At 51.9% G+C, this 57,221-nt stretch overlaps 1 protein-coding gene across 3 annotated transcripts; it reads right to left on the bottom strand.

Moving 5' to 3' along the window:
• Positions 1-4,409: 4,409 nt before the first annotated feature.
• DAB2IP (DAB2 interacting protein) lies at positions 4,410-30,800 on the bottom strand. 3 transcript variants are annotated; one of them, XM_023510520.1, is made up of 14 exons: positions 30,403-30,800; positions 28,438-28,536; positions 27,065-27,619; positions 25,456-25,600; positions 25,224-25,368; positions 22,462-22,698; positions 20,582-20,783; positions 18,406-18,584; positions 15,659-16,547; positions 14,802-14,954; positions 13,104-13,297; positions 8,279-8,366; positions 7,456-7,526; positions 4,410-6,329 (listed from the first exon to the last, which is right to left on the bottom strand). In XM_023510520.1, the coding sequence occupies exons 1-14, from the start codon at positions 30,544-30,546 to the stop codon at positions 6,320-6,322; spliced, it is 3,111 nt and encodes a 1,036-aa protein (XP_023366288.1). In that variant the 5' UTR covers positions 30,547-30,800; the 3' UTR covers positions 4,410-6,319. The 3 variants fall into 3 exon arrangements, with proteins under 3 accessions (XP_023366288.1, XP_012657899.1, XP_023366287.1); XM_012802445.2 differs by having other exon boundaries at positions 4,410-7,526; XM_023510519.1 differs by having other exon boundaries at positions 4,410-7,526; positions 15,659-16,481.
• Positions 30,801-57,221: the final 26,421 nt, after the last annotated feature.

Below are 57,221 nucleotides of genomic sequence, written 5' to 3'. Positions count from 1 at the left end.
GGCTGGGGATTCGAACCCGCCACCTTAGGTGTATGTGGTTGGTGCCTTAGCCACTTGAGCCACAGGCGCCAAGCCTCAAACCCTAGTCTTCCTCACACCCACCTTCAAACTCTTACTTAAACTCTGCTGTTTTCTAAGCCAGACCTGATTTTGCAAATATAGTTAAAACCTAACTAGAATCCTCCTAGACATACAATTCTGTTATCAGATTGTACACTTAATATATTATTAACATCTTACAATGCCATTTATTATTCTTCTACAAATTTAATGGCTGCAGTGTTTCATTATATGGGTATGTTTTATTCATTTTTAAATGGCTCCATATCAAAGTAAGAAATAAAAACTGGTTGTAAAATATTTAAACAATACACGAGGATATAAAGGAGAAAGTACAAGTTGTCCTTACCCACCCTGCTAAGTCTCCCTACCCAGAAGAATTTGCTATTAACAGTGTGATGCGTTTGGTTTTTACATAGTTCTTCTATGTCATTTATTATATGCAATGTAATTTTTAAATTTTTCTTCAAGGGAATGGAGACATACTGATCTACTGCTAGCTTTTCACCTGCTGTGTATCATGAACATTATTCCAAAACTGATACATCCTTTTTAATGCCCAAGAACCAAGAAGTCACACTTGGCTCTTGGCTTGAGCAGCTAGAAAGATGGGGCAGCAGTGGTTGGGGATTGGAAGACAAGAGGAAGAACCAGTTACAGGGTCAGAAAGGTCAAGACATAACACACTGGATACCTATGAAATATCTGAGTGGTGATGTCAAGGGGACACTTGGCCCTGTGAATGTAGAGCTGGGTATAAAATCATAGGCATCAAAAGAGAGTGGATGGTATGTAAATTCATGGCAATCGTCCGGCTGCCATCAGAAAAAATATATGCTCTATAATTCACTGTGCCCCCCACCCCCATCTCTCAATACTGGGCCTGTTTCAGTCACTCATTTCCTGTTGGTTAACTGAGGCATTGGCCTTTGGCACACTGCCAGAGGCTATTAAGAAAAAACATCCAAAACTTGGAACAAAGGCAAAAAGAAGGCAGCCTGTCACTCTAGGCATCCTAGAGTATTGTTTTTTCTTTTTTAAATTGAATGGTAACTATGTACATTAATGTACTTCTGGGGTACAGTGTGGGGTTTTCACACACAATCCCAAGGACTATTCATCGGGCGGATGCAAGCTGCTATTTACTGCAGACCAAAAACCCAGATTCTGTGAAGCTACACATCAGCTTAGAGATTTTTGTCGGGTAAAGATGGGCACCCTGTTGGTTATGGTGTTACTGCCCTGTAGGGCATAACCTGTAATAGTTTTGACCACAGCCAGAGAAAAGCACACTACGGTGCTGACTGTTCTCATTGAAACTTTGATTTTTTTTTTACCAGAATTCTCCGCAATATCAGTCCTTCTCCACTCTCTGGGGCCACTGTAACACATCTCCTGCTCGGCCCACAAACTCAGCCTCCCCTTCCTTCCTCCGGGCTCCAAACTAAGGCAGCCCACATAGAGCAGCCCAGCTCTGGCCATATCCCAGACACCCTCAGGCAGATCTCCATCTACTGTGCTGGCTTCTTTCAACCTGGGTCTTTCCTTCAGCTTGAAACATTCTTTATTCCTTTGTTAAATTTCCCCCTTCCTTTTATTCTTTCCCTCCTTCAGGAATTTCTAGTAATTGGTTGTTGGACAGCCTAGATGGAACCTCTAGATTTCTCCCCCTCTATCCTATTTCCTAATTGTGTATTCTGATCTACTTCATGAAAGAATACCTCAACTTTGTATTCCACCACTTCTAGTGGGTATTCCAGTCCCCTGCGAAGGGGATGGGGAGATAGAGTGGTTTCCTGGCTGTGCGAGCAGGAGGCAGGCTAGGATCTGCTCCTGTGCTTCCGGCCAGGCGCCCTCCCCCATGGGGCTCCCACCCCATGAGCCTTTTGGGAGGTTAGGAGGGCCAATCAGTTCTTTCAGCCTGGCCTCCTTCATCAACTCTCATCTGCCAAAATTTTCTGAATTCTCTTATCTCCTCCCACGTTAATTTTGTCCTAAGAGATGATAATGCTTTTATTCCTTTCTGGTATGTTTGGGGAGGAAAAAAGGGAAATGAGAGTGATCAACATAGCTTGTTCAATTTGAAGACTATTTTCTTTTAAAAATCTAATTCTATTGATTCACTATTTATTTTTTAAACTTCCTTATGGTAGGTTTTTTTTTAGTTAAAAATTTATTACTCATCTCCAGTATTTTCGCTTCAAGGCATACAAGGTGGCCTAAACTGGGTCTTTGGGCAACTTTGTGATGTTTTCTTCATATCTCAGTTGACAGTCAACTTAGGATAATTTTCCAAATGATAATTGATGAAAATGTATGTTCTCTCTAGGGTAAGAGCTTGATGTATTCCAGCTTATTAAACCTTATTAATTATTAAAATCCTCTAGGTTCTTATTTTTTGCCTCCTTGATCTGTAATAAACTAATACTGGTAGCAAGTTAGTCTCAAATACAATTGTTTCTGTCAATTTTTTCCTTTGCATTTTTGCTTCCTAGTTGATGCTATTTTATCCACAAATAAAGGTTTCCACCTTTTGTATCTTCATTATAAATGCCATCCATCAACATGAGATGGTTTCTCTGTCCTTTTCATTGCTGTCTCCTTGAGCTCCATGCCGCTTACAACCATCACCCCAGTACCAGGAAAAACCCAGGGACAGGACAGGGACAGCAGCGAAGAGGAATAAGATGGTGGAGGTGTGAGCAGCAAAGCTAGGCTTTAATGGGCAGGAGAGGGAAGAAAGGCAGAAAAAATGTGGAACGTGGCAGGTCCCTGCAGGCAGTATACTTTTAATCTTAGCTAAAGGGGAGAACAGAGAGCCTGGAGCAGGTGATGGATGACCTGGAAGTTTAAGATGCTGTGGGAAGTGGGGAGGAGGAAGCTGGAGGTCTAGGAGAGATCACAGCAAGAGAGGCAAGCCTGGGGGGACTGGTCAGGGGCTGCCTTGGGAAGGAAGAGGTTGCCTCCTCTCCTCTGGCTGTTGAGAGCAGGGGTGGTTGGCAATGGGCCCAAGAAAGAGGAGGAGTCCCCCAGTATGGGAAGAGGCAGGGCCCAGAGAAGGGAGGGCTGGTGGGCTGGCTGGCTGGCTAGGAGATCTGAAAAGAGGGACAAGTTTGTATTAACCTGGGGGAGAATGAGGGAGGAAGGCCTAGCTCAGAATAACAATGGAAACAAACCCACTGAACTGGGTTGTTATTTCCATTTTCTCCTGCAGAGCTTAGTCATCTAGTGCTGTTGGGTGGACCTAGGACTGACGTGGTCAAGGACAATTGTCAAGAGAGGATTTGAGGAGGGAATCCATGGGGTCCAGACTTGGTGGGGAAAGTGGCAAGGATACAATGAGCCTGGGAGAAAGGGGCCCACTGTAGATGGGGAGTTGATGTAGATGAGGAGGGTGTGACACAGGGAATAATGGGGCTGTGACTGCAGCCTAGCAAGGACCCCAGGAGTGGCTGGCTATAGAGGGATGGGGTGGTCTTGGGAAGCCAGAGGTGGAATGCCTGAGAGGCCAGGGTGCTGGACAGTGGGAGACAGGGCGCACAATGGCAGCTCTGGGCTTCTCTCAGGAATGCTGGAGAGCAGGCCCCAATCGCTGGCTGGAGCCTGAGGCACCTGTGTAGGTGACAGACCTGGGGCTCAATCTGGCAATTTGACCAGATGAGTCCCTGTCTCTGGCAGAATCTCAGCCCAAGTGGTATTTTTTCTGAGGGTTTGGGCTTGGGCCAGGGCTGGGAGCTGTATCCTCAGAGACAGGTTTCTCATCGGTTCACTCCAGAGGTTACTGTGCGTTGAAAGATGAACCTGGGAGCTAGCTTGTTCCCAACTAGAGCCCAGGTTCAGACCTGCAGGTGAGTCTGGGATGGGAGAGGTTGGGCCGGGCTTTTCAGGCACTAAAGGCTTAGAAATGTTTAGTCTAGCTTAGTCACAACTTGTTGGTGACCCAGGGTTGGCATTTTATCTTCCCTCTCACAGACAGAGCTCAGTGGCTAGTTAAGTGTTTAACAGAGAGCCTGGCAGAGCTGTTGTCTGCCGTCGGGAATGTACAGGGGCCACTCTATCTCCTGAGAGGCGGCAAGAGCAGCAAAGACTTTACTTCCAATCATGTCAGAGCCAGGCAAGGGCCCTTAAAGGATTGCTCCCTAATGAAGAGGATGCCAAAGTGGAGGAGGGAGGGATCCCAGACCACCCGGTAAGCCAAAGTTGGCCAGGAGACTACTGCCACTGGCTCACAAATGCCTCCAAGAGCAAACCAAGTGCTGGGATCCTTGGTAAAGTACAGGGTCAGCCCAGGACTCCGTCACCTCTGTAAAATCACCCAAGACATAGCTGAATGGAGAGGCGAGCCAGGATTAAAATAGCTAAATAAATCTTTAATATTTCTAATTGCAAATGTACAGAAATTGCACAGCCACACAGAATCTTAGAACACCAACAACTTTCTCTGTACATTATTACATAGTTAAAAGTCACAGCTGAAGGGACGAGCTCCAGCCAAACTCCAACATTTGCATTTTTTTCCTTTTCACATACTTACAAAAGGGGAGCATGGGGGCTGTGGGTGGCTTTGTGGCTGAGTGTATAGAAAAGAGCGGGGCTGTTTCCCTGGACAGTCCAGCACCCGCAGATGAATGGGGTGAGGAGAGGTATTACCCCAGGGCAGAGGATCCGGTGGGCAGGGGTGTGTGTGGAGCTCTGCCCTTGGCCCCCACCCACCCCCTCTCTAGGCAGTCAGAAAGTCTTCACCTATGGGAGGTTTGGCAGTTTCCTTCACCCTGAACATAAAAGTTAAGCAAAAAAGTCAGGCTTCAGTGTTGGCAGGGGACAGCATTCTCCAACAGAGCCTGGGTCTTGGTGACCTGGGGACCATGGTTTTCCCTCAGCAAAGACTGTCCTTCTTTCCATTCCCCTGCCCTGTGGGAACTCTGTGGCCTCAGACAGGGGGCCCCCCGCTGTAGGCCCAGTCAGGGCACACATCCCAGCAGCTTCCACCTAGACAGCGTACTGCAAAGCCAACAAATAAATGCCACAGGTGGGGAAAAAACAACCCCAGACCCAAAACTCCTCCTCCTGCCCAATACTGTTCTCTAAGAAATAAAATAAAAACCATTGGGAGAGCAGCAGTCCCGGCCAGCCCTCGGCAGCACCAGGACCAAAGGACTATGTACAACCATTAGGTGAAATAGTTACATTACAGTCAAACACCAAGAACATTTACAAAAATCGCCAGACTTGCAATTAAGATAAAAATCTGTGAAGAGTCTGTACACTTTTACAGTTTTTGCACAGGTAAATAAGGCTCTCGGCCTGAGAGCTCACAACCCACGCTGAGAGCAGCAGCACCAGCCACAGTGCTGGGCTCTGTGCCCTCCTGTCCAGGCCCTGGGAACCCCATCTCTGTATTGCTAAGGGTGCTCAGTTGGAGGTCATTCTATGAGGCATTGGTGAGAGGGGGGTAGGGAGGAGGCACAGAGCTCACTGGGCAGCAGGGGACGAGACTAGAGCCAGGCCCTCCCTGTGTGGCCACCCTGGTCAGAGACACGCAGGTGAAGGTGGGAGCAGGGCAAAAGGGTGGGGCAGGAGGGGCAGGGGCAGGGCTTCAGCCCTTACCTCCTTTTTTTCAGAGGTCTAGGACCCCTGTTGACCCAGCATCTGTCTCTAGCCTAACTGAACTGCAGTTGTATCTAGAAACCTCTTCACAGAGCAGCCGCCTCCCCATCCGCAAGCTCAGGATGGGGTACAGTGTGGCTCTGGGCCATCCCTCCACATTTTTACCCATCAGGGAGGGGACTCTGGCACCTTCCAGCTGCAGGGGCAGAGGTGGTGGATCCTGCAGCTGGCCCAGGCTCAGCTCTGCTGCCTGGGCAAAGACTCTGCCATAGGCCATCCAGGGCCAGAGCTTGGAATATTCAGGGTTGGAGAACAGAAGGGGACCGAGAGAGACCCACACTGCTGCCCATCTATGTCCTGCAAGGGGCATGTGGCAGGCAGCAGATAAGCTGCAGGATAGCCTAGAGCTGAGGAAAACTGCCCCAGCTGTGGGGTGAGCCCCTCCCCTGTCTGCAGCGCCTGGGTCCTTGGCTGGGGGGCCGGGGAGGGTGAGAGGGCCGCCGGCCGCACGCACCAGGCCTGGTGCAGGCTGCTGCTGTCTTGGAGAGGGAGCAAGTCTAACATCCTCCAGGGCCGCTATTTCCCATGCAGTGCGCACGCTCAATTTAAAAGGCCCCTGTGTTCCAGCAAGCGAGCAAGCGGGCTTTTGTTTCTAATGCATACTGTGAAAGGAAAAAAAATCACAGTTATCCACCTTCTCAGGGCCTGCGGGCATTAGAATTTTTTTAAGACCACCAATCAGAGGAGAGATCACCTTTTCTCTCAGGGTGAGTACCAGGTGGCCACTCCCTACAGGGCCACTGTGCCCTGGATGCTCGGGGCCCCAGGAGAAGGCAGATACAATGCATGGTGCCATCTGGCCAGCTCAGCCCAGATCTTTGGCTTCCAGGAGCTCCAGAGCATCACCCTGGGCCCATGTGGAAGGTGTGGGAAGCTGCGGATCCTTCCCACAAGGTGCGACAGCCCAGAAGAAAAAGCCAGGATCCTCACTGGGTCTATTCAGCAACATGACTGAGGACGGGAAGGAGGTAGGGAGTCTGGAGACAGGCACGAGGAGTGGGTAGGTGTGCACCCTCAGGTCCTCACAGTCAGGAAGGGTCCCAACAGGCTGCATGCAGTGGCAGGTGCGTAGGGTGGAGACAGGCAGGGACAATAACCTCCTGTCCTCCCACTCCCAACCCCCACCTGCCAACCAACCTGGCAGATTCCAGGTCCCACAGGGCAGGGCCCAGCCTCCAGGGAGTCCTGGGCTCCCGAGGTAAGGGGAAGCCACAGGAGCAGGCCCCTAGCCCTTTCCTCACCCTCTCTGGGCAGCTCCCTCCCTGCCTCCCTGGTCAGGGTGGGGGAACATGCACTCAGCCAGGACAAGGAGGACAAAGTGACACACCATGTTCGGTAACCAAGAGACATTTGTTTGGCAGGCCCTACTCCTGCCAGGCTGTCCCCACCCCCACGTGCAGTCTCTTCTGCCTGCACCCAACACGCTTCTTGGAAGCGGAGAGGGAGCGGCTGGTGACCCGCCTCACGCTGCTTCAGTCTCTCGCGGCTCCCTCTGTGGCTGCCTCCTGGACAGCGGCGGTGGGGAGGGGAGACTTGGCCTCCTGCCACCCGTGCTGGGGCTGCAACTGTGGGGGCGCCTCCCCAGGCCAAGACCCTGCCCTTGGCCACCAGTCCCCCTCTCCTCAGGCAGGTTAACAATTGCTGCTGTTTCTGAACTCGCCGTTCTCAGTAATCTGCAATTTGGTGGGGTTGGTGGGGGAGACGCCGTTACGCGCTTGCATGCTGTACCTCTCTTTCAGCTGCGTCAGGGCGCTCATGAGGCGGGCGTTGGCGGCATCCAGTGAGGCAATGCGCTTCTCCTGTGAACACAGAGGCTGTTAGCAGGGGCCATGGGCTCCTGGGCCCAAAGGAGGACCATGACACAGGGACTTCCCTGAAGCCCTGTGCACCTATGAGAAGCACAGGGAGGGCAAAGAGGAGGTGGCCTGGAGGAGACACAGGGAACTGCATGTGCTGTTCCCTCTTGAGAGGAAACAGCCCTTTGTGCCACCATGGACCAAGACCTTGCTGACTGCTTCTCATCTCAAACAAGGCAGCTCCAGGGGTGCTAATGGCTGCCCAAGGGCCCTGTGGCAGGCACTCCAGCTCACATATGTGCATGTGACACACACAGAGGTCACAGCACTTAGGCAGTGTGAATAGGGCCTCTTCCTGGGTGAGTGGAGAAGACTGGGGCCAGAGTCCTTGTCACATCTCCATAATGCAGTCTGGAAGCTGCAGCTCTGAACAGGAACCCTGCTGCTAGTGCTACCAGCCACCACATCCTCCAGCCCTCCCCACTCCCGTGCTAGAAGTTTCTGTTCTTTAGTCAACATCCTAGGTGAAAGACAATATCTACCAAGTGCCCCCATCAGAAAAGGAGCTGTCCCTCCCCTTTCCCAGCCCATCCTAATAAACTCGTGACCCACTGAGACCACAGGCCTAGTTTCTCAGGGCAGAGATCCTGGTCTCTTACTCCACTTCAGTTCTTGCAGTGAGGTTTGAGGATATGGAAAAGCCAAGGTCACCCCCACCTAATCCCAAGTGGCTGACCAAAGGCCAGAGCTCCCACCTGAGCATCAATGATCTTCTGTTTGGAGTCTACAGCTGCCTGCATCTCTGCGTGGTCCTTCTTCAGTTCTTCCTCTACAGACATCAACCTGTGACCAGTGACAGGACAGTCAGGCTGGCCCTGCAGCGAGCAGACTAGGGGATGTCATAGGAATACACCGGCACTCCCGCACAGAGGTGTCTCCTAGTGTGAGGCTGTGCTCCCTCCTCACCTCTGCTCCACACCCCAACCCTGCTCCCAAGCCCCGGAAAGCCCTGGGGCAGCTACCTCCCTGAGGGAGGGGGTTCACACAACAGGACCAGACAGCTGAAGGTCAGGCAGGCCTTGCTGATTTTCTTCCAGGAGCCAACATGAATGGGGTGGAACTGAGACCCTCACAAGTCCAGAGCAAGGCAGGTGATGCTGTGCTGTAGCACCCGTGATACGGTAGGAAAACGAAGGTCCTGAAAGGCTCTGGAAGTTTCTCCACCTCCTGCCCAACCAGAGTCGCTAAGGTTGGGTGGGCTCTGTGCTGGACACTTGAGGTGCCAAGATGAATAAAGTCTAGTCCTTCCCCTCAGGAGTTCACAGACATGCAAACGGTGGCCACCCCTGCACTGAGGCAGCTGTGCTAGCAAGATCTTGGGTTCACAGAGCACAGAGCAGGAGGCAGCTACCTCCCTAGGGAAAGGGGGTTCACACAACAGGACCAGACAGCTGAAGGTTAGGCAGGTAGGCTCCGTTCCTGGCTGTTTCCTTCCTGAGAGCCTTCTTGGTCCCTGCTACCTTCCCACTCTCTTTCCTTTGGCTCTGGGACCCCATATTCTCAGGGTTGCCTGTCTTCCCAGATGCCTTGTCCTGTCTGCCCCAGGACACAACAGTTCCACCAGGCTCTGGTCTTGCTCTATGTACTCTTCTCAGATGAGCCCATTGACGCCCAAGGTTTCTTTCTATCCCCTACCCTCTCAACTCCTCTGGCTCAGGGCAGCCTCCCCATAGCAGGGCAAGCACAGTGCCCATTCACTGCAGACGCAAGAGAGCAGCAGTGCCAGGCAGGCTGTGTGCAGGACTGCCATGACGGTAGCAAGCAGGAGGGGCTGCGGCCTGTGAGTGCGGTTCCCTGGTAAAGGGAGGTAAGACACTGAGAAGACTGTGTGTGAGGGATAGTAGATTAGACAGTATTGTTCAGGGAAATGACACTGGAAGGGGACAGATTTACTCTCGTCTTAAACAATCAAACTAGAAACTGGACACAATATCCAAAACAAAGGTTTTCAGACATCAAGTAAGGAATGATCCTAAAAGAAGGGAAACCCACAAACTTAGCCCAGCTTGTGGCCTAGAAGGAGGTACGTGGGTAGCCAGCAGCCTCGCTGAGCTAAAAGAGGGGGTTCAGGAAGGTCAAGGTGCAGGATTTGAGGTCAGAACATCAGAGGGAAAAAAAATGAAGAATGCCATGCACCTCCCAAAGGGGACAGTGTCTTTGACTGAATAATGATCTGCATGCAGGTGAGAAAACCACCAGCCTCGGCAAGAACCACTGGCAAGGAGTCCACGGAACACTGCGTTCCTACCAGCCAGAATGGTAAGATGTACTAACACGGGACATCAAACAGAATCCCCAGAAGAAAAGGGCCTCAACAGAGGGGCCAAATCAGGCTTATGGACTCTGCAGGACCCACCCTAACAAAGCTTAAAAGCAAACCTCAAAAGGATTAAACTGATTCCAAGTTACCTCATTGTATCCCAGAACAAAGCCCAGAGTATTTAAACAAACACAAAAACATCTAGCACCTGATTCTGTAAAATTCACAATGCCTGGCATCCAGCCAAAAATCACCAAATATGCAGAGAAGTAGGAAAATAAAACTCATCACCATGAGGAAAGCTAATCAGTAAAAACAGACTCAGATGTCATAGGGGATAAACTTAGCAGACAAGGACACTGAAACAACTACCATAAATACATTCTACACATTCAAGAAAATAGAAGGATGAGCATGATGAACAGAAAAATGGATGGAATTTAAACCAATGAAGCTACAGAGTGAAAAATTATCTGAAGCAAAACAATACTAAGTTTAACAGCAGATCAGGCATTGAAAAAGAAATGATTAGCAACTTGAAGACACAATAATAGAAATTATCTAAGATAAAACATAGTGAAAAAAACGAAAAAAGGGAACAACAGAACATCAGTGAGATGTGAACAACATAACATAATGCAGCCTGATGTACTGGGGGGAGGTGAGATGGTATATACTTACACCTACAAATCCAAGACCCAAGACACTGAAAGAAAATCAGCCCAAGGCATATCACCATCAAATTACTTATATCCACTGATGAAGGAAAATACCTTATGAACAGCCAGAGACAAAAGATACTCTAAGTACAGAGGAACAAAGATAATGAGAGAGTCCCTGTGACGGTGGCCTGAGAGGAAGGGCCAAATCTGACCCACTGCCTGTTTTTGTAAACTGCCGTCTCACACGGAGTTAAATTGCTGCAGGAGTAACCATCCAGCCTGGAAATCCTTAAATATGTATAATCTGCCCCTTTTTAGAAAGTTTGCCAACACCTGCCATAGAGCAGCAAAGAGATATAGCCAGTAAGCCAATAAAAGAGATAAAATGAAATCACAAAAAAATAATACTAAGTCCAAAAGAGTATAGGAAATAAAAGGAAGAACAGATGATACAAAAAGGAAACAAACAACAACATAACAGATTTAAACATAATTATATCAATAGTTACATTAAATGTAGATGGTCTAAACACTCCAATTAAAAGATAAAGCCTGTTAGATAAAAGGCAAGACCCAGGCCGGGCATGGTGCAGTGGCTCACGCCTGTCATCCTCTGGGAGGCCCAGGTGGGTGGACTGCCTGAGCTTAGGAGTTTCAGACCAACCTGAGCAAAGCAAGACCCCTTCTGTACTAAAAATAGAAAAACTAGCTGGGCATTGTGGAAGGTGCCTATAGTCCCAGCTACTCCAGAGGCTGAGGCAAGATCACCTGAGTTTGAGGTTGCTGTGAGCTATGCTGATGCCGTGGCACTTGCCTCCAAAAAAAAAAAAAAAAAAAAAAGCAAGACCCAACAATAAGATGCTTGTAAAAGAAATATACAGACGAATGCTATGGTGTGAATGTTTGTTTCCCCCTCCAAATTCATATGCTGACACCTAAGCCCCAAGACAATGATCTCAATAGGTGGGGCCTTTGAGAGACCCTGAGGTGAATGGGGAGGGTGAAGGGAGCTTATTCACCCTTTCTCATCATGCAAAGACACAGCAACAAGGCATGATACATGAAGTAGAGAGAGAGCCTTCAGCAGACAAAGGCTGCTGGCATCTTGATTGTGGACTTTCTGCCTCCAGAACTGTAAGCAATGAATTTCTGTTTATAAATTGCCTGGTCTAAGGCATTTTTTAACAGCAGTCTGAATGGACTAAGACAGTGGGTTAAAAGCATAAGGATGGAAAAAGATCTATCACACTAACACTAAACAAAAGGAAACTAGGGTGGCTATATTAGTACCATCAGAAAGTGTAGATTTCAGAGAAAGGAATATTATGAGAGATGAAGACAGGTGATTCTATAATGATAAAGAGGTCAGTTCATCGAAAGTTCATAACAAGGCTAATGTGTATACACCTAAGAGTAGAGTTTAAAGCAAAAGCCAAGAGAAGTGAAAGAGAAATAGACAAATCCATAATTATGATTAAACATTTCAATATCTTGTTCTCAGTAATTGATGGAACTAAAGTAAACAAGTACAGAGAAAAAACAGTAAGGATACAGAAGATTTGAACAACAGTGTCTGCCTAATTGACATTTACAATAGGGGAGAAGTATGCAGGATTGGTTAGTAGAAACACAGGCTTTAATAAGCCCCTGAATTAAGGATAGCATATACCTCTCAGTCAAAAAAACACAGTAAGCAGAAGGTGGCTAGATTGAAAAGTGTTTCTGTCCTTGGAACCACACACAGGAGGTGAGCCAAGAGCAGAGACGAAGGTCAAGTGAACAGTCAGTTTCTAGTCCTTCTAGTTCTCCTTAGGTTAACCATTCTACAGCGAGCAAAACCACAAGTAAATAAAGCAAACAGCCAGGAGGATAGAAACAGGTGCTCCACCAGGAGGAATTTCGGAAGGGGGACTTCCTGGTTCCTACACACCAGCTCAGTCTGTCCAGATGCTAGGGTCTTAGGCACTACACATAAATAAGATGTAAATAGACACTGGCTCTCCTCCAGCACCTGGTACCACTGTCCTAACCAGGGCTGGAACCCTGTGGGCTGACTGCACTCCCACCTGCAGACACCGAGGAAGTTGTGCCCCTATACACGGGTGGAGACACGGGAGAATCCACATGGGACCCGACACACGCCCCAGTTAGCCCAGGCACCTCACAACTCAACCTGTCCACACTGGCATCCCCATCCCACGCCCTCCCCACCCAAACTGTCTCTTTTAGTTCCCTATCTCAGCAGCCAGTACCCTGACACACCCACACCCAGGTGCTCCCAGTAGAAATCTGGGGGTTATTTATTCTACATACTTCCTCCCACCTGTGGCCACTGAATGTGACATTCACTCCCACTTTTCCTGCCCTGAATAGGGTCCTTACTGTTTTTCCCAGCACGTGAATCCTGCTCCTAAACTCCCTGAGAGCTTCACAAGGTGCTATGACACAGGGTGGGTGGCAGACCCTCCGGGAACCAGCATTGGCTTGTCCAGCCTCTGCCAACCCCAACTCTGCATCCTGCCACCAACCGGCACCTCAGTGCAGGGCTTCACCCTCTCTAGTCCTCCTGCCCACTGCCTGCCCAGGTGCATGGCCCACCTGCTGATGATGCCCTTCATCTGGATGTCCTTGTCTTCCTGCTGCCGCCGTAGCCGCTCCTCACCCTCCTCCAGCCTGGCCTGGTACTCCAGCACCAGCTTCTGTGTCGTTTCCTCCTGGCACTTGAACAGGGTCTCGTATTCCTCCAGCTTCTTGGTGGAGATCCGTAGCTTGTCCTGCAACACCGCCAGGTCCTGCCAGGAGGGCAGCGTGCCACGGGCACAGCACCCAGGATGGAGAGAGCATAGCTTTGTCAGCCTGAGCAGGAGGACAGTATGGCTGTGACCCCACCAACTTCACAAAACAAAGGTGGGCTGCAGCGAGACACAGCCTGTCCCTCACCCCAGACCTGTGCACTATGAATACTCAGTCTGGTCTGTGTGATCATGGGGGGATGAAGACTCGGACCCAAACCTCAGGAGTAAGGGTGTAACCAGAGCCCTGGCACTTGAACAGGGTATAACAGGTTAGAGAACACCTGGATATACGAAGGACACGTGACAGCACTCAGGGGTGGGGGCTCTGCAGGAGGGAAACTGAGGCTCAGACAGATGACCACATCACACAGAGAGTGACTGACCAGGAGGATGAGATCCTAGCTTTCCAGCTTCTGAATGGGGTGATGGCGACATGGGGGAATGGGGAGAAAGAGGAGGAAGGCCAACTGGTTTAGGCTCTCTGGACTTAGCTGAACATGGACCTCAGCCTTCAGGGTGGAAAAGGAACTTATGAGAGGCTGGGGAGCTGAGCAGACTCAGAAAAGCCAGGTGCTGTAAGAACATAGGAGCTGAGGGAGGGAGGCAGGGGCCTGGGGTGAGGCCGGGAATCCTCACATCCGTCCTGTCCCTCATCCCCTTCACAGAATTATGGTAAAAGCAGGTGGATGCAGAGGCCCAGGGGGATGGTGGTGGGTGGCAGGATGCAGCATGGAAATGGAGCTCGACAAGGCCAGGGAGAGGGTGGTCTGCCACCCTGACCCAGTGCCTGTGCTCGAGAGGCTGCTATAGGCTTTCCTGGGCCCAGACAGTGGAGACAGGCCTGCTGTTTGGGGATGGGGAGCCTTGCTCTGGGTTTTCTACCTGTCTATCTGGACTTTGACCCCTGCAGGGGGGAGACGAGAACTATATCTGGACGCAGGGGGGCTGCCACAACTGGAAGGTGTCATTGGACAGTCAAAACACCTGTTGCCCCACCCAATGTCAGATATGTGTGGTGGGTGGGATCTGAAGACACCCTGTGGCAGTCTCACCCAGCCCTCACCCTGCTACCTGCTGTTTCTTCCCCAGGCCCTAGTGGAGACCAGAATGCAGAAGAGTCACCCCTTGTTGGGGGTGGGGGGAAGAGTGTGCCTTCTCAGGTATCTCAGGGGCCCCTGCCATTGCCTCCTCATGTAGAAGGCTTCCCCAAAGGGTCTCCAGCCACCTCTTTGGCACCTCCACTCCTCAGTCACCAGGGTGAGGAGCCCTCCCACAGTCCCACCATAGGGGTCCCAGGAGTCTGTATCCAAGACCAGTCCCAAGTGACTCTGAGTTGCAGAGGAAACTGTGGATCTAAGCTAAGTCTCTCTTGCTGCTTTACTTCCAGATCCTGATGACCACTGTCCTCCCATGAGGCATGGGACTCAGAGGCACTGGCTATGCATAAGACAGTGATGCCCCCTCACTGGGGCTCTGCCCGACTTCTGGGGTCCAGCTTTACCTTTTCTGCTTGGCTGAGCTCGTCCTTACTCCTTAGCCTATCCCTGGGGGGGGGATCTGGGCCCAGGCCCTCGTCTTCTAACAACTGCGCGTTCATGGTCAAAAGCCACGCGGCCGTGCGGTCCAGGGCATTGGGGCTCACGGGTGAAGGGCCCTACAATGAAACACAGCTGTGAGGGGCTGGCAGGAGGAAAGGGAGGGCAGGAGGGGTGAGTGTCACCAGGTGAGCTACAGGGACAAGTGGCAGCTCAGGGGCAAAGAGGGAAGGGTAGGACCCCCGACTGAGCACCTACCACTGCAGCCCCCACCCATGGAACTGTCTCCCACACGGGCGCTGCACTCTGCTGCTGAGGTGACAGGGAATGAGCGAGTCTGCTGTTGGGGGTGCCAGCAAGGGAGCTGAGGGGTGCACAGCAACTGGGCAGTCAGCCTAAAGCACATCGGCTTCACACGTTGCCTGCAGCCTGTGGGTGATGGAGATAACCCAACCTACTGGCAACCCAGCCTGGGAAACCTTGCAGCTAGGTCAATTCCAACTTTTGGCCATGGAATTAACTAGAGATGGATGGACCCCTCCCTCTTTCTCTCCCATCCCTGGGGGAACCAGTAGAGGGGCCTGGAGTTCCTTGGGAAAGGTCTCCCTGGTTCAGAGGATTCAGTCAGGAAGAGTGAGACCCAGAGGGAGGGGGTGGTGGCACGCGGCAGGCTGGTGGGATGGGGCTGGACGCAGTGTTGCTCGCATGGAATGGCAGCCAGGTGCAGGTGCAGGTGGGATGACAGGGCAGGAGCATGATGTGGGGAGTGTTGGCCTGACTGTGCTTGAGAGCCCAGCCTTGCCCTCTGACCAGTGGCACTGACCTGCTTGTGCACTGCCCGTGGCTTCAGCTCCGGGCTGTCCCCCTTGGAAGAGGAGGACTGCTGCCGCAGCCGGGCACCAGGACCTGCCCAGTCAGGTGAGGATGACGCCAGAGTTCCGCTCGAGGGTCGTGGGTACTGCAGCGTGCTCAGCAGGTTGGGAGGTGTCCGGCCACGGGGGGCAGGAGGCGGTGGAGGGGGTGGGGGTGGGGGCTGGTCGATCCTCCGCTGGGGGCCAGCACTGTTCTGCCGTGGCACCGTGGGCTGCCCGCCCTTCTCAGTCAGTGACATCTGCCGCCGTGCCAGCTCTCCAGGCCGCCGCGCCAGCTCCTCTGTGGCAGTGCTGAAACTTCCCAGCTTGGCAGCGGCTGCCAACTCCTCACTGTTGCTGTGAGAGCTCAGGGAGCTGTGGCCCTCAGAGCCTGAGTCGCCAAGGCCACGGGGCGACAGTGGCAGGCCAGCAGCCATTTGGTACACAGGGTTCTGGAAGGAGAGTGGTGCCAACAGCTGGGGCCGGCCTGGTGCGCCCTCGGAAGTGCCTGGCGTGGTCGGTGTCTGGCCTGCCCGCCGTACTGTGGCCAGCCCTGCCAGGTTCACTGGGGCTGCCCGGGCCGGCCACCCAGCCACCAACTGAGTTGCAGTTGCTTGCCCATCGGCAGGGAGGACGTCAGGACCCACGGGGGAGCCCGCCTCCCCGTCCAGCGTGCGGGTATCTTGGAGGTCCACCATGGACAGGCTCTTGCCACCGTTGGCCATCTGAAGGTCAGGCTCGTTGGCTTCCGAGTAACTCGAGCTGCGGGCAGGTGAGGGCTGGACCCCGGAGGACCTTGTGACAAAAAACAAGTCCTTGTTTTCGGGGGTTGGAGACGGTAACCGGGTGAAATCTATCAGACTGCAGGGAGACAAGCACACACAGGGAAAGAAGGGGAAAAGAAGAACTGTGAATGCAGTCACAGTGGGTCCAACCCGACAGCACCCGCCAATCTGCAGGAGCCTACAGCCCGAACCAGGGCTGGGGGGAGCAAGGTGCTGGGGTGGCAGCAGTGGGAGAGTCCAGGGCCAGGGGCCAAGACGGCTGCTCCTGCACAGTCTCTGCTCTAGGGGCCAGTGCAGCTTGCTCCAGGCCAGGCTGCCTGGCAGCCCCTTTCCTTGCCTTGCTGCATCTTGGAACAGCAGGTGCTGGGGTACGGGGTGCTCTGGACAACTGCCCTCGGCTAAATCCAAACCCACTGCTCAGTGGCTCTCTGCTGTCCACGGTCCTGCACGGAGAACTCCACATTCACAGGCACTAGGGCTCCCTCTGCCTCCTCCCTCTCGCTCCTAATCAGACTGATAACCCAGGCAGGAGCCTGGTGAAACCTCCTCTTGCCCAGCCTCCTGATGCCACTCCCTTGTTTGACTGACAGGCGGGGGCTAGAGTTCCTGGCAAAAACAAGGAATCCAAGGAGGATCTGTGAAAGGCATGACTCATCCAGAAGGTCTGGGAGGGGGAGACCAGGGTCTGAACCTGCAGGCGCAGGCTGTCCTAGCCCTCAGCCTGCCGCATGCCCCGGCCACCTCCTCACCCTTGTCTTCAGCCTCTCTCTTGTCCCCCCAGCCCCATGGAAGCCAGCTCCATGGTAGAAAACACAACTGTGGTGGGGGCTGGGGGGGACTTTGGAGGGAAGAATGTGGGGGTGAATTGGCAGCAAGGGCTTGGTGGGGCTTCGCATGTACAGCGAGTTGGCTTTATCTCAGGTGGAGAGGAAGCCTTTGGTAGTGTCCCCAGGGACCTGGGGACCCTGGGCTCCCAGGCTAGGAAGAAGTGGATGAGGCAGCACATGGAGTAGGGAGAAACATAGACGAGGCCAGGGTGTAAGGCTGCCTGCCCAGGCCTGGTCTTCTCTCAGCCACTAAGGTGAGTCCCCAGCTGAACTCTCACCTCAGGACTGCTCTCCTTTACCAGGCAGCTTAAATGAACAGACCCCCAAGCAAGCTCTGCATCTGGGGCCTCCCCCTGGGCACCACACCCTCCTCTGCTTAAAAGCCTGCTTGAACCAGACCACACTCCCAGCACTGCTAAAAACAGTGCCTGGCAGGAGAGGGGAAGGAAGGAATGGAACAGAAATGTTTCAATATAAACTCCATGTTTCTTAAAGGATTGTCCCGTTTTGACTTCAACATTCAAGAACATTATGCCTCCTACTCCACCGTGTGTGTCTTATTTACACCAAGTAGAACTGCGTCCTGGGGTGGGGTCTCAGCATCTCTCCCTGTTTTCTGGGGCTCCCAATCTCAAAGTCTGGCAAACACTTGAATTCCTTTTGAAAAATACACTCCTAAGCACTGCTTCTGGAGATTCTGACTTAGGCCCAGGAAAAATCAGGAACATGGGTATTTTTAACAAATACCAGGTGATCTGGAAATGCCAGAGGTATCTGGGACCAGAAATTCCTCTTCAACACATCACGGTATCTCTCTCTGGGTCTTTGCCTGTGCTTGCCCTCTATCTACCATGCCTTTTCCAATGGAAATGCTACTTTACCCAAAACACTCAAAAACTACAACACCTTTTCCTCCAGGAAGCCGCCTCTGATTTTTCTGAAATGCAGGTTCACTACTTGGGGCCAGCAACCATACAATTCAAGTCTCACCAAGCTTGTTCTATAAACCCTTATGTAGGCATTCTTTTCCCCATCTGAAACCACAGATGGGATGTGTCCGGTCTGTACATGCACCCACCACACCCAACAATGCCTGGCAGCTCTTACCCAGAAAGATCATTCTCAATCACCATCTTCTGCAGCCCAGCTGAGATGCTACTGCTGCCGGAACCTGGTGTAGAGGCCAGGTCATTGGTCCCTGTGAGTTGCCCACTGCCTGGGGTGCTCAATGCTGTGTGGACATCCCTCAGGATCCGAGGCAGAGGTCCCAGTTTAGACACAATGCTCTGCAAAGACACATCAAGAGGCAGGCGTGACTCCCTGGAGCCACTTGGGGAGGTTATAAGCTGCAGCCACTGTAGTGTCTCTGAGAAATGCAGAGCCCTGCCTGCTGCTAGTCAGATCCAGCAGGTCTGGAAGCGAGAGACCAAGAATCTGTAAATCTACACCTCTTACCAGTTCCCTAGATACCTCTGGAGTAGAAGCGGGGAGCCCATAGGGAAGGTGCTGGCCTAGCTGATAAAACCTTGCATCCTAGTTTGTCCTGCCCCAATGCTACCATAGAGAAGAAAGTACAGGTGGAATCCTAGAATTTCCATCGTAGCTATACCTCTCCATCTAAGAGGCTTCTGTGACAGCCCCTCCCACATCACCTACTCCATGGGATGGGCTAGGGCCTGACTGACTTTGGCACCTAAACCCCTGTGGAGATGGTACAGACACAGACCAGGCACTGCCAGAAGCTGGGCAGACAAAGGGCAGTGCCCTAGTCCATCTGTGGTTTAGACATGGTACTAAGGGTTCCAGGCCATGGGGCTGAGCTGGAGGAGGGGGACACTGTCTTTGCTTGCTTATGCACAGAGGATTCTGTGTAAAAACAAAGCATGAAAACCTGTCCAGCCAAAAGACAGACTTGAAAGGCAAACAGCCTCATTTCCAGTTCCTGTTGCAGCTATCCCCTGTGATAACCCTAATGACCTTACTTCCTGCCTGGCTGTGCATACATGGACAGTGACCAGCATAGGGGTACAATAAGTGGTGGCAGACAGAGTCACCGATATTGGCTATAGCATGGAGCTTGGGGCTCACATTTCCAATCCCCTCTCCTGCTTCTCACAGCCAAAGGCCAAAGGGATACAAATGAGCAATGATGATGGCCTCGGACTACAACATCACTGGTTTCTAGTGCAAAGTCAGGACTAACCGAAGCACCCATCACTAGGGGACTAGTGAAATGAACTGCACTCACGTGATGGAATAGTCTGTGGTCGTTAGTACGCACTGACATGCCAGGGTGCCCACAAGAGTGGGTAAGAAGGGCATAAGGCAGTGTATATAAGTTCTCACTTTACAGCAAACTTAAAAAAAGAAAGCTGGCTCATACCTCTAGTCCTAGATACTCAAGGAGCTGAGATGGGAAAATGGCTCAAGTCTAAGAATTCAAGGCTACATGGGGGCTTTGAATGTATAACTGCACTTCAGGGTAAGACCTTGTCTTTTAAAAAGTGGTGGGGGGGAGAGGAGGGGGACACTTGTTGTGCCTGCATGTGTGTGTACTTACACATGCATAGAATGTGTCTAGAAGGCTGCATATCACCAATGCTCTGGGTGGTCGCCTTTAAGGAATGGGACCAGGTGACACAAAAGGTATTCTGGGCTGGTTTTGACATTAATTTTGTAAGGTGGTCCCACGGAACCTTAGGAAGCAACAGATATCCCCAAAGTGGTTCTTGGCAGGCCCAGCCCCTAATTCTAAGAAACCTGTTCACTGTGTGGTCCTAGGCCAATAGTTAGTGAAATGCAGGGTGGGGATTACAGGTAACTGCAGCCATGTCAGAGGGCTCTAGGGAATAACCTCGTCAACTTGTGGTCAAGGGTGATTCTAGAAAAGTTTCCAATTTCCTGATAAGTAGAGGCCCAGGGTTCTGACTCATCTTTCTTAAGTGCAGCTTCAAACTCTGACCCTGTTTCTCACATGCACTCAGGCAGGGAGTATGCGCGCACATGTGGCACTCACCCACCTAAGGCTGAGTACACCAGGCACAGCCCACACCCCAGTCCCCAAAGTGGGGCTACTATGGCAGGTGCTGGTGAGTGGACGTGGTACTTGCCTACAGAAAAAAAATGGAGCACACAGATCCCTGGTGTGTCCTGACAGGGTCTGGGCTGCTGCTGAAGTCACACAAGTGAACACTCTGCCTCATGGTTACTCTGGAAAGAGGAACACTGTGAGCTCTATGGTGGCCTTTGGTCCCACCCCCTGCCCCATGGTGGTGACAGGCACCTGCTCCAGCTGGCTGATGGCCTCCCAGAGCAGCGAGTGCAGGCTGGAGAGCTCGCGGCCTAAGTCGATGTAGCCTTCAAAGCCAGCGGTGTTGGAGATGGTCTCAGGGTTGGAGATCTCCAGCAGGAAGCGCTGCATGTTGGTCCACTCGTGCTCCAGGAACTGGTTCATGAAGGACATGTATTCCTCCTTGCTGCCAAACCTGAAAAGAGGGGCAGACAGGGTAAGCGCCCATGGCAAGGCAGGCCCCGCCAGGTGCTCCCTTCCACACATGTGCCCAGTCCTCAGCTCCCACCATACTGCACCCACTGTGGCCAACTCCCACCATGCTCTCTTCTCAACTCAGTTGAACCTGCACTGACCCAGGTCACCAGGGTCCTCCTTCCTCACAGCCAAGTCCAATAACCATTTTTTCAACCTTTCATCTCAGGACGTGGATGTTCTGTGTTCCCCATCTACTGCCTGTCACAGTGTCCTTCTGCTCTGCCTCCAAGCTTCAGTGTCCTGGTACCCAGATGACTCTCAAATCCATGCTCAGCTCAGGCCTCTGCTGAGCTTTCAGACAAGTATGTCCACAAGCAGCTCCCCCTGCGAGTCCCTCCTACTCAGCCTGGCCAAGTCTGAAGTCATTGGTGACAGCCATGCCCTTCTGTCACCCATGCCCTTCTCCTGAGCGCTTTACCCTAAGGGGAGACCCCACCATCTGCCCAGACCCTGCCCTTCCCCTGAGCTCTTTATCCTAAAGGGAGACCCCACCAACTGTCCAGATACCCAAGCCAGAGCCCTCCCTCTTCCTTATTACCAAACATCAAGACCTCCTGACTTTACCTTCTGAAAACTTGGACCTCGTCCCTTGCAGCTATTATACCCTGCACAACCTCTTCCCCATTTTCTGCCATTTTTGTCAGAACCACAACTGTGCCCTCCTCCCTGACCTCCTGGCTGCTGTAGTGTTCCCTCCAACCCAGTGCCGTTGAGGCAATTTTCCAGGATCCAGAACAGAGGAGGGCTATCCTCTCTCTTGATTAACACCCTTCAGTGGATCCCATTGCCCTGCCTGGCCATCAGGTCTCCTCACCTGCTTCTCCTGCCTGGTACTAGATGGCACAGCCACAGCAGAGCCCAGCTTCTGCTCCCTGTCATCGTTGAGACAATGAATGCCTCATCCTGACACACAGCTGGGAGTCTGTGTCACCTTAGAGGCTACTCTGTCTGCTCTCCCAACAAGCTCAGAGCCCTCCTAAGAGACTAGTATACACCTATCACTCCTCTGCTGCTTATTCAACACATGTCCCCAGCTAAAGTGCTGAGCTCCGCTAGGGCTGGGATCAGGGCTAATTCCCTTGTGCCACCAGAATCCATCACAGAGATGGCCCCGCAATGGGGCACAAGCCACGCTCTGAGAACACACACAGATGAGATGACCTGGCCTTTGCCCTTCCACCTGCTCACTCTTAGACTGCAACTGAAAACACCAGAAGTGCTTTATGAGAAAAGACATCCTGACAGCACTAAGCCAGGACAGTATGCAACGATCTGAGTACCCAACCACAGGGGATGAATTAAGAAATATGGGTCACTCTCCCTTGGAGGAATATTAGTCATTTATTTCAAAATAGAGCTTATGAGTGTCCAGGGATATGGGAGAATCCTTACAATAATGTTACTTTTAAAAAGCAGAAGAAAAAAGTGTCTTATTTTCACACCTCTAAAAATTAGGAAACATACCAAAACGACACGTACTTTTAGTAGGAGAAGGACAAGGAGTGGAGCTCTTATTCTGACAAAAGGGGAGGAGAACAATGGGGGACAGCAAGGCGAGGGGCCTCCCCAGGGACTCCAGTCATACCAGACTCTGCTGGTGGGAAGGAGGTACTCACTTGGCAAAGTTGGCCAAGTTCTGGGTAACCTTGGCGATGAGGGTGAGGGTGCGGGCAGTGCGGTCGTCAGGGTACTCCTGCAGCAGGTTGAAGAGCGAGGGCGACATGATGGCTGGGCAGAGGAAGCGCAGGAAGAGGGAAGCGCTGATGAGCCGCTCGCTGATGTCTGGCCGGCCTCGGCTGCTGCATTCCTGCCGCCATGAGGCGAACACCTCTTTCAGCTCCCGGGGGAAGACACTATGCAGGGACAGACAAGGGTGGGCTTGGTCATCAGGCAGGGGCTCAGGACAAGAGGGTGCACAGTGGGCACTTGACTCTGGGTCCAACAGAATCCCATATCCCAACCTCAGCTCTGCCTCGAAACTCAGCACAGGACTGGCCAGTGTGCTGGGGGCAGAGGAGCAGCAGGAGACCCAGGCTCCTGCCAGGGCGGCAGGCTCTCAGCAAAGGGGTGAGCGGGCAGGGAGGGGCTGAGAAGGGGCAGGCTCTCTGAATCAGGTGGAATCCCTGGCAAGGGCCAGTGCTGAACCGCTTCTCCCCATCTCCCCCAGTGCTGGATTCATGCTGAGACCCAAACATCAGGGGCAAGGGGAGTGAGGAAAACACAATAGGAACAGCCTACTATTCCCTGGGTTTCCATTGCCGGTTTTTGAAACTCACTCTTTCTGCTTGAGTAAAGGAATCCAAGGTTTCCTGTAGAGCTCAAAATGACCAAGAAGATAGGAGCACCCTTGACCACAGGGAGAAAAAGATAGCTCTCCATCTCTAGATGTGGAAGGAAAAGGAGGTGGCCACTTCCCCAGGGTGAAGACAGGGTAGAGCTGGCTCCTGGCTCCACTGGGCATCCTAGCCTGCCATGGTTAGGCCCTACCTGACTGACTTTTGTGTGGCTCTCCTATCTCTTTACCTTAATAGAGGTGCCTCCTACACTGGGGCAGCTGTGGCCCCACTGCCCCCTGAAGCCAGTCTGTACTGGCTCTGTCACCATCTCAGCCCAGTGTGATCTGACCAAGACCCTGGAGCTCCTGGGCTTCGATTTCCTCTCCCTCATACCGAGAGCAAGGCCCACACTGCCAGGCTCATGGAGCCACCTTAATGTTTTCTCAAAGCCTAACGGCCGATTCCCCTGGATCTCAGCAATAAACACTAGCGAAACTAGCAAAGGCATGCCTGGAAGGGAAGTGAGGGTGGACAGTGAGGGTGGCCCCATAGTGCCTGGTACAGGACTGGGCAGGGGGCAGGCGCTGAGTGGTGATATCTATCAATGGCCTTGTCCAGAACAGAGGTGCCTCCGACAAATGCCAGCAAGAGGAAATGGAAAATCGTTGTCCTCAGCTTTGTTTTCCCCGTGTCCCACACCCAGCACCCCCACCCTGAACAGTGAGGTGGAGGGTAAAGCATAGCCTGGATGGCGTGGCAAGTGAGAAGTGTGTTCCCACAGGGGTCAGGGCCCCTGGGCTTCCCTCTGTCCATAGGCCCAGGGGTGTGCAAAGTTGTATATTTGCAACCCAGCCTGATGGCCCCAGACAAGCACCTAACTCAGCCCAGGGCTGAGGGACCTGAGCAGGTGGATCACGACACTCCTAGCCTCAGGTCCTTCCCTCCACCCCTTTCCCAGGACGGCTCCTTACCTAGCAGGCCTGTCTCTATCTGTCTTCTAGGAACAGCAAACACTTCCCCGGCCCTCCTGTGTGCCCAGTCCTGCCTGAGCTGGAGTATCTGCCTGTCCCCAGATGTCCCCAGCATGTGCAGGACAGAGATTCAGACACAGACCCATAGACACAACCCATCCTGAAGGGACCAGGGCTTCGAGAGAGGACACCCTTCAACAGAAACCAGATGGATGAACTGACACCATCTGGTGACCTGAAGGAGCACCACAGAGGGAATGAGGTATAAGGCTCAGAGCCAGAAGGGCAGGAGTGCATGCAGGTTCAAGTGTGGGTGAGAGAGGCTGAAGCTACAAAGGAGCAAGGCATGGATTTGGAGCGTGAAGGGAGGTGGTGTCAAGAGGGGCTGTGGACAGATGCTTGGAAGGGCAGGGGACGTAAACCTTGAGCTGGGGGGATGGGGGGGTGATACAGTCTAAAACCCGGGTAGCTCCACCAGTGTGAAAATAAATGCACTGCCTGGACTGACAGCAAGGTCCTCCCAGACAGTCCCACAGGCCACCAGAGCATGAGGCTGTATTTGGCACCAGCCTGACCATCACATGTGTACCTCAGAAGCAAGTAGGTGGCTAGAAGTCCGCCTTGATTCCAGCCCTGACTGCATTCCTCTGTGACTATTCCTGCATACCCTGTTCCTTTCAGAGGCTGCAGCTGCCTGTAGACTCTGCCTTCCCTACAATCCCATTCTCCCTTCTTTTTGTTCTCTAGTCCCAGTGGGAGGTCTGGCTGGTGCTCAGGCAACAAAACATGCTCCAGCTGGGCATGATCACCAGGGACAAGTGAGGTTAAGCCATCCACCTGGCCCAAGCAGGGCCTAGTCAGTCTGCTTAGGCTACAGCACCTATACCAGCACCCTGGGCAGGGTACTCACTAATCAACACGCACAGACAGCCGTGCCCAGGTTGCTTCTACTATGGCACCATAAAAACCATGTCCTGTGGGTATTCTGAGCATTTCCCTATATCACAGAATCCAAGATGGATCAGGTTGGGCAACTGGCAATTCAGTGAGCCTCAGTAGGGTCAGGCAGTGGGCACCCTGACATGGAGGGATCAGTAAGAGTACAGCGGGTATTGTAGAGCTTGCACTGACCAGTAGGAGTTGATGATCTTGCAGAAGGCGAGTTCACAGCACATCTTGAGGTTGCCTTGGTGCTCAGGGAGGTCAGCAGCTGAACACTTGCTGGGGTCCACTTCACAGTTCTCATCTGACTCATACAGTGCTTTGATGAACTCGCCTGTGCCAGGTGGACAGGAAGGGAGGTTGAGGAGCTGGTGGGGACTGTTCTGCCCTCTTGCCCACCCACCAGCTGGCACCTCCCTACCTAGGGCATCCTGTAGATACTTCTGGCCCACCAGCTTGAGGTACTCTTCGATGGCTTTGGTGGCCAGTGTGTTCTCCCGGAAGATAAGGTGCTCATTGTCCCCACAGCGGTCCACCTCAGACATCATCAGGTCTGTCAGAAAGTCCTGGGGATGTGGGAAGTGAGATCAGGACCCGAGCTGGCTGGTAGGGAGAGCCCCAGCATTCCAGACCTGGTCAAAGGAGAAGCTTCAGCTTCTCTAGGCTGCTCTAGCATCCCAAGAGGAACAGAGCGCCCACCCCAGGGGACTGCTGAGGAGTATGGGCAGGGCAGGGAGGAGCCTACAGCTGGTAATATCAAAACCAGGTCTAAGGATGGAGGAGGCAGGCTTGCCGAGAAGATGCCACCTGGAGCCACAAGCCTCCCACCATCCCAGGCCAGGTGGATCAAATCTCTATTCTACCCTGACCAGACCTGGGTGGGTGACCACAGCAAACTTGCCACCCCCACCTCTCTAATCAGTGCCAGGGAGGACAGAGGGTACAAATAGCCACCAGCATGTGCCCATGACTATGGTTGGGCTCCCACACCAGACAGCATGACCCCACAACAAAGGATAAGAGGACGGAGGAGGTCCTGTGCCCTGAAAGGCAGTGAGCCACCATGTTCAAATGGGGGAAAAAGCAGGGCCTGATGTACACTTGACAGAGAAAGACTGAGGCACACTATCCGTCCGGCAATCCCAGCAGCCCCTGCACAGTGCTGTGGAAGATCTAGCAGAGAAGCCTAAACTCACACTTACCCTAACTAGGTAGCACCCACCCAGATGATGACTCCCTCCCTCGGGAGCCCCTGCCTCCTTGTGTTCAAAGTCAACCTGTGACTTGGGGGAGGGTGACAGAGCAGGGGCCACCCAGCACGGAGCCTGCCAGATGCTCAATGTGGGCAGAGGTTGCTGATGCCCTGGAAATTCCTTTCTCCAATGTGCATGATGTTGAAATAGAGATTAGACCCAGGAAGCTGTGCTGGCCAATGAAGGCACAGGAGGCCAGGGGGATGCTGTCAGCCTTCCTACCTACAGACAAGCTCTAGAGGCCTTCTCTGAACACACTGAAGCAGGGTAAGAATCACCTCTCCCCTACGTTCCCACAGTTCTTGCAGGGATGAGGGGGAATCCCAGGGAGTTAGAACCCAATAAGGAGAAACCAAGGCACGGAGAAGGAATGACTCATCCAAGGCACATCACCACCTAGGGCCAGATATGACCTAAGTCTCCGGCTTCTCAGGTTCCATTTCTCCTTCAGCTATGGATGGGGCAAGGGACGAAGCTATTCCCAAGTGTTCTGGAGAGGGGGAGCCCTGTGCTTGGCACCCAGCAACATGAGTTACTTTCTATCCCTCCACTGAAGGCTGCCCCCACCCTACAGAGGGCCTGCCCAGGTTGGCTGGAGTCCTTGCTTCCACCTCCCTCCATACCTTGCACGTCAGACTGGACTCTGCTTCCCAGATCAGCCCAGCCCTTGGGGCCAGGTCCTGGGAGACCAGACAGCTCAGGCCTCTGCCACCTCCCTGCTTCCTCCCCGGGAGCCAGAGTTGTCCTCCATTTCTTTTCATAGAGGCCCACACACACCTTCACCTTGCCCGTGCTCTGCAGGATGTGCACCAGGGCAGACGCCATCTCCTCCTTGGTCTTAGCGCTGAGGATGGGTTCGAGGGCTGCACACAGCCCCAGGTAGTGGTTGGTGATGTGCTCGGCAAACTCCTTGTACATCTCCATGGGCAGGATGGTGATGGTCTGGTAGCGCGCCTTAATGCGGATCATGGGCCCAGGGCCCTTGCCGCCCTTGGGGTTCGGCGTCACCACTGGGTACCACTTCTCCACAAACTGCCGCCCAGCGACTGAGGCAGCAGGCAGGCTGACCAGGCCCAGGTAACTGTTACGCTCCTTCTTCTTCTTCTTGTCGGTCTCCCGGTACAGGTGGACGGTGACTGTGCGCAGTGGTGGCAGGTTGTGGAACTCAAAGTGCTCGCCCCAGAAGACGTTGTCCGTCTTGAGCTTGCCTGTGGTGCGGGCGTAGAGCACATCATCCAGGCACAGCTCACACAAGTACTTCTTCTTGGCAGGCAGGTCCTTGGCCTCGATTACCCACAACTTCAGGATGTGCTCCACACGCCGACTGTTGTCCTACATGTACACGGAGGGACTGGGTGGTCAGCTGGGGGTGCCACCTGCCCCCCAGCCAGCCCAGAGCCCAGAAGAGTCCTGAGATCTGGGCACTGGTGGTATTAAAGGTGGCAGTGGGGGCGAGGGGAATCCAGGCCCAGACCAAGCACAGGGCAGGTCTGGTAGGTATCAGCTCACTAAGCTTAGGCTATTGACTTATCTAAGTCTCAGCTTGCATAGAAAAATCCATTTCATGAAGTGAGAGACTGGGTAAAGAGGTCACACAATGCTTGGCACATTGCAGGTTATGAAGCTGTTATCAGCCCTTCCTTAACCTGCTTGTCTGTGATATAACTTAAGAAGTGACTTCACCAACCAGGACTCAGCTCAGGCCCTCAATTCAGCTTGGGAAATGGATACAGAGGGAGGGATATGACCTGATGGGAGGAGCCCAGGGACAGCAGGAACACAGAGGGCACCAACTTAGGCCAGAGGAGGGGCTCGCCTGAGGAGGGGCAGACATTTATCCTGGGATGGGATGGGTGAACAGGAATCAGGTGGGGGGAAGCAGGGACAAAGGTTCTAGGTAGGATCCCAAGGGTCCAATGCTCATTTCCCCAGCCCAGCCTGTTCTCCCAGGTGTGAGAACAGATACACACAGCCCCTGTCTCAGGCTGGCAGACTCAAATTCCTTCCACAGCCCACCAATACTACCACTCAGGCTTCAGCCCAGCCCACTCCAAGGAGATCCTTCCTGCTTCCTCACACCTGAGTCTATAATCTCCAATACTTTGGCGGGGGGGGGGGGGGGGGGGGGGGGGGGGAGTGTACAGGCCTACCTTGTTGGGGTGCACAGCTCGCCGTAAGTTCTCCATCCACTTATCCCGCTCGGCTGCAGACCGGCAGGAAAAGCACTTGCTTCCTGATGATGTTGTCACCTATGGGAGGCAGGCAGGACAGTGTTACCAGGGAAGGGACCACAGCAAGACTGGACAACAATGGAAGATCTCTGAGGCTCAGGGGACTTTTACCACAGGTGTGCACCACAGCCTGAGGGAAGGAGGCAGGATATGACTCCCTATATGTCCCATTTTGTAAGTGGTAAACTGAGACATACTGTCCTAGCACAAGACAGCAGCAGAAGAGTGGCCCAGTCCCACACCAGCTGGCACTTGGTTCTGGTACCTTACTTCTGCCTTAGCATTCTCTGTCCAGGTAAGAAAGTGTTTTCTGACTCTAACCTCCCTCTCCCTGAGATGGGAGGAGGGAAGGAATTGGGCCCATGCCCAGGTCAGGGTGTGATGCTTAACCCAAGCATTAACTTCCCTAGAGGCAGAATCACAGGTGCCAACCAACAGTGGCAACATAAGCCTGATATTTTTTGTACCAGCCTGGAGAAATGAGAATTGGGCTGTCTGGGTATGCCAGGCCCTGGGGTCCTCCTCCCTGGAGCTTTAAGTCTCCTACCCAGCTCAGATGTCCCTTCCAGGCAAGGGAGGCTTCCTCGGGCTATTCATTCCCTATGTTCCCACTGCCTCTGCACCCAATCAAGAGTTCTCCAGGGGAAAGCAGAGTCCTCACTCAGCCTTCCAGGGCCTGCACAGTCTGCAGCACCCCTTGCTGTGAATGACTGGACACGTACTATCTTCAGTCCATCCCAGGCAAAGAAGTCAGAGCCCAGATCAACCTCAGCTAGGCTAGAAAATTTTTTTTTTTTTTTTTTTTTTTTTTATTTTTTTTTTTTTTTTTTTTTTTTTTTTTGAGACAGAGTCTTACTCTATTGTGTACTCTGGCCAGAACATAGTGGCATAATCAGATCACTATCATCTCAAATTTCTGAGCTAAAGCAATCCTCCTGCCACAGGTTCCTGAGTAGCTTAGACTATAGGCACCCTGCCACCACACCCAGCTAATTTTTATACTTTTTGTAGAGACAGGGTCTTGCTCTTGCTCAGGTTGGTCTTGAATACCTAAGCTCACGACTCATCCCACATTGGCCTCCCAGAGTGCTAGGATTAGGGGTATGAGCCACCATCCCTGGCATAGACCAGGAATCTTGAATGGGAAACAATGACCAGTGGGCACAAGGTGTCGTTCTGTTCTGGAGGTACTAGGAGGTTGTCACACTAGTCCCCAAATGGCTGCTTATTACTAGGCTCTTTCTTCTACCACAGAGCTCCCCTAATTATGCATAATTGCTGGGGATGGAAATCTTCCCAGGAACCAAAGGAAGAAGATAGTGCAGTAACTGGAGAAGCAATTAGCAACCCCAGAACACCTGCAGTAATAGCAAAACTGGCCCTGGCTTGTCATGTGACCTCTGACACCTTCTTGCCTTCACTGCACCTCAGATTCCCCATTTGCTCTGAGGGACCGGACAGGAAATCCTTAGGTAACGGTCCTACCCTGGGTAGGTTATAGGCTTTCTGCTCTCAAACTCTGAGTCAAAAGAATACTTGAGCAGGATAGGTTTGGGCTCTTACACAGAGGGAGGAACAGACCCAGAAAAGGGAGGACTCTCCACTATACCAGACTACATCTGAGGGTGAGTAGGCTCTCATGGCATCTGGGGCTTAAGCAATTTGACGCAGGCTTTTAAAAAACTCACTTTTACTCACTGAGGCCCCCAGCAGCTTCCCTTGCCATAGCTTGGAGAACAGATGCTGGCCCATTTCTGAAGTGCCCAGAGAGCAGGAATGACACCTTCCCACCCCCATCTCCACCTGGTCTGTTAGGAGCCAAAAGCTACAAGCAGGTTCCAGCTGCCACCCAAAGAGCTGCCCCTGCTCTGTGGGGGAACCCACCTCGAAGCAGTAGTCCTGGCCCAGGATGCTGCTGTGCACCGGCTTGATGACCACCTCCTCCTCCATGCTGAGGTCCAGCGCCTCTACTGCACTGCTGGGGCTGAGAAGGGACTCGTGGGAGCGAGACTCCTTCAGCCTTGGCATCAGATGGGACCTGGGGGTGGGCAATGGGCTGTCAGGCTGGGCCAAACTGGGTGCCTCACCCAGCCCAGCCACCCGTCTCCCTTCCCCAGAAACAGTCACTCCTCTCCATGTCCCCTCCTTTCTGTCTTAAGACCAGAGACCAGCCAGTCTCCTATCCCCACCCCAGGAGTCCACGTGAGGGGCTCTGACTCTGAGTGAGCAAGGAGTGGAGGACCAAGTGGCTACTCAGGGGGTTCAAGTGTGTGCTAGAGCCTGCAGCAGGTCCCAGGCTGTCTCCTGAGCTTCCCTGGAGACCCATAGGAAAGCCCACCTGAGCAAGACAGCCATCTGGGGCCTCTGCCACCTTCCCTCCCTCTTGCCCTGGTCCTTGCTCAAGTCTGAAACAGTCACCCTGGCCCAACATTTATTTAGTACGCCCCTGCTGACAAAATGTCCTGTATGACCAGCCCCACATAAGGCAGAAGAGTCACAGAGACCCTGCTGCTCCCACCACACAGAATGAGGACAGCTCAGAGCAGAAGCCTCTGCACAGGACCTGAAACATGGAGGGTTGGTCAGGGTCTATGCCCACAGGCACAAGGAGCAGAGGCAGTGGATGCCACCTGGTACCCACATGAAGACTGCACATGGGCTGGCTCCCACAAGCCTGGCCTTGGGCCACAGCTCAGCCTCAGTTTCCTCAGCACCTCACACTGAAAGCACTGCAGACGACGCCTGCTCTAGTGTTTGATAAAGTCCACTTCAGAGAGGCAAGTGTCTCTCTAGAGCCAACAGCACAGAGCTGTGCCTAACTGGAGTCCCCTCCCACACTGGGGCAGAGGAAAAGTCTGATGACCTGCTGGGCCTGCTAAGACCACCTCTGGCGGGGAAGCTTGGCAGGCGTTGCTTCTTCTGTACACTTGGCCCAAACCCCTGGGGCTGGTGAGAAACCTGCCCTGGCTTAGCCTACATGGGCCTCCTCCCAAGATTCTCTGCCTTCTGGTTCCTGGCCTCCAACATTCCAAACGCTGCTTCCACCATTCCCTCCTTACCTTAGGCCATGCTGAGATGTGGGCCCTGACCTCAAGGGATTCACAGCCTAGCATGAGTCACCAAACTGTTCCCCACTGGGCACACACCCTATATACCCATTCCTGTGAGTGCCTGTGGGGCTGAGGCCAGCTCCACATAGTTCAGGAATCCAGAGATGAGCTGGAAGGGCCTCACATGCTGGAAGAGGCCACCCTTCCACTTCAAACCACAACTCCATGGCAACAGCCCTCTTTGAGTATGGGGCCTCCCATGACATGGCATCCCATGTCAGACACTACAAGGAGTCAGAGCTCAAGGGGCACCCCAGCCCTTGGACACCTACCAAGCCCAACCCAGGAGACCCACCCAGCCTTCTCTCATTGTCTCTCCTTACCCAGCACAAAGCTGGCCTCTCAGAGTTAGAGGGAATGGTAGAGCCCAGCAAAAGCATGAGACGTGCTGCGGTCAGTTAGAGCCCTCTCAGACTACTGTAGGATTCCCGCGTGGAGCTTCTTGGCGTGGCCCCTGCCCACAGACATGCACAGCTGGCATTCCTCTGCTCCTCCAGGGTTCTCTGTGGCCCATACCAAACCATGCTGGTAGGTACAAGAACAGCTTTTTCCCCTTGACAGCCCAAAGCCCAGCCTCCTCCTGTCACCCTGACCTATGCCATGGGTGGATCTGCCTTCCCCTTGGCTGAGGTTTCACCTGGGCTACCACCTCCCAGGGCAGACTCCAGGCCTCTCTCCCAGATGGGGCTTCATACCTCAGTGGAAGAGACACCTGTCTCAGACACTGGAGTGTCATCCCATCTAGTAGAAGCTGGGACCCATAGGCTCTTGGGCCTGATGTCTGAGACCCAAAACACAGCCTATAGGCTGGGAAGAGCTGCTTTCCAGCCTAGTCTGAAGAACCCTGCCAGGTAAGGATGCTGGGAGCCAGGGCAGGTGGAGTAGGGACCCAGAGAGTACAAACAGAGGAACTGGTGATCTGGGGCTGCCTCCTACCTGGGGTGCCTGGCCAGTGCAAGGAAAGGCAGGCACAGTAGACTGGGTCTGCCCACATAAACCCAAGGGGACCCTGGTGCTACAGCCCCCACAGCTCAACAAGCCCAGACCAAACCCCCAAACATCAAGACCCTGGAGCCTTGGCTGCAGAATCTTCCCCTTCCTTCCCCACCACCCTGTCTCACAAGCATGATCCAGCCTGCCTTGGTAACCTTGGGAAGGGTCCTGGTGGAACAGAGGGCTGTGGGAATTTCAGGGCCCTTAAGACACCTAGATTGGGCTCGGCGCCTGTGGATCAAGTGGCTATGGCGCCAGCCACATACACTTAAGGTGGTGGGTTCGAATCTAGCCTGGGCCCGCCAAACAACAAGGATGGCTGCAACCAAAAAATAGCCAGGCGTTGTGGCGGGCGCCTGTGGTCCCAGCAACTTGGGAGGTGGAGACAGGAGACTTGCTTGAGCCCAGGAGTTGGAGGTTGCTATGAGCTATGCCACAGCACTCTACCCAGGGGGACAGCTTGAGGCTCTGTCTCAAAAAAAAAAAAAAAAAAAGACACCTAAATTGGGCTGGCCCACCCAGCTGTAGCTGGACAATCTTGACCTTCTTCATGTCTCTGAGGGCTTCTCCATGAGGGAGGACATGGAGCAGAGGCAGCCCCATAGCCCAAGCTCACAGGCAGGAAGAGGAATGTGGCAGGGTAGGGTCTGGGGAGGCCTGAATAGCTCTGCAAGGTCTCCCAGGCTGCCCCTGGAGGAGGGCCTGGACTCTGACTCATGCTACATGTGCACTGCTTTCCTGACCAGCCTGGAGGCTACCTGCTACCTCCCACCCACCAGGCCATGACACACTGCCCTTTGTCTTCACCCCATCTTGAACCCAGGGTGATGGTCTGCTGTGAAGCTACCAAAGTATGCCTATGATGGTGGTTGATAAGATGACAAGGCCTCAGCAAAGCAACATGGTCATTTGATCACTTCCCAGATCCAGCCTAAGAACCACATCTCCGGGAAGCCAGCCCTGTACTATGCCTGTAGTACCTCCAGTCACTCTACACCAGGGATGGCCTGCCCCAACAGTCACCCAAGGCAGGACTTCCTCTCACACCAGGCATTGCTGAGCCACTTCCTTTCTTACCTCCAGCCTCTGCCTTGCTAGGCTGAGCAAGCCCATCAGAGGCAGGGAGGGAGACAGTCACCAAAGACTGCTCAGGCTCAAGGGGGCAGTGAGTGGGCACAGCCTCCCTAGCTGGGAAGCTCCGGTGGAAGGAAGTGAACAGGGGCTGCTCTCTGCCTTGCTCCCATTCCACTCCCAGGAGAGGGGTGCTTATAGGCACCCATCACCACTCAGCATGGGGTGGGCATCACCCAGTCATTTGCATATCGCTTATCTTTTTTTTCTTTTGACTGTCACTAGCCTTGTGACAACCAGGGCTAGTGTGCAATGGCATCATCATAGCTCACTGCAACCTCCAACTCCTGGGCTTAAGCGATCCTCCTGCCTCAGCCTACCCAATAGCTGAGACCACATGTGTCCTCCACCATGACCAGCTAATTTTTTTTTATTTTTAGTAGAGACAAGTTCTTGCTCTTGCTCAGGCTGGTCTTCAACTCCTCAGCCTTGGCCTTGTAGATGGCTACAATTACAGGTGTGAGCCACCACACACAACCACTTTTTCCATTTTAAGAGTATACACACCTACGAGGAGTATTCACTACTTATTTTATGGAGAAGTAAGACTGGCTCAGAGAGGAGCAGTTACTTCATCTGCCTGAGGACCCTTGGTAGGACAAGGACCCAAGTCAGTCTGCAAGCTCTGCACAAAGCTGCCTATGTTGGGGGAACCCGGTGCTCCTGTACATAGGGCCTCTGATGTCTACTGGCCCCAGGCCCTTTTCTGCTGCTCGAGCCTGGGGTGGTAGAGAAAGCAGCCCAAAGGCATCCCTTCCCAGTACCCAGATCAGTCTCATGACGACTCCCCTCTGACTTCCTGTGGTCCATGGAGACCAGAGCCTTGGCCTCCTCAGCAAGGTGGGCACCAAGGGGGTAAAGGCCTTTGCCTGGGGGCTCCACATCCGCGGATCACTTCTATGGCCCAGGTCTGAGCTACTTCTCACAACAACCTTGCAGGGACCCTGTGTGATGCCACTGGGCTCAGAGAAGCTGGATCGCACATCTACAACAGAAACAAGTCTCAAACCAGGGCTATAGAGAACACTCTGGGCCCTCCTCACCAGGCAGAGCTGGCTTACCCTGGGCTGTGTGCCACACGAGTATCACACATGTCCCCCAGCACAATCTCCAAAAGCCTGAGAAGCAGATGTTGGCCTCACCCTCACTTTGCAGGGGAGAAACTGAGGCCTGCTCAGAGAGGGCAAGTGATGAGCCCAGTGTCCCTTCTTTCTTCTAGTGCCACTTCCACACTCAAATTCCTTGGATCCATTTCCTTATCTGAAAAAGGAAGGAAGGATTCTTGCCACCAATTCAGCAAGCATACCCTGAAGTGGTGGGAAAACAGGCTCAGCAGGGGAAGCATGGGAAGCATCTCCTAGGCCTTTGAAGGAGCTGTGGGCTTCCTTCCAAGGCCACATAGGGCTCAGCTATAGCAAAGAAACTCAGCACTCTGGGCCACCAGCTGGGGTCTGTCTGCCTGCCCCACCTTACAGGCCCACCCCTTAGGGGCCTGCCTACTAGGCTCCTCCCCAGGGATGATGAGTCTCTCAGGCAGGCCTCCAGGCGCATGCTGTCCCCTCTGCCCAGACAACACCTTCCATTTTTCCTATCCAACCTTCAACACCCAGTATCACTGCTTCTTCTTCCACGAAGCCTTCCTGGATACCCCAAGTAGACAGTGACATTCACCAGTCTGGGTTGGAAAGGTCAAAATATATCCGGCAAGGGACTCCTACTAGGTCTGGCTCAGCTCCAAGATTCAGAACCTTGTAGTTCCTGGACCAAGGACCGAATACCCCAGCAGCCAAGATTAGCTAAGTCTGGTGGGGGCAGGAGGTCAGCTGGGGTAAGAATAGTTCTCCCTGAGCCTATAAACTCAGTGACATGAAGTGTCCCTTGGAGAGGGAACAAAGAGTCCCAAAGATGGACTGTCAGGGCAGCAGCTTGTTTAAGGCAAATTCCTAAGAACAGCACCCTGAGGTTTATCCTAGAATCTGAGAAATGTCCCTGCCCTTGCTTTGTCCAAGTATGGGGAACTCTCTATTTCTCAAGGTTAGGGGGCTTATCCTACACTCCGCTGCATCCTGCCCACCCTATCCCAGCCCTAGCCCTCTCTGAGAACCTTCCAAACATAGCAGATTCTTTATCCCCAGGGACTAGAGGCCCAGAGTGTCCTGCCTCCCACCAACCTGGGCCTCCCTCTATATCCTCCATCGCATAGGAGCCTCATACCTCTAGGAAGGACATAGAGCCATGATTCCCATGGATAGCCAAGAACTTAAGTAGAGAGAAATGGCCTGGACTCCATTTTTCCACTGGTGTCCCCTGACTTTCTCCTATCCATATAGCATCACCCACTGGGCATGCCCCTCTACCCAGAATAGCCTCTCTCCTGTTCCTCCTCTCACAGCCTATTGGACAATGAAGTCCCTGAAGCCTCAACCTGGTGTCAAGCCCTCACTGAAGTGCCACACCCTGCCAAGTAAGTTGGACTCTCCTCCCTAGCTGCTCCCTGACCAATTCACAAACTTCCAGGGGCCCATGTCTTGCCATTTCTCGGGCCCATTCTACCTTTCCCTCCACTTCTCTGTGGAATAAAGTCCTTCCTTTTCACAGCCTAGCTGTCCCTGTGTCCTAGCGGAGGCCACAGTGCTGTCCCTGCTATCTCGGACAGACAGCACACACTGTGCCACCCAATGCCACAATGGCCCACATATCTCACTTCATTGTCTTGACAACCCTGTCAGGACTACACCTCAGAAAGTCGAGGTGACTTGTCCCAGATCATCCAAGTAGCAAGCAGCCGAATGCAAACTGAATCCAGTTCAGCGGCATCCAAGACTAACCACACTAGCACAAGCCACAGCTTCTGCCTGGCCTTTCAATCGCCCCAGAACTGGCCCACAGCAGCAGGGCAGGGACAGGTCAATGGCCAGCTAACCTACTCGCTGAGACCCACTCATTCCAGGCAAGGAAGAAGAGGCTTCCTTGGGACTGCTGCTATGTGGTGGGCAGGGGCAGAGCTGCTGTGGGAGAGTCAGGCCCCAATGGCAGCTCATTGTGAAGGCCTAGAGCAGAACAAGGGGATATTGTCCTGAGTCCTAGGGTCCAGCCTTATCTGATAGCCTTCCAGCCAACCCACAAGCAGTTTGCTCTGATCCTTTTTACTCTTAAAAGGTTAGTGACACAGACGTTCAGTAAATTCTCCATTATTTCAAGGGGGGTGGGGAGAGATCCAAAAACAAAACTTACAATAATTAAAAAGTCCTATTTGACAAAGTGAGCATGTTCTCAGCTATAGGTGCAGTGAATTAAGAGTAGGGTTGTGTAGCAGAGAAAGTAAGTGGTTGAGAGTTACTCTCCAAATCTCAAAGGCACAGAGGGAGCTGTCCTATGTGGCCCTAAGGGCACAGCTGAGAACAGGAAGACAAATTCCAACTTGGTCACATCTGTCCCAAATGGGCCATGCTTGTCCGGTTTTAGAGAGTGGACTCCTTATCTCTAGAAGGGTGCAAGCAGGAGTTGGGAGACCCCAGGGAGCCATGCTACAAAAGGCCTGCCTGACTGCTATGGGCTCTGGGGTAATTGCCAAGTGGTACATCCCGTTGGGCAATGGAGTGAGCTTCAGGAGTACACACACACACACACACACACGTGCGCGCGCACATGAATACATGAGACAGAAATGCCACTGCAGTGGGGGAGAGGCAAGAGGACAGAGGCTAATATCAAAAGTACTCTACTAAAACAGAAAAATTAGTCTCTACTCCCAATGAAACAATACAACCTTTAGTATCTTAACTCAAGGTACTCAACTCTCTAGGCCTCAGTTTCCTCATCTGTGTGTAGGAATAATGAATGACACACCTTCACAGGATTGCTCTGAGGATCAAATGAGATGGTGAGATGCTCAGGGGAGCAGGGGTAGGTGCCAGCAACTGCCACCAGTTACTGGAGCCTTTCCATACCTCTTGTCTGTTCTGTTCACCCACCTCACTGCCAGGTGCCATGTCAGGAGCTGGGGATACAGCTGTGAACAACATCTATGAACAATATACACACGCTTCCAGGGCAGGTTACTGTCCTGACACTTGGAGTGACCAGATATGGACTTCTCAGGCTATTCCCTACCCCTGATGACTGAAATTCCTTTCTTTCTTCAGACCTTCGTTTTCCCCATCTACAAAATTGTCATTGATCACATCTGCCCAAATATTTTGGGATGCCTCCAATTTTTTAAAGAAGTCCTTAATTTTCCCAAAGTGAAATAAAATGATAAGAGAATATGCCTGGTGGGTGGGCAGCAGAACTTTGACACCTCTGCCCATGACACCCAAGCACAGCAGTCCCTAGCTCACTCTTCAGCCCCCATGCTTGTGTGGTCCCATGGCATTGCCCACTGCCCCAGCCTGGCCTGGAATGGAGAGAAATTCCAGACAACGTTTATCTCACAGAGCTGGTGCCCACCTGAAGTCTGGAGCAACCTGTTGATTCTGGAATCAATAACTCAGCCCTGATTAGGTCAGAACATGCCATTCATACCTCTGCCTGACAGGGGGCTATGCTGGAACTGTCTGCCCACTTTGGAAGGAGAATAGTCTGGACACAGTCATGGAGCAGAGCAGGATGAGGGTGTTGATCTGCTGGGAATCAAGTGGCAGCACAGAAATGGGGTAGCACTTCATCTGAGACATTCAGCAGAGCCATTTCTCCCCAAGCCCAGCCTCACCCTGCTGGCCTGGGAACCCACTGCTGGGAAGGCCAATACAAACTCCTGGCCCAGCTGGAGTCCCAGGGGGAGGAGGAGAATGCAGCTGCCTGATGGCTCCCAGGGCCCTGGGGAGACACAACCTATCCTAAAAAGGCAGGGAGGTCGGCCTCACTGCCTGGGAGCCTTCCAGGGATGACAGGAGCTGGAGGCATGCTCCATCTCAGGCTGGGATATCCTCAGGCCGAGGGGAGCAGGTCCTAGCAGAATCACCAGGAACCGGTGTGATGCTCCCAAATATACACTTAAGCCCTAGGCTCAGGAGGCAGGGAGGCACTTGGCCTCCTGCCCTGGCCCTTGCCCAGGAATCTGTGTTTCCCCTCATCCCACAGGGCTAAGCTGGCAAAAAAGAAGGCCCACACCCTGACAACAAAACAGGAGGACAGGAAAGCTTACTGGCTGCTCTGGGTAGAATACAGCCCAAGGTCTGGCCCCCTGCCTGTGCTGTCTAATATACGCTGAGCAAAAGAATGATGCCGTGGTAGCCTCAACCCGACAGCTACTCACTAAGCACCTACTGTGTGCCTAGCTGCATGATTGACACTTATGTAGTCCACACATCACCTCATGGCACAAAAGACAGCGTGCCCCCAGGTGAAAGGGTAAGAACTCAAAGTCAGCTCTGCTGAGCCCTGGCTTACGGTGTGACCTTTCCAAACATGCTTCCTGTTAACCCAAAATGTTCCATGAAGGAAGCTTTAGAACACATTCTATTTTACTAAAGTGGAAACTGGGCTTAGAGAGAGGGAGTGGCTTGTCCAAGACATACTGTCCAGAAGTGAAAGTTGGGGTCCTAATGGCCTGATCACCCTGTATTGGATAGTCCTGGCACCTACCTGGAGGGTAGACATCCAGCCAGCCTAACACCCCAGCAAGGGTCCCTACCTTTAATCTGCCCGTGACCGTGGGCCTAGCTCTTCACTCCCTGGACCCAGACCCTAAACAAGTTCTCTTCCCTCTCTAAATGCTGTTTCTCACATATTGTTGAGCTACTTCAGGGAGGCTCACAAAACCCCCATGTCAACACCCTTATGACATAAGAGACCACATACTATCACTGTCACTATTACTAACATACTATACTAACACTGCCATCACTACTACTAGAAGGCTTGGGGAGTCCAGGGCACAAGTGGGTGCTGGTGCTGAGTCCCCAATGGGGAGGCAGCCTTTAGCAGCCTCACCAGACCTCACCCTGCCCTTCCCAGTGTAACTGCACAGGCCTAATGGAGTTTTCAAAAAACACTTGAGAACACATTTACCTTTCCATATCTTGTTTCTTTTTTGGTAAAGAGAGGAGGGGGTGCAGAGACAGAAGAAACAAAAACCTTTCCATCTAATACCCCAAGTCATTCTGCAGCCTGAATAATTTCAGGTTTTTAATCAATAGCTGTCAGACTTGTCAAATTACTTTGGGGACCGCAAAGCAGTTTTTAAACATTCATAAACCTCCATAGAACAGAGAAGTGCCCTGAATTTTAAAAGAAGAGAATCTAAGGAACTCTCATTGACTAGGATGAGATGTGGGTAAATCGAAAGTGAGATGAGGGCTTCTGAGCAGGAACAAGCACAAACAGCTCTCTAGCTCCTCCCTGGTTTCTAGAAAAATCTGCTAGGCTTGGTCTGGCTGCCAAACAGTTTAGAAAGGGTGACAGCTCCTCCTCCCCTCAGCCCAGGACTCTAGTACAGCACCCAGCACCCGCATTCTTGCACACTGTGGCAGCTGTGGCGCTCCCAGGCTCGCTCTTCTACTGCGCATGTGCTATCCCACTGCGCCCCTCCCCCCTACTTTTCCACTGAGACTGCTCAAAGAATGTTAAGACCATGGCTAAGGTGTTCCCTCTTTGAGCTCAGTCTGTACCCATCTCTTTCTCACACGTGAACATATCCAGGTATCCCCTTGGTCTGACTGATCATACCAAGCATGGGACTGGTTTCCCCACTCCCATTAGGGCCCATAAATACTCAAGCAGGGATTGGTAATGAAAACATCGCATGAGCAGATAACTCGAGTATTTTCCCTTCTGCACAGTGGCTTCCCTCTGGCTTATCTAATCCCTTCTAGTTCTCCACCTCCAGGAAGTCCTCCTTTGCTTATTCTGGCCCCTCTGCAGAACATGGGGATAGAGGCAGCATATTCTCCCATCCTATCTCCTTCACTCAAGATCTAGACATCACGCCACATGGCCTCCTGGATTGTCTGGGCTGCTCACATTAGGGTGGTGGGGTGATCTAGGACTGTCTTTCTCCCTTGCCCCTGGGAACCAGGCCCTGCCTCAACCAAGGACCAGCCACCTGTTGGCACAGTCCCAGGTCTTGGCACTATCCTGGCCAAATATGGTAAGGAGACGTCCCTCCTTAAAAACACACATACAAACAAAACTCTGTGACTTTAGTCAAATTAATTAACCTGTGTGCCTCAGTTTTCTTATCTGTAAAACAGAAATGGCATCACACCTTTGGCCATGTGGGTCGCCTGACAGGCAGTGAGTTCTCCGCCCATGGCCTCCCATGGTCAGCCTGCTGCCCCCTACCCCACCCAGGCTGTGCTGAGACTCAGCCTTTCCCTGGGCCTTCTGTCCCTTCCTGTACTACCCTCCCCCAGCACTTCTCTGCTTGCTTCTGGCTCCTCCCTGGGCCCAGGATGTTTTCAAGATCCCAGTACAGAGGCAGATTTTCCCTGCCTATCTCCACAGCTGAGCTCTCAAAAAGCCTCTCTACCAGGCTTGCGCCTGTGGCTCAAGGAGTAGGGTGCTGGCTCCATATACCAGGGGTGGTGGGTTCAAGCCTAGCCCTGGCCAAAAACTGAAGAGAAAAAAAGAAAAGAAAAAAGCCTCTCTACCAACTGACCCCAGACCACCCGCCATCTTAAGCAGAGCACTAAAGGACTCCCACTGAAGAAGAGCTGGACACAAACTAGCACTCTAGACTCCAGCCCCAATGCTTCCTTCCAGCCACCATGTGGGATAAAGGGGCTTTGTGGCTATACAGGGCCTTCTCTTCCTTAACAGCCTGACCTCAGAGAGACAAAGCAGCAAAGATATAAAGGGAAGGAGTGCTGTGCTGGGCCAGGGAACAGAGTCCTCAGACAGGCCTCTCCCGCACCTCCTATCGGACCTGCCCTTCCCTCCTGCCAGAGCTTGCTGAGATTCACTTATGTCCCCTCATTCCCACTCCCAAGCTGAGTTAACACAGCCGCCTAAATAAGTTACTTAGTACTTCCAGTATGCCAGCCTGGGGAGGCTGTGGGCCTAGATGCCCCAGCTGCCCCTTCCTCCTAAATCTAAGGTCTGAGAGTCCCCATGGTATCAGAGCTGCTGCTTCTCAGACTGTAACTAGCCAGGGAAAGCCAGGAGAGTTCAACAGCAGCACAACTGCAGGAGAGGGTGGCTGCCAACAAGCCACAGGTTCCCAGGCCACTGACACAGAAACAGAGAAATAACATCAAAGATAACGAGGCATGTGGCTGCCAAAGTCGTCCTGCTCCTAGAGACCGTGCACCAAAGCCAGCCCACACACCTGGGAAGTGCATGTGGCAGGCCCTGGCTCTGAGTTTTGCAGACCTCATACCTCTGACCCTTACATAGCTAACTCCAGTTAGGAAAAACCAAGGTTCAGAGACCTCAAGGGGAAGGCTACCTCAAGGCCAGGCTTTAGGGACTACCCTTTTCTTCCACATTTCATACTGGCTGGCTCTAAGCTAAGCCGACAGCATCTGTCATTTCTTACCTGGCCCAAGCATTTCCAACTAAGAAAGCACGTACTTAAAGTCCAGCTTCCAAGGTTCTAACCCAGCCCTGCCAGCCCTGCGCAGCCCCAGCTAGCTCATCCCACCTGGCTGCCCACCTCCACTCAGGGTGCAGCTGAGCCTTCCTTACACTCTATGCCTAGCTCCAAGGTTGTCACCACCTCCACAAAGCCTTCCCAGCATAACTGACAACTCCCTCCAGGGCTTGCCCCTATGTGCCACCCCACAACACACAAGTGGAGGCTCAGAGAGGTCAAATAGCTTGCCCAAGGTCACAGTTTACAGGCACAATGGTGGGGTAGGACACCTAGCGCCTGGGTTTCACCTAGAAATTCTTCCTTTCACCAAACCACAAAACTTGTGTGATCAAATGCACTAACTTTTAAGTAACTATAGGAGCCCTAGAGCACCCGAACCATACTGAGCCCTGCCTTTGTCACCTGCTGGGTGACCCTGTCTGGAACATGGTAAGAAGGACCCCTCGCCAATAGGCAGTCTTATCTGTCCCCCACCAATGGGCACAGAGACTTGGCTGTAATAAGCCAAATCCTTTGATTCTTCAGACATGAGATACTCCCCCAGTGAAGACTCTGCCACACCAAAGTGACTGGGCTTCTGATAACTGTTTCAAGTACTAAGCTGGAGCCAAAATACACTTCTGACCCATTCTCAGCCTTCCCAGTCTACCACCCTCCCAACCCCTTGACCCTACCCTGGGGCCTGAGCCCAGGGATCAGGGAGGGAGTGGACACAGGAAGGGAGGAGAAACAAAGTCCTGCTGCTTCCCCAAGCCCTAGCACAGCCGCACCCAGCCAGCCTAGGGCTGGGCAACTCAGAGCAAAGACCAAGCTCCTTGGCTCAGAAAACTCAGCAGTTCCTGGCATTTCCCTGTTCTCAACAGAGCACCCAGAAGCCACTGGCGCCTACGGAAAGGAGCGACTGACACGGGGTTTCCTCTCACTTTAAAAACTAAAAACAGCAACAGCATTCCTCTTGGTTTCCCGCTTTTTGGCAGGACTGTCCCAATGAATTACATCTACTTTCTGGGCTGGGGGTGGATGTCTGTCTGTACAGAGGGGCAGAGAGCCCCCACCCTATCCCAGGAACTGGGGTCCCTACCAGGATCCTATGCCTGTGACAGCCACTCTGCTGGTGCCCACTGCTGCCCATCTCATTCAAATCTCCCTAGACCTGAGGCTGCCTCATTCCTTCCCTCCTCCCCAACTTCCCTTGTTCCAACCTCCACTAGGGCCATTCACCATCCCTCGGCACAGCTACCACCTCACCACTCACCAGGCCAGGGGAAGCCCAGAGCCGGCCAGCCAGCCAGGCCCTCTCCCCCTCCCCACTGGCCCAGCCAGGCTAGCCACTCTCTGCTCCTAGACACACCACCCCAGCCCAGTCCACTGGGACTAATCATGGCTAGTTAAGCAAAGGCTGTGGTCCAACTCTCCAACTCTCTGTAATGTGCTTTTAAAGGGCCAGTGTCCCACTTGGGCCTGCTGGGTACTTAAAGGCACAGCTCTCTTTTTCTGTAGGAGAAACCGGAAAGCAAAAAGACAGAAAACAAAACCCTAAAACTCATGATCAGATCAGAAGCCTTGGATTCTGAAGGATGATTTTTATATATATAATGAGTAACAGAAAAAAAAAATCTAAATTTCACCTGAAGGTCTCAAAGAACCCCAAAACAAAAACAAAGAGGCAAAAATCTCAAGAGGAAGAGTAGGAATGGTGCCCCTCTTAGAAAACTCACTCTGTGCCAGGGACAGCACTCAGCACTTTACAGCAGTGCCTTATTCTTTACAACTCCACAGACAGGTATTGTGACTACAGGGTCTCAGCAGCTCCCCAGGGTTTCACAGCAGGTTGGCAGGACACATGGGCCATGCATGGGCCATGTCAGGTCCAGCCAAGTCCCATCCTTTTCCCCATATGCTCCTGGCTCTAGAAACCCAACTTTGCCCACCCTGACCCCTGCCCCAATATCTTTCCTTCATAAGGAAAACAGAAGGGGGTGAGGAGGAGTCCTGTGGCACAGGTGGCAGCCTGAGGAGGGGGGTGGCACTGCACACTCAGGACCTTGGTCCCTTCCCAAACAGGCTGCATAGCCAGAGGAGGTGAGGGGAACTGAGGCAGGAGGGGACAACCATCCTCCCAAGTCCAGGGCTTAGGCAAGCTGGCCAAGGACCCCCCCATGATCCACAGGAATGGAGACTCTCTTGGGGCCTCAAGGCTCCCAGGGTCGGTAGGGCCTGCTGGAACATGAGTGGGAAAGGGATGAAGGAGGAGAGACTTGACTGTCTGCTTGGTCTAAGAAGCCCTCCAAGAAACCTGGGCCTTCCAAGCATCTGGAGTGGCCAGCTACGCAGGGACTGTGTGACTCTCCTCTATCAGAAGAGCCAAAGCCAGATGGAGTTTTCAGGCCCAACTCTGAAGAGGCTATGTCATTTAAGGATGTGGTATCATTCTGTTTCTACAGAGCCTAGAAGTCAAATCAGTTTGAGGATGATGGTTAAGAGCATATGCTCTTAAGCCAGACTTGAGTTTAAGTCTGGATTGTGCTATTTGTAACCTGTGTGGTCTCAGACAAGTTATGTCTCTGTGTCTCCCTCAGTTTCCTCTGGAAATGAGCACAATCATAATAGTATTTCCCTCATAACATTGCTGGGAAGGATAAAGAACAAAGCCTGGCTCCAAATGAACACCCAACAAAGACCAGCCTTCTGCTAGGCTGAAGGAAGCTGCCCCAGGATATAGCAGGAGGCACAAAATAGGAAACTACCTTTCTGGGTAGTGACCTGGGCAAGTCATTTCTTTCTCTGGGTTGCAGTTTCTTTCTGTTAAAGGACCCTAGGTGACTACAGGGCAGGATTACCCTCCTCAGAGGGAGCTAGGCCAGAAGGTGATAAAGACTAAGAAAAGCCTGGGCTGGGGCCCAAATCCTCTGAAGCCTGAAAACAGCCTGCCTCAGCTACCCAGCCCCAGGCTAAATGAGACCTGTGTGTAGGAGGAAAGCAAGGGCCCAAAGCCACATGGGCCTGTCAGGAGGCAGCAAAATGTTTCACCTCTCAAGATGAACCCTACCCCATCCCTCAGCCTTCTTTGGGTCTCAGTCTACCCATTCCTCAGACATGATCCAGGTGAGCTCGCTTTGCAGAGTTTAACAAAAGCCATGAGCTGCCCACATACCTGCTGCACAAACAGCCTCCTGAAGAGCCAGGGGCTCCCTTTGTTACAAGCATCTCCAAGGCTTGGCAAGGTTCAAGGCCTGCCTCATACTATCTTCCTGGCATCTGATGCACCTGGTGTGTATGGGGTAAGGGTGTTGAGCATCAGAGGAAACAGGTGGTCTGAAGGCAGGAAGAATGCCCACAGCCCTGGCCCAGCATATGGTACCACTATTCCTGAGAGGCAGTGGGAGGTCCAGGTGCCTTAAACCCCAAACATGGCTCATCAGTCAGTAAGGTGAGGCCTGATCTGGTGGTTTTGCAGGTCCAGGCTGCAGTTCTGGTTGTTAGCAAATGCGGAACTCTGGGCAAATCTATTTAGTTTCCCAAGCCTCAGTTTCTTCATGTATACAATGAGTTAATGCACTATCCCCTACAGATAATAGATGTAAAAACAACAATGAACAAGATGAAAAAAAGCATTTAGCAAAGCAACTGGGAACCCAAAAGACTCAAATATATGAGTGCCGTTCACTCTGTAGACCCTGAGAACCCACCAGAGGTCCTTCAACTCTTAGACTGTCCCCAAGCCAAATACATTCTAAGCTGTCCTCAGAGCCAGCAATGCCTTGGGGAGGCAAAGGTCCTGACCACCAAAATTTCCCTAAAAAGAAAAATCTCAAACCCAGAAAACAGCCTTCCAAAGGAACGCCATTAGTAAAGGAAGTCTCACTCTGCTCCAGGAAAGACCCTTGGAATATGCCAGGCTCCGGGATGCTCTCATCTAGAGGCCCTGGACCTAGAGAGAAAGTGGGGCAAGGAAAGGGGCTAATACAGGGAGAACAGGTTCTGCAGACGCAGCAGGATTCAGCAAAAGTGAATCCGAACCCGCTAAGGGGTTTTGCTAGCAAACTTTTGCAGTATTACCAGGTAGGACTGCCCTCTGAAGTATGCCCAAGGCTGGATCCAGAGGGTAAGCTGCTGGTAAACCAAACCCAGTAGACTCCTTGGCTTCCTAGACTGGCCCATCCTCACTGGCATTGCTGCTGCCTCCTTTTTCTATTCACACACCTGTCTGTTCTGACCTTCAGGTCCTCCTCCAGGGCACCAAATTGCCTTCATGATGCCCAAGTCAATCACAGTGTCTGTCCTTTCCTCACTCTCTCCCTAAACAAAGGCCTCCCAACTCTGGCCATCATCACGGCTTTTGCTCTCTCACCACCTTTTCTCCCAGTGTTCCTCTAGGCTCTGGCTTTGGACGCACTCTTCCTCAGGCAAAGCACTTTCCTTCGGTGATCTCACCCACTCCCTTGGCTCTAAATACCTCTCGTGCTCATGCCTCCTAAATTTGTTTCTCCAGCCCTCCCCTCCTCTGAGGTCCAGACTCCCATATCTAAATGCTGAGCCTGACATCTTCTCCTGGACATCTCAGAGAACTTCAAGACTGAAGTGTCCCAAGTGGCCCATGTCTCACGGGCAAAGCCAAGAACCCTTCAGTTCCTTTGCCTTCAAAATCCAATCCATCAGCAAATCCTGCCACACACTCCAAAATCCCTGGCTCTTCTGTCAGTCACTCCACCTTCCCCCAGCAGCCAGGGTCCAACAGCCCCCACCCAGCCACACCACTTCTCTCTACCTTTACCAGGGCAGTCAGAGGGACCCTTCAGAAATGCAAATCAGATTATTTAACTCCTACTTTAAAACCATTCCATTAATCTATATAGCATACCAATGAAACCTCCCCAGATAGAAGTTGGCAGGTATGGCCTGTCTATCCTCTGACCTCATCTAACATGGCCCTCCCCCAGCCTCAGGGCCTCTGTACTTGCTGCTCCCCAGGCCAGGAGTTTTTTGCTCCAGCCAACCCTCCCAACAAACAATGGGGCTCAATCCTTCTCTGACTGCCCTATCTACAACCATACTACCTACAAGCAGTCCTGCCCTACCTCAATTACTCCTTGGCTTATTTCCTTCACGGGATCTTGCTCATTCAGCTAGCAAACATTTACTAAGAGCAAATGATATGCCAAGCACTATTTTAGTTACTGGAAATACAGGTGCCGAACAAACCAGACAAAAATCCTGACTTAACAGCCAGGCACGGTAGCTTATACCTGTAATCCTAGCACTTTGAGAGGCTGAGTCAGGAGGATTGCTTGAAGCCAAGGAGTTCAAAATCTCCTTGGGCAACAAAGCAAGACCTCATCTTTGCAAAAAATGCAAAACTCAGCCATGAATGTTGGTTCACACCTATAGTCCCAGCTACTCCAGAGGCTAAGGCCAGAGAATTGCTTGAGTTCAGGAGTTTGAAGATGCAGTGAGCTATGATGATACCACTGCACTCCAGCCTGGGTGACAAGAGTGAGACCTTGTCTGGGAGGAGAAAAAAAAAAAAAAAGAAAAAGAAAAAAAATCTCTGACTTACATTTCAGTAGGGCAACTTCAGCCAATCTGTAATTATTAATACTTTGCTTCTCTGCTTATTTATTATCTGTCTCCCTGGCAAAAGGTAATGTCTGTTGTATTTCTGTGTTCTAAGACAGGGATCTGGCATGGTGGGAGAGTTCAGTGAGTACCTATCAAACGGATATCCAAAAACAAATCCAGGCCAGCCAAAGAATTAAACCCAGAGAGACGTAAGAAATCAAGAGTTAAGCCTTCCATGGCTCTCCCTAACACCAGGTGACAGGACAGGAAGACAGTAACAACCCAGCCAGGTAGTCCTTGACCTTCAGGGAAGGACAGATGTACAGTGGCAGTTTTGTTTAACTGCTACAGGCCTAAGCAGGGAAGGCTTCTTAAAGAGGGAGATTCGAACAAGGCTACCCACAACCCTCTCCCAAATCTAGGGAGGAGGAAAACAAATTTCTGTCTTAGCGTGCTGATGTTCTTTGCTCTAGCACGGGGAAAAAAAAACTCTTTACTTTTTATTAGTGTCTGGATCAATAAAAGTTTTAGGAGTAAAGCTTCCCTCTTGCAATACTAACCGTGAAAGAGACAGACATGGATTATTAAATCTGTCTCAGCCGGGGTCACAGAAACACCCAGCAGCTTTGCCCTGCACCCTCACTGGCTCTGCAGCCAGGGTCAAGACCACCCCTCACAGCCTAGGTCAGCAGCCAGGCTGCTGGACGGCCAACTCCCAGATGCCCCATGGCCTTGCCTGCTTCTCCCTCCTCCATGCCATTACCTAGGCATTCTCCCCTGTCCCTAACCCCACATTGAAGCTCTTGGAGGGCAAGGCTTAGTTTCTTGGAGGAGGGAGAAGCTACTCTAGCAACCTCAGCCTCTACCTTCAACTTTTCCTCCAAAGCCCTTGAAGGGGTCCTCCATTTGGCCCCGAGATAAAGCACAGGGACCATGCAGGCTATTGATCTTCGCAGCCAATAAGCACTGCTCTGAATGCCAAGACTTCTGGGAAGATAGCCTCTTACCCTCTGTCCCTGACACCACACCTGGCTGGAGACCCACCCACCTAGTAGGAAGTTTCCTATGTTCCCCTTCCTCCCTGTTGCATAGCCTCTCACAGACCTTTTTGGTGGGAGTGCAGGCCTCTCCACTGAACCGGGTCTGGGTACCTGAGGCCTAGGAGCCAGACCTGGCTTCCAAGGATGGCCAGGTCTCCAGTGAACGGCCCTTCCAGCTTGGCCCAGGATCTTGCTGAGATTTTCATCAAGGAGCCTAAGGCCACAGAGGCCCATTCCGGAGGGCTGTGTGTGACCAGGCACGTCTCCCAGGCTGATCAGGGGGCCTCTCAGCCAGGGTTGGGATCCAAGAGGTGAGCCGAGGAGGGCTCCCCCTTCCTGCAAAGCACACACTGAATCTGTGTCTTCCAAGTTGAAATTTCAAAAATGACTTTAAAAACATAGTGGTGACAGCATTTAGAGATTTCCGGGTCTTCCAGGAAACAAGTGGAAAATTACAGTCTTCCATACAGGTAACCACATGGCACAACCTGCAAGTCCAAGAAATCTAGGAAAACTCCTGAAAGCAATTGCTTTCAGCGATAGGTGTAGGCCCAGAGAAAATAGCTCTGGGTCAGGGAAGCAGGAAGAGGGAACCTTGGCCCCAGCCCCTCCCCTAAGCTGCAGACTCTGCCCACGGTCATATCCTGCCCCCAAGTCCCGCCCCTGGGCCTTTGCACTTGCATTTGCTCTATTCAGTTCTGGGCAAGGCTGGTTTCTCCTCATTCCGGAATCAGATGAAAAGTTTCCTTGCAGGAGAGCCCTTCCCTGACTACCTAGCTAAAGGGGCAACTCCCACTCCCACCCTGACGTTTATCATCCTCCTTTATTTTCTTCACAGCACTGTTCTGAAGTCATCTTGTTTTTGTCTTTTACCTACCACCAGAATGTCAGAGCCAGAACAGGGGCCTGTTCAACCAGATAAGCCCACACCTCGACCCAGTGCCTGGCACAAAGGAGGCACTCAACAGATATACAGAATGAAGGGGTGCATTTTCTTGCTGGTCTGAGACTGTATTAAAAATGAGCGGGGGTAATCAAAAGACTTGGGGACTCAGTTCACATCACCTCTTCTCTGCGCCACTCCCAGCACCGCAGGCAGAGCATTCCCGGCTCCCATCAGGCTGCGCCACGCCTCAAACTCTTCCTGGGACTGAAGCAGCCGGCCTGCCCTCAGCTCTTCCAAGCCTGCCTCCGTCCAACCAACTCACAGTGGCAGCCCAACTCTTCCCAAGCCCGGCAAAAGGGGACATTCCGTCGCCAGCTGCCCCCAGCTGCAGGCACTTCCCGCTCAAGACCCACCGCTACACTCCAGGACGCTCTGGGCCCGCTGGACTTGAGGGCCAGGGCCTCCGCCTAGCAGGGCCTCCCTCCCCCACCTCCGCGGGAGCCTGGATCCCTGGCGGCCTGACAGCCACCAGACAGCCACTCTCTAGTGGAGGCCTGGCCACACCCCAGATTTGTTTGGCTCAGAACGAAGCCCAGAAACCCACCACGGAAAGCACTCTCCCTTCCCCCCATTTCCATTCAAACATTTTTTAAAAAGCAAATAGAAACTAAGGTCCACAGAAAGCCAGTGATTTGCCTACCACAGTCACTTGGGCAGAAGGGCCCAGCCCCAGGGGAAGCGGGGCTCCCGACTCCCCACCCCTCCCCACCCAGATTTGGGACTAGACAGCCTTCCCCTAGCTAAGGAGGGCCCTGTGTTCACCAGCAGCAATCCTAAATTCAAGTTTCTGCCCCAAGGCGATTTTCTCTTCGGCTGAAAGCAACTAGATTAGCAGGAAGTGCAGGACAGAAATTTAGTGGAGAGGAGGGAGACCAGTGTGAGAGTCCCACAGACTCTCTGTGCCATCTCACCCTGGCCTGGAAATTCACCCTTGGGTCACAAAAGGCCCTAACCAAAACACAAATCCCCCAGGGAAGGGCACACCCAGCTAACCAAATGTTTTTGCCTGGGGTCCCTCCCTTTCCCATCCCACAGAGAAGCCCCAGCAGCGATTTCCACTTACTGAGCTTCCACCACACACAGGGTATCACACCTCCTTCCCCTTCCCAGCAGGGCTAATCCAACTTCCTCCTTCCTGATGCAGTGGGTTTAGGAATCCAACCTCTCAGTGTAAATACAGGTGAAAAGAGTATAGATGTAAGTACAAGAGGCCAGAAGCAGGAGGGAGAGCCAGAGACATAGCTAGGTTCCAGGCCAGCTCTTCTCTACCCCAAGGCCTCCCAGCAGCTGAAGCCTGCTCCAGCCCCACAGCACATAACTACCTACGAGGCAGCAGGCTGTGTCAGGAACCTACTGTGTGCAGGCATGCAGGCCTGGTGAGGATTTCCCCTTACCCCAGCAGCAACCCCCAACCTGGAAGGTCCCTTACTCATTCCATCCCCTGCCAGGCCTTAGGCTCCTGGCTCAGCATCATTCTGGGCACAGGTCATCCAACACCACTGTGTCCACATGTGCATCTATCTCTGAAAGCCCAGAGGGTTCCCCACTCCCCTTACAAGCACTCAACAGTGGTCCTGTCCCCTTCCTTCTGTATAGAGGTTTTTCCTATAAGCTTTCATCTCAGTTTATCCAATGTCTCAAGAAAGTTTCCGGCTCGGCGCCTATAGCTCAACCGGCTAAGGCGCCAGCCATGTACACCTAAGGTGGCGGGTTCGAATCCCCAGCCCGGACCCGCCAAACAACAATGACGGCTGCAACCAAAAAATAGCCAGGCGTTGTGGCGGGCGCCTGTGGTCCCAGCTACTTGGGAGGCAGAGGCAAGAGACTCACTTGAGCCCAGGAGTTGGAGGTTGCTGTGAGCTGTAATGCCACGGCACTCTACCCAGGGGGACAGCTTGAGGCTCTGTCTCAAAAAAAAAAAAAAAAAGAAAGTTTCCCACAGAGGAGAGATGAGGATATAGTCTTAGAGAGGTCCTAGAGCATCCATGGCAACAAGAAAGGAGGAAACAGAGTGCATCGTCTGAGCACCACACCACCTTCCAAACACCTCCTCCAGGATGGAAGCCAAGCCTTCTTCCATTGATTTCATGATCATGGCAACACACAGGCAAAGCAGGCACTGTGACTACTTCACAGATGAAATCAAGTCAAGAGAAGGTAAGTCACTCACACAAGTTGACCCAACTACATCTACACAATTATTTGTACCCACACAATTATTTGTACCTATTGCTTGTCTTCTTTCCTCCCCAATCCTAATAATCCTTCCTCCTAGAAGCCTTCTAAAATTTCTGCCCAGGCAGGAAGTTAATTCTTGCTGGTTGATCCACACAGTTATAATATCATGATATAACAAAACAGGGCCTTATGACAAGGCCCCTTTGGTCCCTTAAACTGCATGACAGCTGTCATAAGGCGTTGCAAGACAACAAGAAATGAGTCTGCATCCAGGCATCTGAAGATGTCAACCCCAAGTTAGGTGCCCACACTCACCAGCTGTCTGACCCTGAATAAGTCACTTCCTCTGTAACCAATAAGTCCTCACTCAGAAAAGGACATAACCTCTTGCAGGCTCCTTTCAGATTCATCTTTAATAACATATAAAATTACAAAGTACACAGTGACCATTCTTGGCCACATGTAGCTGGGGAAATTTCAGAGGCTGCCCAGATACAATCACTCCTGGTTCTAGCACCTCCTATGACCCTGGCCACCTATAGAACAGGCCCAGAGCCTCCTGCACACTCCCCTTCCCCCCAGCCACAAGGTCCTCCTCCTTTTCTGCGCTTCCTCACACCTGCCCTACCCTCTCTCATAGCCACCGCCTTGCTTCCACTAGGATCCTTCCTGCCCCTGTTTCTAATTTTCATTCACATTTGAAGGCCCATATCAACTGCTCCCCACTAAGGGAGACAGGCCTCCTCACAATCTCCATTTCTCTTCCCTTTGTCTCTTGGGTAAGGTAACCAGATTTTAACATTGGTAAAGCGGAACACCATTGACCCTGGTGGGGGTGGGGAGGGTGGGGGGGAAGTGTTCTTAAAAATTTGGTCTATATGGAACAACAAAAATTTTCATAGAATGCAAAAATAGTATTGTAATATATTTTTTTAATTTCAATATAAGTACAATTTACAAATATAATACATTAAAAAATTATGTATAGTATTATTTTATCCTTTGGCATATTTCTCATTGGAGTGAATTTTTTTTAGTAGATTGCTGTCATTGTTTAAAAGGTCATGAAATTTTTCACAAGAATTTGTTAAATTATATTTCACATATAAAATGGCTTTCAAAGGCTCAACACTTAATTGTGTTTTTTCTGATGCCCACACTTTATTTACCGAAGAAAAAACACATTCAGTTGCAGCATTAGTTCCTGGTAAGGACAGTGCGTATCCCATAGTTTTTAGTGCATTATTGTATGGAACATGGTTTGTTTCAAAATGATGAAATATTTCTAACCATTTGCTATCTATTGTGTTTTTTGGTGATGCCCAAGATTTAACCTTTTCCTTATCAATATATTTTTTTAATAATGATACCTTGTAAGTCGTAAGTGTCACTTTCAAGGCCCGCGCTAGACTTTTTGCCACCACTATAAAATATAAATAATATGAGTACTATCTGCTAAATTCATGAAATAAATAAATTACTTACCTAAATTATTTGAATAGCTGATTTGTTGACATCACTTGTTTAGCTAGCACTAGCACACAGTATGTTTTCGTCGTTGCCAATGCCAAAAAATGCCATTGTTCATTAAGTCCAAACAATGGTGGTCGAATTCTAACAATTGATCTGATCAACAATGCGAACTTTGATAAGCAGTTCTCGATAATCAATTCTCAACAATTATTTGTTATTATTAAAGTTTAACATTATACAATTAACAAAAATAATATAAAACTCATATCCTGGCGAAATAGCCACATGGCAGCTGAAAACCATATATTTCCTTCCCATTCTCCCGCTGTTCCCTAGCTTGTCAGTGCATTCTTTCCAAGAATCAGGACTTTTTAAAAATGCCACGGGATGCAGGACAAATTGTTAAAAATTGGGACTGTCTCGCCAAAAGCGGGCGTCTGGTCACCTTACTCTTGGGTCCTGCTGCCTACCCTGTCAAGCCCTTCTTGAGTTCCTGGGGACAAGCAACTCAATAAGCGTGTGATTCTACACACCCAGGTCAGTCTTCTCCCCAGACCTCAGGGCCCTGATGTCTTCAAATTAGAAGATGTTCAGCAATTTGGCCAGGGCTCTCTGGGGGACCCTGGAACACTTCTCTTCAAAAAGGTTCCTAGAGTCTCAAGACTGAAGAAGATGTACTCACATCCTGGGAGAAGAGACCTCTTGTGACCTTGGTTCTCTGCTTTCTAGAGCTAAGGAGAGGACAGAGGCTCCTTCTGGAGGAGGGTGCTACTGTAAAACTGCCTGCCTCAGAATAAGTCTGTAGGACAGTAGCAGGTGCAGAATGGGAGAGGATTGATGGGAAAGGGAGGACCTACAGAGAAGAATCAGCTCTAGGCGTGGCTGTGTGCAGTCGGGCTTCTGAAAAGACCACTGCTATACTCAGCTGAGGGTGAGAAAACAAACTTGGCATTAGTTTGAGAGCCAACTCTGGAAGCAGCAGCTGTTAATTTATGTGAGCACATCTATGCTTGTGTGGCTTTATCATCACCAACAAACAACAAATGTGTCCTGGCACCTGTTATGTGCCAGGCCCAGTGCTAGGTATTTTACATACATTATCTCCTTTAATTCTCCAAAGAGCCATAAGCTGTGGGTATCTATGCTACATCTTACTAAAATAAAGCAGAAGCACAAAAAGGTTGAAAAAGCTGCCAAGGTCACACAGCTAGTTACTAGTGGGAGCGGAGGTTCCAGGCCCCTCAACAATCAGGCCCCAGCCAGTCTTTCTGGTCTGAGCTGCCAGGGTTCACCATTCTAGAGCCTCTGTCCTCTATTCCCACCCTTTGAGCTCCCCTACTCACCCTGTTCTGAGCTGTGTGGGTGGTTAATGTGCACTATCAGCCCTCAGCCTGCCCACTCCTTTCATCCTCTCCGCCCACTAGTTCCCCCTTGTTCAGACCCTCAGCTCCTGCCCATCTGGCTACCTCTACCCCACTGCCAGCCTGATCGCATCACCCCCATCTGCCAGGCCCCCAACCAGTGTCTTATGATGACTTCAGCTGGCAGAGAATCCTGGAACCTTTTCCCCACAGTGATGTTGACACATGTTCACTCCCAAAATGTAATGTTTCCATCAAAACATTTAGTGGGAGTAAATTCCCACCCATGTGACACCTCCTCTGAAAAATATAGAGTAAATTTACTCGAACAAGCAGTGAGACACGGTCAGCATTTTTCTTTCTTGGCTGTCAGAGTGCCAAGGGCTGGGCAACACCCAGCACAGTGCACCACGATCTGAATGTTACCCAGAGAGGGAAAGAGATCGTTACAGTTTATGAACCAATGACTGCTGACCCTACTATGGTCAGTCTCCCTCATCTCTAATTCCCGGCCCCGAGAGACTCCAGTACACTCACTGGTCTCCCACCAGAGTCTAGCTTTTGTGTTCCTGGTGAGGTCACCTACTGTTGGGTCCCCAAGTCCTGCCCTACCCCACCAGAGTAAGGCCCAGCCATCACCACACCATGTCTATGCTGGGTCCCAGTGTCTAAGACCTCACATATGCTGCCTTGCTGCAAGATCAGGGAATTCGAATCTTCCTAAATTATTTCCTTACCCATCCCCATAACCCTGAGACTAATGACAGTATCATATAGGTGGCTAAGGAGGATCCTGCTCCACTCCAGGTCCCAAAAGATGAGATCTAATGCCACACACTATAACCCGCGTACCTGAAGGTCAGTAGTTGCTACTGGGTCTCAACCTACCCCAGCCCCAGTGATATCGGACAAGTGGTGCCCCAGCCAGCTCAGCCGAATGGGGGCTGGGGGACCTGCTACCTCTGTCTTGGCAGCAGCAGCCGGCAGAGGAACCAGCAGGCTGGAGCAGGCTGGAGCATAGGTAAGCCAGGGAATTTCCCTCCCCCACTGGAGGCTCCAGTAGCAAAAAAAGATCGGACTGAGCAGGGGAAAACAATGGCGATTCCTCCAGTGCATCCCTAATTGGTCCATTTTCAATTCTGCTCCTGACTGGTCTATTTTCTCTATTTTTCAGGAGAAAATAGACCAATCAGCTCAGCTTTCAGCTCATTGGACAACTGCCCCTATATAAACCCCTGAGTAGAGAGCCTAGGGGCAGATCACTGCAGACCTTGGAGGGAGAGAGAGCAAGAGAACAAAGACCTCAGCAGATCACTGTAGACCATCGAGGGAGAGAGAGCAGAAGAGGAAGAGCTGTAACTCTTGGATCCTGCTCTGCAAGGAAGTTTGGCTCTTTGTAAGAGCTGTAACATTTGCATCCTGCTCTGTAAGGAGGTTTGACTCCCTTGTAAGAGCTGTAACACTTTTTTTTTTTTTTTTTTGGAGACAGAGCCTCAAGCTATCCCCCTGGTTAGAGCGCCATGGCATCACAGCTCACAGCAACCTCCAACTCCTGGGCTTAAGCAAGTCTCCTGCCTCTACCTCCCAAGTAGCTGGGACCACAGGTGCCCGCCACAATGCCCGGCTATTTTTTTTTTTTTTTTGGTTGCAGCCATCATTATTGTTTGGTGGGCCCGGGCTGGATTCGAACTCGCCACCTTAGGTGTATGTGGCTGGCACCTTAGCCACTTGAGCCACAAGCGCTGAGCCAGAGCTAACATTTATATCCTGCTCTGCAAGGAGGTTTGGCTCTTTGTAAGAGCTGTGGCACTTGTATAAAACCTATCCTGCTCTGCAAGGTTTGGCTCTTTGTCAGAGCTATAATACCTGTTAAATAAAACCTAACTTCCATCCTGTGGTCTGTCAATTCATTCATCGAATTGTTGAGACCAAGAGCCTGGAAATCCAATATCAAAAGTCCAGTATCACCAGCAGTGGGCAATGTGAGATAACTGAGGCCGCAGCAGTCCATTCTTGGAGAAGGCCCAGCTCACTGCAGGTGAGCTGCAGCTCCACATGGTGGAGATGAGGGGAGACTACAAGCCATACTCTATTCCCACTTCTCCACGTAACTGGATACCAGTTCTATAAGAAGACAGCATTTACAACCACTGTGCCCCACTCCTCTTAGACAGCCCTGCTTAGGGGCCTGGAGGGGCAGCCTCTGATTTGATTTCCTCCCAATGCTTCCTGTAAGTCCATGCCATGTAGTCATCTTGCACAGTGCTGCCATGTCTAATACCAACTAACCTTCTCTCCACAACATTTGATTATTGTCAACCAGTCCAAGGCCACATAGCTAGGAAGGGAGTGACACCAGGAACCAAATAGGTGAAT

The sequence above is a fragment of the Otolemur garnettii genome, unplaced genomic scaffold (assembly GCF_000181295.1).
Source record: "Otolemur garnettii isolate 467f Iridium unplaced genomic scaffold, OtoGar3 scaffold00014, whole genome shotgun sequence".
Lineage (NCBI taxonomy): Eukaryota > Metazoa > Chordata > Mammalia > Primates > Galagidae > Otolemur > Otolemur garnettii.
Note: the sequence above shows the minus strand (reverse complement) of the source record. Positions and strands in the feature narration are given on the sequence as shown.

What these genes read in the sequence shown, in the direction of transcription:
- DAB2IP (XM_012802445.2), bottom strand. Translation starts at nt 30,546, where the DNA reads ATGCCAAGGCTGAAGGAGTCTCGCTCCCACGAGTCCCTTCTCAGCCCC. An exon ending in GCCAGGACTACTGCTTCGAG is followed by an intron (nt 28,537 to 30,402) that starts GTGGGTTCCCCC and finishes TGCCTCCCATAG; the next exon opens with GTGACAACATCATCAGGAAG. An exon ending in AGCTCAGCCAAGCAGAAAAG is followed by an intron (nt 13,298 to 14,801) that starts GTAAAGCTGGAC and finishes CCCTCCTGGCAG; the next exon opens with GACCTGGCGGTGTTGCAGGA.